The sequence below is a fragment of the Tenrec ecaudatus genome, chromosome 2 (genome assembly GCF_050624435.1).
Source record: "Tenrec ecaudatus isolate mTenEca1 chromosome 2, mTenEca1.hap1, whole genome shotgun sequence".
Taxonomy (NCBI): domain Eukaryota; kingdom Metazoa; phylum Chordata; class Mammalia; order Afrosoricida; family Tenrecidae; genus Tenrec; species Tenrec ecaudatus.
In genome coordinates, this window is record NC_134531.1 from 112,650,982 (window position 1) to 112,720,332 (window position 69,351).

General features: G+C 43.3%; 1 protein-coding gene across 1 annotated transcript; it reads left to right on the forward strand.

Moving 5' to 3' along the window:
* The first annotated feature begins 31,121 nt into the window (after nucleotides 1–31,121).
* On the forward strand, nucleotides 31,122–36,327 carry TSLP (thymic stromal lymphopoietin). The gene is made up of 5 exons (XM_075542673.1): nucleotides 31,122–31,187; nucleotides 31,883–32,074; nucleotides 33,064–33,114; nucleotides 33,701–33,838; nucleotides 36,211–36,327. Exons 1-5 carry the CDS (start codon nucleotides 31,122–31,124, stop codon nucleotides 36,325–36,327), a joined length of 564 nt encoding a protein of 187 aa, XP_075398788.1.
* Nucleotides 36,328–69,351: the final 33,024 nt, after the last annotated feature.

The window sequence follows — 69,351 nt, forward strand, 5'->3', positions numbered from 1 at the left end:
TCATGAGGAGTCCTGGAAAACAGAACCAAAGTTCGCAAAGAAGGTCTTATCTCTTGGACTGCGCACATTTGCCCTGAGCTTCCCTGACATGAAAACCACAGGCCCGGGAAGGCCTACATTTGTGAACCCATGAACAATGTCAGCTTCCTCTCTTCAGTCAAAACAGCCTCAGGTCAAACTGATAATGTTAAAGATCCTCCGGCTTCTTCACACCGGGAGAGTGGGGCCATGACCTTATGATCCCATAAAGAATTATTGGTATGGACTCTCTCAGAGGGCTGTGAGGAAATGCAAGGGAGCACAACTTGAGGCTCCCTGACCAGAGGCTAAGGCAAAGACAATTCCTTTAAATGATTCAATGTGAGACTAGATTCAGATAGGAAAAGCTCCCCTCCCTATTTTTTCAGAGTAACTCAGAGAAAGAAAGCTGACCCCATTATGTGGGAATAGAGCAGGTGTGAGAATACAGTTTCCAGAATCCTCACAACCACAAATGGCCCCATCATTGCCTCCCTGTCCTGACTTAACATTATAAAGTCTGATTCCCAGAGCCCCTCAGGCCCAGCAGGAATCTTGAAGGACCCGATGCCTCCCGGCTCCAGAGAAGCCATGTTCCTGAACTTACTGTCTTTCAGGTTGGGCTCATCCCTCTGAAGCCTCTTAGAACCACCTCCCCACGAGGCCACCCTGTCAGTGCAGAGCCATTCTTCCACTTGATAAAAGACGAGAACCGATCCCATTATCACCTGATAGCAACACTATCACAAAATCATGATTGATAGTATAGCAATTTCTCAGAACTGCAGGTAAACTATCAAAGCAGAAATGGGACCGTGATTCAGAAAAGCTTAAAAGCTTGGTTCAGGGGGCTCAGAGAAAGATGTCGGGCTACGATAGGACTCACTGCTATTAGGCCCTAGTAGCCCAATTTCCATCACGGGCGATCACAGGAAAGCTGCTGCGGGCAAGGCTGCCCGTCCCCGTGCATCAAATTGAAGCCGCCCCTTTCTAATGCATTCTCCAAGAGGGAAAAGCCTTTCACTGGTCAACAGCCAGGGGAAAAAAAACAATGAAAGATGGAGCCATGTGGATTTAGGGAACCCACACCTAAATCTTAACCTTCTACAAAACGAGTGTTCAGAATTTAAGCTTTAATATGTGTAAGCTCAAAATGCAACTCACAATGAGCCATAATGTCCCACCAAAACCACCAAAACCACAGCCATCAAGTGAACTCTGATCCACAGCAGCCCTGTAGGTATCGGGCAATGTAGAACTGCCCCTGGTGGGTTTCTGAGACTGCAACTCTGTACAGGGTGTAAAGCCTCAGTTGTCTCCCATGGAGCTGCTGCTGGTGTCTGACTGTGGACCTTATGGCTAGCAGCCCAACAGATAACCTACTCAACCACTCCTCCTGGAGTCTCTAAGGATGCAAAATTCGGTTTTGGATGGATTAGGACAAAAATAAACACCTTGTTTTTATATATATAAATAAAAACACAAAGGAAGTTGAAGTATTACTACTAGAGTTCAAGGTCATATAGCACACAGAGTTATTCCAAATAAAATAAACATGTCTGCAAGTGGTAGATGACTAAAGATGGCTACTGACAAGGTGTCTCAGTAATACATTTGTCTTAGTGTACCCTCAAAAAAAAAAAAAAACCCAAAACACCAAATAAAGCAGTAACTTCCACAGAGATCTGCTGGCCTAATTAAATTCAAGACAGAGACTGAAACTACACTACTGAGAAAACAGGTGAGAGAGTTACAATGAGAGATCGCCAGCCCCACCCCATCACGACAATGCTCCCGCTCACTCTTGGAGCTTAACTATTTTCGATAGTCCTGACTTGCCACTGTAAACTTATTTTTGTTCCTCATACTCAAAGAAAATTGAAAAGGACATGATTTGAGCCCCTTGAAGATGCCCAAACTGCAGTTTTGACATGGTGTACTTTTCAAAGAAGAGTAAGAGAGATTAAAGGCTCATGCTTAGAAACATATGGAGAACCAACATGGACCCGCATGGAGAATATGGCCAGAAACCATTGTGGCATATATGATATTTTTGTTTTTTAAACCCTATTTGAGTTCTCCTTCTGTCTTCTCCAAGCTTTACTGATGGTCAACAATCTTTCTAGTTATTATTGAGAAGGCAAGTATTTTATGTGTTTGTTTTCAATATTCTTAATGTTGAAGAGAATATGGGAGTAACATCACTTGCACATGCTGCCAACATGTAAAAAGGGCAACTTGAAAATATCTTAGCACAATTTTTATTGCACATACCTATTGCCTTCATCATTCCTACTTCTAGAAGTGCATATTGCTGATTTGTGTTTAATTGCCATGGAGTTGAAGTAGTTCAGCCTTGCATAGTGCTTACCACAAGTCAGAAGCCACACAGCAGGTTCTAACTTCACCACAAACTAATACTTTTCAGAGGTAGGATCTGAACCCAAGCAATTCATATTCACTAGAAGCATGTTGTTTGCACATTGGACTGCTAACTGCAAAGTCAGCAGTTCAAACTCCCCAGCCATTCTGAGGGACAAATGTGAGTCTGTGTTTGTAAAGATTTGCAGCCTCAGCAACAATAGGGAGCAGTCTTACCTTGATCTAAAGGATTGATATGAGTAGGAACTTATGCAATGCCTTTTGGGGGGTTGGGGAAGTGATTAGGGGGTTTATTGTTCATTTATATTCAGAATTTCTGCCATTAATTATAATGCTACATTGCCTCATGCATGCATGCAGATATGTCAAAGCAAAAGATTGAAAACAACCTAAATGTCATAAGGAATTGGTATTAGTTTACACTTGCAAAGACATTCCATGAGAGATTTTCTCTAAAAAAGATTTTCTACTATTTGAATATTGGAAATGGTTTTATTAATTTCCATTTGAAAATATTTTCATTAGTATGCAAAAACAGACAAGTGATTAATATTGGGATCATGATATATGATTCTGTACATTGAAAATCCCCAAAGCTCTACAACCGAAGTACTGACAGCAATAGAGGAATATGGAAGAGTGGCAGGATAGAAGATCAACAAACAGAAGTCGATTGGTTTGCTATATACATCGGACGAGACCATGGAAGAGGAGATCAAGAAGGCAGTACGCTTCACAATAGCCAAGAACAAATTGAAATATCTAGGAATTTACTGAACAAAAAAAAACCCAAAAGACTTATACAAGGAATACTACAAGACCCTTGTGCTACAGGACACTGAAAGTGGCCTCCACATATGGAAAAATATCCCATGCTCATTGATCGTAAGACTCAATATAATAAAGATATCTCTCCTACCCAGGGCACTTTATAAGTTTAATGCTATCCCCATTCAAATACCAACCAGCTTCTTCAAAGAATTGGAAAAACTAACCACCAATTTCATATGGAATTAGCAGAGAACTCCTCAAGAAGGGCAAAGTCAGAGGGCTCACTTTACCTGACTTTCACACCTACTACACAGCCACAGTGGTCAAAACAGCGTGGTACTAGCATAATGACAGACAGAGAGACTAATGGAAAAGAACAGAAAACCCAAAAATGAAACCATCAGCACATAGACATCTAATCTTCAACAAGGGCCCTAAAAGTATTAAGTGGGAGGGCAACGCCCTATTTAGCAAGGGGTGCTGGAAACAATGGAAAGCTACATGTAGAAAAATGAAACAAGATGTCTACCTCACGCCATATACAAGAACAAACTCAAGGTGGATCATGAGCCTAGATGTAAAACCCCAAACCATCAGGACCATTAGCAAAGGAATCTGAACAAGCCTAAGAACGTTGGCCCAGGGAATACAAAGGTTAAATGCAATAGGGCAGGGTACACATGCAGAGGAACCTGAAATCGACACATGGGATTTACTAAGCATAAACTTTACCAAGAGGGTAACAAGACAACCCACAGACTGGGAGAGGTTTTTTAGCAATGACACAACAAAGGGCTTGTTATGAAAATCTACAAGACCCTCCTTGCCTGCAAAAGGAGGAAACAGTTAATCCCTTGAAGAAATAGGGAAAAGAACTGAAAAGAAGTTTCACTAGGGAGGAGACCTGTATGAACAATAAACATATGAGAAAATGCTCCCGATCATTAGCCGTCAGAGAAATGCAAATGAAAACAACCGTGAGATGCCATGGTTATCTAGCCCATTTGAGGCTAGCTCAAATCAGAAAACTCAGAGAGTAACAAATGTTGGAGGGGATGTGGAGAGATAGGAACTCTCCTACATCGTTAGTGGTTTGGTAGATGTGTACAGCCACTATGGTAAGTGATGTGGTGATACTTTTAAAAATGGAAATTGATCTACCCTATGACCCAGCTATCCCTCTACTGGGCATATACCCAGAAAAAGTAAGAAATAAGCCACGACCCATCATACCTGCTCCAATGTTTATTGCGGCACAATTCACAATTGCAAAAAGAAGGAAACAACCTAAATGTCCATCAGTAGACTAGTGGATCTGTAAACTCTGGCACATACACACAATGGAGTACTATGCATCACTAAAAAGCACTGATGAGTACATGAAACACATCTTTTCATGGGAAGATTTGGGGGAAATTATGCTAAGCGAAGTCAGCCAATCACAAAAGGAGATGTACAGCATGAGCCCCCTGAGGTAAGTGTAATCAGCAGGGCAGGTATAGAAGAGAAGCCACCTATATCACAGCATTTGGGTTGAAATACAGGGGGTCAGGAGGAGGTTAGACCAAACCCAAGGAGGTACATGTTGGTCCAACACAAAGATGGGGAAAGGAGGGAGGGGGAAGGAGAAAAGGGGAGTGCGAAAGTGGAATGATGAAGGAGAGAGCAGGGCACTAACCCACCCAGGGGAGAGTGCTGGTCTTGTCTCCACAGAATTGGGACTTGGCGTGCAGACCCTGCCACGGTGCACCAAACCATGAGCACAGCGTAGCCACGTGGAAGAATACATGAAAAGAGCGAGCTACGGCGCTGGCCCCCAACAGAGACAAACTTCCCCCCTCCCCCTCATCCCGAGAAATAGGTGGGACAGAGAACAACACTAAACCTTCAGATTGGGGACAGGGGCCAGCATGCCACACCCACATGGAAGCATCCACGTGGGAGGAGCAGCTCCTAGACAGAATTTTTTTTTAATCATTTTGCTGGGGACTCATACAACTGTTATCACAATCCATACATCCATCCATTGGGTCAAACACATTTGTACATTTGTTGCCATCATCATTCTCAAAACATTTGCTTTCTGCTTGAGCCCTTGGTATCAGCTCCTCATTTTTCCCCTCCTTCCCCACACCCCCCTCCCTCATGAACCCTTGATAATTTATAAATTATTATTATTTTTTCATATCTTACACTGTCCGACATCTCCCTTCACCCACAGGGAGGAGGTTATATGTAGATCCTTGTCCGTTTCCACCCCACCCTCCCGCCACTCTCCATGTATCCATCCCTACTCTTAGCACTAGTCCTGAAGGGATTATCTGTCCTGGATTCCCTGTGTTTTCAGTTCCTATCTGTACCAGTGTACATTCTCCTGTCTAGCCAGATTTGTAAGGTAGGACTGGGATCATGATAGTGGGGGACATGGGTGGGGGAGGGGGAGCATTTAGGAACTAGGAAAGTTGTATGTTTCATCATTGCTACACTGCACCCTGACTGGCTCATCTCCTCTCCGTGACCTTTCTGTAAGGGGGTGCCTGGACAGGATTTTTGAAGGAAGAAGAGAAAGAGAAAGCGGACTGGGCTCCATGCTGGCACAGCAGGCTGGGAGGATGATGTCCCTTGGGGGATCTAATAAGACACAGAGGGCACTGGGCGACCGACAACAGCTCATGCCACATTGTCCTCTTACTGGAGCAGACTGTGCTCCAGTAAGGACCAGAGGACATTCCTGGCATCATATGGTGGGGAGGTAGTGCGGTCTGAACCCCCCACAGCGGGGCGAACCAAGAAGGGAACATACCAGGCCAGCAGCTGGAGCAAAGCAAAGCTACGAAGCCCCGGAGGACCCCCCTAAAAGGTGCTCCAGGCTGGGAGGGGCAGCTCCTGGACAGACATGAAGGCCAGCGATCAGACCCAGGATTTTATTTATTTATTCTCTTTTTTTATTCCTCCCTTTTCTTTTTCTTCTTATTTCTTCTCCTTTTCTCTTTTCAGTCGTTTTTTGTTTTTAATGAGTTTGGCCTATGTCACAGTCGGTGTGCCTACCTGTACAAGAGGCATGGAAAGCATGCCAGGGGAGAAAGCAGTGGGACCAACAGTTCCTGGGAGACCTGGGGAGTGAGGGTGGTGGGGGAAAGGGAGCGGTGAGCAGGCAGCGCCATAGACAGGGGAACAACTAGGCTATCAGTCAATAACAAGGAGGAGCTATGGATGGGGAGGAGGTGCGAGAGATGTCAGAGCAACAGCAAACTAGCTAAGAGGAGGTACCAAAAGGCAGAAATAAGGGTAAAGTGATGGTGGGCAGGAGGAAGGCAAAAGGAAACAGGAAGGACCTGGAAAGCAAAGCAATGGATAGAGGTGTAAATATAGCAGGGCACATATGTAAATACATTAATCCACAAAAATAGAGGTATTGGCCTATGTACATGTATTTATACCACAATACACTGAGGTAGTGGACGGACTTCAGGCCGCTTCTCACACCCTGCCTAAGTACAAGAACACTCTGTTCTAACAAATTGGCAGTCAGATGCTCACAATTGCTGAAGACAAAAAGTGTGCATAACTAAATGTGATGATGAAGGCAGATGGTGCCCAGCTATTAAAAAGTATAGCTTCTGGGGTCTTAAAGGCTTGAAGTTACACAAGCCACCATTCATCAGAGAAGTAACAAGCCCACATGGAAGAAGCACACCACCGGTGCTGAGGAGTCATAGGGACCGGGTAACAGGCATGAGCAGACACATAACAAACAAAAACATGTTGTTGAGAACGAAGGAGGTTGGAGCAGAGATCCAAAACCCATTTGTAGACAATGGAACAATCCCCCCACAGAGGGCCCACAGGGAAGGGAGGAGTCACCAGGGTGCAGTAAAGCATCAATGAAACAAACTATATTCCTCTGGTTCCTTGAGGCTTCCTCATCCCCCACTACCATGACCCCAGTGCTGCTTCCCAATTCAGACTAGACCGGAACATGTACACAGGTATAGGTAAGAGATGGGAGCTCATGACACACAGAATCCAAAAACAGCAGTGGGAACAGTGATACCAGAAGAATGGGGGGGGTGAGAGGAAAGGGGAAAGGGGGAACCAATCGCAATGATCGACACATAACCATACACTCCTCTCCAAGGGGAAGAACAACCGAACACATGGGGGAAGGGAGACAGCAGTGGGTGTGAGATAAGAAAAAAATAACAATGTACAATCTATCAAGGGTTTATGGGGGGAGGGAGGGGAAAGAGAAGCTGATACCAAGAGCTCAATAGAAAGTAAATGTCTAGAAAAGAATGAAGGCAACATATGTACAAATTCCCCCAACGCAAGCGATGGATGGATGGTGACAAGAATTGTAAGAGTGCCCAATAAAATGATCTTTTAAAATATATCCATATTGGGGTCATGATATGTGCATTTGTGTAAACCCTTTTAGTCCATAAACATTCCTTCCCTAATTCAGCTAGAAGCAAAATTGATGAATTGATACTCATTACCTTATCTTTCCCTGGGTACCAGTGAAGTAACAGTCTATAGCTCATTTAAACTAGAGACTAGGCATTGTGTTATATCAGTTTATGACATAGGTCTGATCTTATTGCCCTACCATATTTCTCATCACCCTAGCCATGTTTTTATCCTTGAATCTTCCTATCATGGTCTTCCCTAAGTCCCTTCAGAACTCGCAATTCTAGTTCCTGGGATTCCCCAGGGCCTGATTCATGTTCGACCTAATTTTAAAAACTTCTTCTTGTGAGTTCTCTATTAGCATGGTGAAAGACTTCCCTAGAATTAGTAGGATGTGAATCAGAGCTGGGTAAATCTCCCTGGATTATAATAAGCTTTTTATTTATATATATATTAGCATGCTGCTCGTTAAATCCCACAACACTACGAAAACGAAACTTTTATCACTTTCAGGAATAGAGCTTAGTTCTCATGAGGTAGGGACAAAGCAGATGAAAGACTAATGTAAAGAAAAGAAAAAATTCAGGCATTTCCTTAATTGTTAACCAATTGGTAAAACGTCATGATATCACTTCTCTCACTGAGCAAGAATGTCAACTTTCTGGACATGTTACCAAATTCCTCTTGGCCGTTTCACCTATCCAGAAACATAAGAATCCTCTGTTTCACAGGATGCATGTCTTCCCCACTTTTCCATTTAAGGAGTTTTATATTGATGTTTTTCAACAAGTGAGAGCTGAAAATGCTTTAAGCTTTTGGAGTACTGTGCTAAACCCTCCAACCATGCTTGTGTAGTTTTATGAGCAATGTGTTTAAACGTAGGCTTGGGTTGAGGAGTCTTGAATGGAGCTTCTGCGTTTTTAACGAATGATCCCAATGTTACTGAGCCGCAGAGTACACTTTGAGTAGCAGTGGCCAAAACTGATGTCAGTGTTAACCAAGAACAGCCACGGGGACAAGTACCACTGTGAATACATGTTTATGGACATGGGAAATGGGGAAGGATGCAGCTGTTTAATAAAAAATACTTAAGAGGCTATAGTATCATATAAACACAATTTGGATATGGACTGGGAAAGAAAAAATTCAGGTGACTCACTTTATCGTGCTGTTTGGTTCCTTGCAGTGGTCTGGAACCAATCTGTAATATCTCTCAGGTATGTCTGTATGTGAATCAAGAGACTACCTGTGTTAAAATGGATAATGTATGAAATGATCACAACAAAGTACCACACATAGAATAATAAGAAAAAAATAGTATGTGTTACTTTATTCAGTATCACACTGCAGTAACATGTAAAAATAAAAGATGGCAAAATGCTGGTAGTTATATAAACATAAGTTTAATCTTTTCTGAACTATAAGCATTCCTTCCCTAACTCAGCTAGAAGCAGAGTGCCTATGAAATAGTAAGCAAGTTGTCATCTTTTACCTTTACCATCTGGAGACTTTGGACATTGTTCTTTCTGTGTTTTCGTTTTCAGCTTTTAGTGTAATATTGCAAGCCAAATCACTTGTCCCGAAGTCAAAGTGTTTCAGCTCCAATCCACCATTAGTAATTTAGTAACTTAAGCAACATTCCTTTATCTCAGTTTTCTCCTCTTTAAAATAGAAATACAATAGTACTAACTTCATCAGACGTTCACATTCATAAGATGTTTAAATCAGTGTCTACTGCTATTATTAAGGGCCATGAAGTCTTCTCTGACTCTCAGTGACGCTAAAAATAACAGAAGGAGACGCTGTCCGCTGTCCGCTCTTGTGCCATTCTCCCTATCCTGGGAGCCCACAGCCACTGTCTCCATCCATTTCACTGTGAGTTCTTCCTCTTGGTTCTGATGACTTTATCAGACATCATGGCCGGCCCTCTTGAGCGCCCCATTTCTCCCCATGAAATGCCCGAAGTATGAGCGAGATGGCCTCATCATGCTCACCTCTATGCTCACTTATGCTGCATGAAGTCTGTATTTCTTACAAGAAATATTTGCTTCTTCTCGGGTAAAAGATAATATATTCAATATTCTTTACCAACACCATAATTCAAAAGCACCGATTCTCCTTTGGTACTTCATAATAATTGTCCAACTTAGGAATGAGTATTATGATATTAAAAATAACATGGACTGTGTAAGACGCATTTTTTAATCATTTTATTAGGGGCTCATACAACTCATCACAATCCATACATACATCAATTGTGTAAAGCACATTCGTACATTCATTGCCCTCATCATTCTCAAAATATTTGCTCTCCACTTAAGCCCTTGGCATCAGCTCCTCATTTTTCCCCTCCCTCCCCGCTCTCCCTCCCTCATGAACACTTGATAATTCATAAATTATTATTTTGTCATATCTTACAGTCTCCCGTGTTTCCCTTCACCCACTTTTCTGTTGTCTGTCCCCCAGAGAGGAGGTTATATGTAGATGCATGTAATCCGTTCCCCCTTTCTACCCCACCCTCCTTCCACCCTCCCAGTATCGCCACTCTCACCACTGGTCCTGAAGGGATCATCTGCCCTGATTCCCTGGATTTCCAGTTCCTATCTGTACCACTGTACATCTTCTGATCTAGCCAGATTTGTTAGGTAGAATTGGAATTATGATAGTGGGGGTGAAGGGTGGGGAAGGAAGTACTTAGGAACTAGAGGAACTACATCGCACCCTGACTGGCTTGTCTCCTCCCCATGACCCTTACATAAGGGGATATCCAATTGCCTACAGATGGGATTCGGGTCTCCACTCCACACTCCCCCTCATTCACAATGATATGATTTTTTTTTTATCTGATGAGCCTGATACCTGATCCCTTTGACACCTCATGATGTCACAGGCTGGTGTGCTTCTTCCATGTGGGCTTTGTTGCTTCTGAGCTAGATGGCCGCTTGTTTACCTTCAAGCCTGTAAGACCCCAGTTGTTCTCTCTTTTGATAGCCAGGTACCATCAGCTTTCTTTACCACATTTGCTTATGCACCCACTTTGTCTTCAGCAATTGTATCGGCATCATGGAATGACAGTGTAATAGAAGAAATTATTATTGCATTGAGGGAGTACTTGAGTGGATGCTCAATGTCCTTCGGCTACCTTAATGCTAAACCTATACATATATGCACATAGATCTATTTCCACACTCTCATATATAAATATATTTACATATGTACATACCTTTATTTAGACCTCTATAAATGCCCTTTGCCTCCTAGCTCTTTCCTCTATTTCCTTTGACTTTCCTCCTGTCCCACTATCACGTTCAGCCTTCATTTGGGTTTCAGTAATTCTTCACGGTTACATTACCCTTGGTCATGCCCTACCAGGCCTCCTACACCCTGCTCACCACCGATTTGGATCATTTGTTGTTCCATTTTCCCTGGGTTTGTTAACACCACTTCCTTTCCCCCCAACTCCCACTCTCCCATGTCCCCCAGAACTGTTGATCCCGTTGTTTTCTCCTACAGATGGTTCATCCAGCCTATCTTATTTAGACAGACCTGTGGAGATAATAACATGCACAAAAACGAGACAGAGGAAAACCAAGCAACAAAAGAAAACAATAACCACAACACAAGCCAATGACAAAAACAAAACACAACAACAAGAAAGAAAAGCTTGTAGTTAGTACAAGGACTGTTTGTTGACGTTTAGGAGTATTTTCCTGTGGAGTCTGTTGGGGGACCAAGCCCTGGCCCCAAAGTCTATTTTTGGTATTCCCTGGGGACTTTGTTGCTCTGTTCCCCTTGCTGTTCTGTTCCATGCCCTTAGTGTTTTGCCTCCGTGTGGTGGGATCAGATCGGGCATAATTTCCACACTGTGTCTCCAGTGTTGTCCCCTGTAGGGCTATGGGTTAGTGAGGGATGTCATTTCTCACAGTGGGGCTGGCCATGTGGTCCTCTCTGTGGATTGGCTGCTCTGAGCAGAAATATCGTCCTCAAGGTTTGGTGGGTCAGGATGTGCTCCACTCTCTCTTCCTTCCCATTCATTTGCTCCTGTGTGCTCTGATCAGACATGTCCCTCTCCCTGAGCTGCAGTTTCAATGCTGTCCTCTGAAATAAATTCTTCTGGGGGGAGGGGCAGATGTCCACATAGTTGGGATTGGGCCCGGCCCCTCAGACCTCTCCACTGGTTCCCTACTCCATCCAGGCATGTTGCACTCACTTCTTGGAGCACCGGGTTGAAGTCTGGTCCCTCTTTCCCTGTGGAGATATAAACAATACCCTCCCCTTGGGTGGGTTAATGCCCTGTGGTGAGGCACATATTAGTCCTTAAAGAAATAGCTTTGCTGTTTAACACTTTGAATAGGCCGTCTTCAGGAAATTTGTCAAGTGTGATACATAGTTTGACTTCTTTGCTGCTGCTTCTATAGGCATTAATTATGAATCCAGGTAAAAGTACATCATCAGCGAACAACTTCAGTCTTTTCTATATTTATCATGTGTTGTTGATTAGTTCAGCTATGAAGATTGTTTTTCTTTGCATTGAAGTGTAATCCATATGAACAGCTGTAGTCTGATCGTGAATAAGAGCTTTAAGTCCCCTTTGCGTTCAGCTAGTTAAGTTGTGTCATCTGTAAAATTGCAGGTTTTTAATGAACTCCTTTCGATCTTGAGGCAACGTTCTTCATAAAGTTCACCTTATTGGGTGATTTGTGCAGCAGACAGATTGAATACGTAAGGTGAAAGGATATAACCCTGTTCACACTTTTCCTAGGCCTAGAGTATATGAAATATATGTGGAGAGAGAAGTAGATAGATAGATACTCGAACTCTGACTATCTGAACTACCCTTCCAAAAATTATCTAGTAGTGATTGGTTGATTCTATTGACCAATAAAAATAAGCTAGTGAAAGTTTATGGTATTTTTTTTCCTTTTTATTTTAACGTTGACCATTTTAACATTGAAGGAGGTGGGGCTGAAAGGACTATCGACATGTAGACTTTTCAGTTGGACTTGAAGACAATCTGTTGTCCTTGTCTAGTTTATAGCCATTTGATACAAAAGAAAAATAAAGCCTTTTGATTATGCACAAAAGTGATTTGGCTGGGGCTGAGGATGAATGCAACATATCACCCTTAAACCTTTCCCCTCTCCTTGGTTATCACCTTTAACTACATTTCTCACCAAGACTGCAATCAAGTACTACCAAGTAACACAATTTACTGCTATCTATATTTCTGATTACTTCTGTGCTAATTAACCAATTGTAGCTTTTTAAGAATATCCCCTGTAGTTGTATTTCAGTTTTCCATACAACTTATATTCCTGGATCTAAGCGTGATTTTGAGGTATTATTGCTCATTGCATTGGGTAAATCTGTAGCACAAGACTTCTTTAAAGAGTTGAAAAGGAATGGCAGTACAGTGAGGACTAAGGGGCACCTGACCCAAGTCAATGTAATGTTAATAGCCTCATAGGAATGTGAAAGTTGGATATCAAATAAGGATGTCCAAAGCAGAATTGATGTATTTGAATTAAGGTGTTGTGGAAGAATATTGAAAGCACCATGGACTGACAAAAGAATAAGTAGATCTGTTTTACCAGAATGTTCCTTAAAAGTGAGGATGGCAAGATTTCATCTCAAGTCCTTCAGATATGTTATCAGGATAGACCAGTCCCTGAAAAAGGACAGCATGTGTGAAAAAATTGAAGGGTAGTGAAAAAGAGGGAGATGCTTGATAAGATGGATTGATAGAGAGGCTGCAAAAATGGGCTCAAATATAAGAATGATTCTGAGATGGCACCGGACTGGGCGGTGTTTCCTTCTGTTGGACACAGGGGTGCTACCAGTCCAAGCCAATTCAATGGCACCTAACAACAATATTTATTATTGAATATCTCTCCTAAACTTCATTGCTTAGGATGTTTTGTGCACACTTTTGAAAGACTAAAAACTTCATAAAGATCTAAGCCACAACAATACAGCAAACTAGCACACAGGTGGTGAGACATAGTGGTCATACTATACCATTGCCTTTTACTAAATAGAAAAATGAAAATGAGAATAAACACCAAGCTGGACCATAAAGGAAAAGTTGGCCACAGAGAGTAATAAAAGCAAAAGGGAAACCGAAAAGTACAGAATCGGAACTGAAACAGTTGAATTAAATGATAAAGCAAAATAACTCACTCCAATGTGTGCTTTTTAAAACGCTGGCCAAATTAATCATAAAGTTGATCAAACAGCAAGTAAAAACGTATGTTTAAGAATGGAAAGCAGAATTTGTCATTTATTTTAATAGTTTTGTGTCATAAACTATCTTTTTCTATCCTGTAATGTCTTTTTGTCAACAGCTAGCCCTTTAAATCTTGGGGAAGAAGAGGCCGAGGAAGAGGTTACTATAATCAAGTAATCCTAGAAAGAGGTAAATAGGTGGAAAAATGCAAGAAATGTATAAAGCTATACAGTTTAAAGCCAGAAAGGCAACCAACTGTTTACTACAAAAGTAACAAAGCTATATAACTTTCCTCTAGTTCTTAAATACTCCCTTCTTCCCACTATCATGATCCCAATTCTACCTTACAAATCTGGCTAGACCAGAGGATGTACACTGGTACAGATAGCAACTGGAAACACAGGGAATCCAGGACAGATGACTCCTCCGGGACCAGTGGTGAGAGTGGCGATGCCTGGAGGATGGAGAGAATGTAGGGTAGAAAGAGGGAACTGATTACAAGAATCTATGTATAGCCTCCTCCCTGTGGGAGGGACAGCAGAGAAGAAGGTGGGCAGAGACATCAGACAGTGTAATATATGACAAAATAATAATAATTTATGAATGATGAAGTGTTCATGAGGTAGGGGGGAGTGGGGAGGGAAGGAGAAAATGAGTAGCAGATATTAAGGGCTCAAGTAGAAGGCAAATGTTTTGAGAATGATGCTGGCAACAAATGTACATATGTTCTTGATACAATGGATGGATGGATGGACTGTGATAAGACTTGTATGAGCCCCCAATAAAATGATTTTTTTAAAGTAACAAAGCAAGAATAAGAGCTCATTTCTAATTCCAAATAGTTCAAGACAACTGAATAAAATTGTGATGACCTAAGCAACATAAACCTAGGCTGATGCTTTCCAAAATTAATATGATAGATGATTTTTAAAATATAATATTCTAATAACTAAGCAAAAGAGATGTTTGCACTCCATTCAGGCTGCATAAAGATGCGGAAACGATTAAATTTTAGTTTCAGTTCTACCAATGACAATTTGTAGCTAACCATAATTTAACGTAGAAAGTTTTCAAAATTCCTTGAAAAATTAAAAATCATAGAAAACTATATTTTCTCTCCAAGTTAAAAAAGTTACATGAAAATTCAAAGAATCTTCAAGCTGAGAGTGTGATTTCATTTGACTTATCTTTAGCAGGCAGTTGAAGTAAAAGGTGATGATCCTGTTTATATCTTCAATTACCAATAACTTATTATTGACAAACATTGTTTCCAAAATTTGAACACTGTGCTTTATTGCATTCCTTATATTCTACTGGCATTATTCATTACCTCTAGTTCAATGGTTTTCAAAATATACCAAATGACAGGATATGTGCCCAACCCACGCATCCCTTATGCTCTCAACCATCCTGGGCAGTAATTATTATTATTATATCCAAGATTTTTTATATAAATAATTTTATTGGGGGATCTTACAGCTCTTTTAACCATCCATATGCAAATTGTATCAAGCACATTTGTACATGTGTTGCCATCATCATTTTCAAAACACTTTCTTTCAACTTGAGCCCCTGAGCCCTTGATATCAACTCCTCTTTTTCTCCTCCCTGCCCCATCCTCCCAACATTATGAATCCTTCATAAATTATAAATCCTTATTATATTCATATTGTCCACCATCCACTGTCTCCCTTAACCCACGTTTATGTTGTTCATTCCTGGTGGGGGTGGGGGTGGGGGCGTAATATGTCCATCATTGAAATCTGTTCCCCCTTTCTCACCCTTCTCTACTGTTCCTGAGGGGATTATCTGTCCTGGGTTCCATGTGTTGAGAGCTCTTATCTGTACCAGTGTACATGCTCTGGTCTAGCCGGATTTGTAAGGTAGAACTGGGGTCATTATAGTGGGGGGCAGAGAGGAAGCATTAAAGAACTTGAGGAATGTTGTGTGTTTCGTCAGTTCTATATTGCACCCTGGTTGACTCATCCCTTCCTTGTGACCCTTCTTTGAGGGGATGTCTAATTGTTTACAGATGGACTTTGGATCTCCACTCTGACCCCCTCATTTGCATTGATATGATTGTTTGTTATCGGTCTTCTGATGCCTTATACCTAATCCTGTCAACACCCCATGATCACACAGGCTAGTGTGTTTCTTCCATGTGGGCTTTGTTACTTCCCTGCTAGATGGCTGCTTGTTTAATTTCAAGCCTTTAAGACCCCAGATGCTCTATCATCTAATAGCTGGGCACCATCAGCTTTCTTCACCACATTTGCTTATGCACCCCTTTTGTCTTCAGTGATCATGTCTGGAGGGTGATCATCACAGAAGGCCAGATTATTAGAACAAAGTGTTCTTGAATTGAGGGAGGACTTGAGTAGAGGCCCACTGTCCATCTGCTACCTTGATATATAACATATAAATATATGTACATAGACCTATATCCTAATCATTATTATTAATATATTTACATATATGTATGCCTATATTTTTACTTCATCTTTTGCCTCTTACTTCTTTTCTCCATTTCCTTTACTTTCATCCTGTGCCACTATCATTTTCAACCTTCATTTGGCTCTCAAGAATTCCTCTCAGCTACATTGCACTTGACCAAATTCCACACCCTCCTCACCATTGATTTTAGGTCTCATGTTGTTGCCTTTCCCTGGGTTTGTTGGCTCCCCGCTCTCCCTCCCCTACCTTCCCCTCTCCCATGCCCCCCCCCCCTGAACTGTCAGCCCCATTGTTTTCTCCTCTAGTCATGGGGGAATAAAGAAGAGGACAAGGTCCTATAAATAGTCCAGGTTTGTCTGCTGACCCTTATGTATGTTTTCCTATCAAGTCTAAGGAGATGCCAAACCCTAATCTCTGAGTCTGAAGTCTATTTTGGGGATTCCTTGGGGACTTCATTGCTTTGTTCCCCTTGCTGCTCTGTTGCACTTCCTTTGTGTTTCACCCCAGTGTGGGTGGGTCAGACCAGGCATAATTCCCACACTGTATATCCATGACTGTCCTCTGCAGTGCTGTGGGTCAAGGAGGGGACATCGTGTCTCATGGTGGGGCGGGGGGTGGGGGGATACAGTCCTCTCCATGCCTTGACTGATCCCAGAAGGAGTTTCATCCTCAGGGCTTGCTAATAAAGTCTTACCAGACAATGAAAAGAAGAAAAATTTCAGCAATAATGAGAAAAATCAGTCAAAAGAAACAAACTCACAGCAACAGTAAATGATAGAACTAGTAGACAGAATTTTAAATTGGTTAATATAACTATTCCGAATACACTATGATTTCAAAATGTTAGTGGGAAATTTTCCTTTTTCTTTTAATTCTTTGCTACTAGAAATATTTGAAGCTCCCTCATTATTGATAAGCTAGAAAAATGTGGCTTTATTAAGTAGAATATGGAATATAGATGTGTGTACATATTTAATTCCTAAAGTTCTAGAGGGAAATTTTTCAATAGTTGAAAGGGGGAAAATGCAGCCCAGAGCCTGACCCAAGGCTCACATGACTTCTCCTTAAAACAAGGACTGGTGTCTAACACAAAGTCTGTGGCCAGGCACTGCTCAGGATGCTGCAGGATGACGCCAGAGTCTGATTCATCTGCTGTGACATCAGAGGCAATTCTGGCCAGCAGTTGCACAGACAACAGAAATGAAGAAGGGAGAAAGAAAAGAAAAAGAAAAGTAGAAGGAAAAAAAGCAAAATAGAGGGAGAGTGAAAAAGAGAAAGAAGTATTCTGAAAGAAAAACACAAGGAGAAAAGATAAGAAAGAAACAATGGAAGTTTTGGAGAAGAAAGAAAACACAAAAAGTAATTAAAAGAAAAATGGCTCTTTAGGAAAAAGATGAAGAATAGAAAGGAAGAAGAAAAAGAGGCAAGAAAGGGAAAACATACCTTCTTCCCTTTCCCAGGAGCATGGATCTCACAGGGCCTGCCTGGGGTGCCTGCTAGGTGGGCCTCGGAATGAGACACTGAGCTCTACGGGTGCTGGCTGTGACCTAGGCCACAAAGGCTGGGGTAGATGCTGGGCTGCGCCAGACCTGTCTATTTCCCAAAGCTGCTCAAAGACTGGTGGGAGCGGGGTGGGGGCTGAGTGCTAGAACACATAAGATCTGGGGTGGGGGTTGGGGGGTGAGAGGCCATATGGCCCTATGGCCCTCAGTCAGGCATCAGCCACGTGGGTCCTGTCCAGTCTCCCTTCTTCTCCGTTGTTTGCTATTCCTTTCCAGCACCACTCAGCAGAGACAACTTCCCTCAGATGACCCAGCAATGCTCCCGACTGTATCCTAGTGCCATGGAAGAAGCAGCGAATCATCTTTCACACACACACGCACACACACTGTGAAGCAGCGAATCATCTTTCACACACACACACGCACACACACTGTGATCCCAAGAGCTGCAGGCAGAGACAGAGGAGGGACACGTGGGACTGGAAGAGTTAAAACTGTTGAAGGGTGGCAGTGTGCAAGGCAGGAAAGGAGAATCAACTTCATATATCCCCAGGGATAGGATTCCTGTGAGACACAGGCCAGATATTCTTCCAGCTGTCTTTACCCTGTTCCGAAACCCACTATTCCTCCCCAAGAGGCTACTTCTCCATTGGGCTGGACAATTCACTGCAATAGCTACACGGAACTCACAGACAATACAATTTGGGATGTTTATTAGGGAAACTACTAAGCTGCAAAGGGTTAAGGACACAGTTCTTCTTTAGCAGGGCCTCTCCTCATCCAGGCTGACAAGCTTGTTTCTCTCTGGCCCTCGGCCTCTCAGCCATCTGGTTCCTGGGCCTCTGCTTCATCTGTGGGCCAGAGCAGCTCAGTCCGCATCAGGGTCTTAGTGCGATTCCACTGTTTGCCCTTATGGGCTGCGTACCTCTGTCATCGCTGCCACTTTAGGCTGGGATCTCACCCAGGCCTTCCTGGTGGCTCTTCTTTCTTGGTGACCTGGGATTCCTCTTCCTTATTCTGAAATGACTCACTCCTTTAGCCAGCAGCATGGCAAAAAAAAAAGTTCCCAAGTTACAGGCTTCTGCACCTTGTTTATGAGTTCCTGATTATGTACTGGGTGGGAGTTACAAAGAATATGGCCAGAAAAGCCATATTAAGTAATATCACTTCACCACAATGCCTCTCTGTGTCTCATATCTAGTATTCATACAATGTACAAATCATATAGCAACCTATTTCATAGAAGGTATGGAGGATGTTAAGTGAAATGTACCTGTCTACACACACACACACACACACACAGAAGGAGGAGGACAGTCCTGAGGTTAATGATATCTGACTTACTGGTAGTTATGAACTAACCCCAATAAAGCATATTATATTTGTAATATATACAATGAATCATAATAACAAATGGACATCATTTTGCAGCATACAGTAAGATATCATTATTATTATTGCTGTACTATCATGTTAAAGATGTTCTACTGTATCTGAAACTGTCACTTGAATGTCTTTATGTACCTTTGTACGTACCATGCAAATTATATTCGAAGACAAACATTGGTAGAGCCCTGGCGTGTAGTGGGTACACGTTGCTCGGCAGTTTGAAACCACCAGTGGCTCTGTGGGAGAGAGATGGGGATTTCGACTCCTGTCAAGAGTTTCAGTCTCTGCAGCCTGCAGGGACAGAGCTCCCTTGTCCTATAGGAGCACAGTGGATCACCATGAGTGGCTCTGGCCGGATGCCAGTGAGTTTGGAATCAGCATTTGACTAGCTAATGAGCTGTGCCTCACTGTATGATTTACATACAAACACAACATAAAGATAATTTAGGACTGGAACTCATTCATCATCTGAAAACGGCCTATAAACCTAATGCATCTATAGGCATCATACATTCATCCCCACATTCAAACATACATTATTTTTCCGAATGATTTAAGAGCAAACTGTGCAGATTGTGCCCCTTTATCTTTTAAAAATAACTGCAGGACAACGATCATAATCAGGAAACTTCATGGTGCGATGAGTCTCTAAGTCAAAATCCATTGCTTTGGTAATCCACGTTTTAATTACACAAATATAGCAAAGTATTAAATCTGTTATACATAGTTAGAAGAGATATGACTGTCCCATTATTCTCTATATTCTACAGGAGCCCTAATGGCACTCTCCAATAAGCACTGAACTGTTAACGTCAAGGTCAGTGGTTCAAGCCCGCCAGCTGATTCATAGGAGAAAGATGAGGCTGCCGGCTTCTGTCAAGACTCAGAAACCCATGTGAGGTTGCTGGAAGTCCGACCTACTTGGTGGCAGCAGTGGTTTCTTTTATTCCATAACTCTAGTCTGTAAAATTGTTCTTAATTCCTAAAAACATAAAGATGATTGAGAATGCCTAATGGATTCTTCTAGGTGATCCATTTTTAAAAGCGTAAGACCTCTGCAAGAGGATTGACACCGCAGCTGCAAGCGTGGGCTGTAAAGAACAATGTGAGGGCGGCACAGGACCGGCCACTGTTTCAGTCTGTTGTGTATAGGTCACCGCCAGTCAGAACCAACTCAGTGGCAGGTAATAGGAACAACGATAATTAAATTAATCAGCCATCAATAAATATACCTTGCTTATCCACCCTAGAAACCAAAAAGAAAAAAAGACCAAGTTCCTGACCTCGGGTTTCTACTTAATGAAATGCTTCATTTTGGGAGGCTGACAGAAACTCCGCCTCCTTTTGTGACTGAAAAAATGACTCATGGTATCTGCTACTCCAATCTCGAGGTAAAAGGAGACAAAAATGCCCAAGGTGGCTCATTACATAATCACCCAGGAACAGTTTCTCCCCTGGAACTGAGGATGCTGCACACTCCCATTGAGACACCTAGTGGCAGGCAGTTTTCTCTATTTGAGATGAAAGGAGTCTGTAAGGCTAGCGTTTTGCATTTTTACGCCTCAACTATTCAAGTGCTTCCTGGTGGTCCAGGGGGTTCGGCGACCAACCCAAAGTCAGCAGTTGAAAACCACCAGCCATTCCACAGGAGGAAGATGGGGCTTTCTACTCCGAGAACAAAAGATTTCTAGTCTCAGAAGCCCAACCCCCACAGCCAGTTCTACTCTGTCCTGCAGGGTTTGATTGCCGGTCAGAAATATCCTGATGGCAATGAACTGATGTACTGTCTTGACATCATCCCAGTTAAGCACGGTGATGTGAGCATGTGTGGGCAAAATGTTCTGGGACAAGACAGGGTTATCTGCTCTCATCTGCCAATTGCTGTCCTCATTGATGACTTGCTAACTGCTACTTTTCTTTTTCAATCCTTGACTTATAAAACAAAGTACCAAGAAATATTATCTGAACCTCTGAATTTATTTCATGGCAGCAATAGTTAGTTGTTCAATGAATATGAAAGATAACTGAGTTAAATAATGATATATTGAATGTAGGACGTAATTGGGTCTTAAATAAAATGGAGGTATAAGCATCATAATGTGTATTCAATTGCGTGGGTAGGGAATTATCAGAATTATTCAAAATTCTACAGTCCTTTAGAAGAAATTCCTGAAAGAAAGTTCTTAATTTCAAAAGGAATGTGGAGGGTTCTGAGCAAAAGGAGGGTGGGTGGGACACCCCCTGCTCCAAAGATAATGATAGGGGAATTACAGATTTAAGACACCGGGTCCTTACACACTACCGATGTTTCCTTTTGTTCTGTGCTTTATCTTTTTGCGATTTTTTTTATTGTTGTTTTGTTTAGTTTTGGATAAAGGGATTGAAAGTACTACAGAGCATCAACAACCAAAACTCTTACAAAACTGAGTGTTGTGGCCCTCTGTGCCAGAGAGCTGTCAGGACCTTACCAGAAAGGGCCACAAAAGCCAACCAAGGCCTTTGTTATCAAGTTGGTTCCGACCCCACCCTCCCTGGTCGGTCAGGCTTCTCTCCTGTGCTCAACACAATTTGGAGTTTCCCTCTCCTAAGTCTTATCAGGTAGCTAAGGATACCAGCTCCTTGTGGCCCCAAGTTCCCAAGTCCTTCCTAGGGTACTCTAAACATTGCTAGAGGGTCACCTGTCTTTTAGACAAGCGCTGCTCTGAGAATGCATGTGGAAAGAAGATAGTATGCCATAACGTTTGCTAATGCAATAGGATCTACCCTCGCCTGTTTGAAAGAAGCAGAACAACAGCATTTGAATGTGGACATTGTTCCTCCTGAAAAGATGCGTCCCTTGAAACCTTACTGTAAATTAACTCAATGTTATTTCAAAATAACTCTGAAGTTATTTTGCTTCAGAGAGCTGTGGATTTGAACCACTGGCCTTGGGGACAGCAGTCCAATGTTTACCTGGCAATGCCACCTGGGTGCCTTTTTAAATTCCAGAGAGTAAATATTTTAGGCATTACTAGTCAAATGGTTTCTGTCACAAATACTCAACTCTGTCTTTGCAGGAAAAAAAAAAAGCAGCTAAAGAGTGCTATGAAAGAGTCGGTATGGCTGTGTCCAAATAAAACTTCACTTATGAAACCAGGCAGGCGGTCAAGAGTTGGATCATAGGCTTTAGTTTACTTCTCCCCTGCCGCAAGCCCCCATCATCTTCCCTCGGTGATACTTTCACCTGAGGATAAGCCCAGACCAATGCTCAGACCTCTTGGCCCACTTCCTAACTTCCAGTGCTCTCCTCCTTCCCTGCTGCTTCGTAACTCCGCCCACCCTATGAGTGGGGCTCTCAAGGAGAGAGCCCTTTCTCAGAATCTCTGACGAGCTCTTTGGGAAGAAAACCGTCCTTTAATGAGGCACAGTCCCAGAATCATTGCTAGGAGCCTATTGTGCTGACGCAAGGAAATGCTTCGCGCGATTGCTTAATCTAGATCTGTTACCGGCAGTAGTGGGACTCACCATAGCGGAGATGTGAGGAGGGCCTCAAATGTCGTAGGTATGCTGCTTTCTAATGTGCCCTGACTGGTGTTATGACTAGGAAGCCATGCCATCTGAAAATGAATAAAAATTACAGGACTTCCAATAAGCCCTCGTTCACTAATAAAATGAAACTAAGGGAACTATTTGATCAGAGTTAGAGTTTACTTATCCACCAAGAGTTACCATGTGTCCTATGCAAAAATTTTGTTATTGTCATTTTGTGTTAGTTTTTTGCTGTTGTTATTGTTTTGTTGATTTTGACTTCCTTTGTTGTTTTATTTGGCCTTGCCTGGTTTTTGCCCTTACTAATTTATCTGCATGTCTATCTAAATAAGATAGGTGGGATGAATAATTTGGAAATGAGAACAGAACGGGACCGATGGTTCTGAGGGGGAGTAAGGGAGAAGGGGAGATGGGAATAAGGAAAGGGGGGAGCAACCCAGGGACAAGGGAACACAAAAGAACTAATATCACTGGAAGGAAGGTCGGTAGGATGCCTAGTGGGGCTCAATCAAGAACAATGTAGCATTGGGAAATTACTCAACCTGAATGAAGGCGGGACATGATGGTGGGACAAGAGGAAAGTAAAAAGGAAATAAAGGAAAGAACCAGGAGGCAATTATAGTACATTGATAGAGGCTTAAATATAGACATGTACATATGTAAATATATATATAATCAAAGGGAAATAGAACTGTGTACTCATATCTATATGTTAAGAATTAAGGCTGCAGATGAACATTGGGTCCTGACTCAAGTAACAATCCGGCATTTTGTGCTGCTCACCTTCCTGACACGATTGCTGAAGACAAAATGGGTCCATAAGTAAATGTGGTGAAGAAAGCTGATGGTGCCCAGCTATCAAAAGATATAGTGTCTGGGGGCCTAATGGCTTGAAAATAGGCAAGCGGCCATCTAGCTGAGAAGCAACAAGCCTACATGGAAGAAGCACACCAGCCTGTGTGATTATGAGGTGTCGATGGGATTAGGTATCAGGCATCTAAGACTCAGAACAAAATAATACCCAAGGTGGATTGGGGTGGGGGTGGGGCTGGTATGGAGTGGAGACTCAAAGCCCATAGACAATTGAATATCCCCTCACAGAAGGGTCCCTGGGAAAAGATGACCCAGTCAGGGTGCAGTATAGCATCAATGAAACACACAACTTTCTTCTAATTCTTTGATGGTCCCTTCCCCCCACTATCATGACCTCAATTCTACCTTACAAACCAGATTAGACCAGAACATGCACACTGCTACAGATAAGAGCCCACAACACAGGGAATCAGTATAGATAAACCCCTCAGGGCCAACAAAGAGAGTAGAGATACCAGGAGGATTAGGGGAGGGTGGGGGGAACCGATCACAGGATCAAACTAGAACCCCTTCCCAGGGGGACTAATAACGGAAAAGTGGATGAGGGGCGGTGGAGACAGACAATGTAAGATAAGGGGGAAAAATAATCTGTATTTTATCAAGGGTCAATGAGAGAGGGTGGATGGGGGAGGGAGGGAGGTGGAAGAAATGGCAAGCTGATACCAGGGACTCAAGTGGGAAGAGAATGCTTTGAAAATGATGGTGGCAGCATATGTGTCAGTGTGCTTGACACACTGGAGGAATGTATGGATTGTAATAAGAGATGTCAGGGCTCCCAATAAAAGATTTTTTTTTAATTATAAGGCCACAAGGTAGACACAAAAAGGGAACAAAGAAAAGTTAGCTGATGGTCACCTACCAGTCACTCAAACCAAAACAACAAGCAAACTCATTGCCACCAAGTTGATTTCCACTCATCCTTGACCCTCGAGGCCAGAGTAGACTTGCCCTAGTGGGACTTACGGGAGCAGAAGCCCTCATCCTTCTCCACAGGAGCACCTGGTGGGTTTGAACCGCTGGCCTGCCGTTGCCAGCCAAACTCCTACCCCACTAGACCACTGGTGCTCCTTACATCAGTTCCTCCTGCAGACAAATCTACCTGTCATCAGGGGACCCACAGGAAAATGGCATGCTCAGAATGGGCAGTTTTAGGAGAGTTTAATACAAGGGCTATTTCCAAAAGTTATATGAAGGAAATCAATAATAATCACACGCTTTTTGTTCAAACTACGACATTGGGTTAGACAAAGAAGAGAATACTTATTAATAAATCATGCAGGAAAAATGAGTACCAACCGGGTTGGCTCAACAAATGATAGTAGTTTGAACACTGCAGTAGCCTGGAACAGCAAGATAGAGGAGCTGTTATCACCCCTAAGGAGCCTTGGTAAGCAAGGTCAAATGTTAAAACCCACCATCCGCACTATTTACACCAGGCACTATTTACACCAGCGCTTCTCAACCTAGGGGTCACCACCCCTTTGGGGGTCGAACGACCCTTTCACAGGGGTTGCCTAGTACATCCTGCATATCAGATATTTACATTACGATTCAGAACAGTAGCAAAATGACAGTTAGGAAGCAGCCATGAAAATATTTTATGATTGGGGATCGCCACAACATGAGGAACTTTATTAAAGAGTCGCAGCATTATGAAGGTTAAGAACCACTGATTTACACAAACAATGGGGGGTTATGAGGGGCAAAAGGTTGAATGATAGTCATTCACAACTGCTGAGCCATACCTACCAGATTAACACATGCCATAATAGCACAAGGAGGGCATTAAAATAGTAAGTATAGGACAGTGTCAGTCCACCTTTTCATTGCACACCTTCAAGGCAGGAGAGCGGAACCAAAGTCCAATGATCCACAGTTTTATCCCCGTGGGATAGTAGTCACCTGCTTTTCTTCATACTGGGGAGTTTTAGCCTTAAATCCAAGGGCTACACTTGAGTTTGACGTGAAGCCATGTTAACTTAGTGAGGTTTGCACATCATGGTCTTCTGGTGTGGCCTATGAAGGATGTTGTGCACCTTGAAAGAACAGAATCTAAACTCCAGTAGTCTATAGCACACAGTTGTTCCTGTGTTTGAGACCACTGTTGTACCAGTGTGCCCATCCATCCTGACAAAGGTTCTTCCTCTTTTTATCTGCCTCTCCACTTTACCAAGCATGACGTCCTTCTCCAGGGAACGGTCTCTTCTGAACAACTTACCCAAAGTACTTGAGATGGTGTCTTGCTCTCCTTGTCTCTAAGAGCATTCTGGCTGCACTTCTTCCAAGACAGATTAGTTTGCTCCTTTGCCAGTCCATGGGACTTTCACTATTCTTCACCAACACCATCATTCAAATTCTTTGATTTTGCTTTGTTCTTCCTTAATCAATTCCCCAATTTCACATGCATGGGAGGCAATTGAAAACAGCATGCTTTGGGTCTGGTGCATCTTAGTTCTCAAGCTAGCATCCTTCTTTTCAACACTCTGAAGAGCTCTTCAGAAGCAAATGTACCCAATGCAATATTCCAGTTGGTCGCTTGACTGCTGGGTCCATGAGCATTCCTTGTGGATCTAAGCAAGACAACGTCCTTGACATGCTACCTAGTGGTCCAGTTGTGAGGGTTTTGATGTTCTTCACATTGAGTTGTAATCCATGCTAAAGCAAATGCTTCCAGTTCTCTTTACTTTCAGCAAGTAAAGTTGCATCATTTGTGTATCGCAGGTTGTTGATAAACCTTTCACCAATCCTGATGCTACATTCTTCTCTGATTGGTTATTCATCACGCAGACTGAATAAATACGGTGAGAGGATGCAACCTTGACACACACCTTCGGCCTCATAGCCCTTCTGGAAGGGGTTTTAGGAAGTCAATCGTGACAGGAGAAGGCAGCCTAGATTTCTATGGATATATTTGGCCCTTTTCTTTTTCTAATTTAAAAATGTCTGGCAAAAGTCTTCAGTCAGACGCTGCTTAGCCTGCTCACCTGCCTGAGAATAAAATAAATTGAAAGGGAGGCTTTCCTCATTTGTCATAGGAAAGTCCCACACTCCACCTTAGGCGCACCAAATGTCTCAGAAGGCTCCTTGAGGTAGTGTGGTGCTTAGTGAGCCCAATCAATGAGTCAGTAAAACAACAAGCATGCTCACATGCAAGTGTACAATGCCAAAGGAATGGGCCCAAGGGAAATGCCCTTCACATATCACGTAGGAAATGCCAAGGTGAAGACCACTCACACCACAGAGAAAGTTTCGTCTCTCTGGGATGCGATACTGCTTTCTACATGGGTATATGAAATCAAAGATGTGGAGTGGTTACAGTTGGAGGATGTAGAGCCAGCTACTTTCAGGCCTGAATGAGGACTCTTACTCAAGGGCACAATGGGGAATGGCCATGGTCACACTTCTCAAAATATGATCAAGCTAAGATTTGTGTCATTGGTTTTTCTTGCCTGACAGAAGGAAATCTTCTCCAGTCCCCCAATAACTTGCTTACTGCCTTCTTCCAGTTTTTAAATCCAAAAATCCTATCAGTTACACAGGTAAAAATTAACAGGCTTTTCATCTGGAAGCCTGAATCTAATTCTTCAAACCCAAACTGAATATCTTGTACAAAGCTACTTTAAATAGCAATGCAGAAGGAGGGTGAGAACAGTGCAGTGAAAAAATGAATGGGAACTAGTTTTTTAAAGTAGCAATAAAAATGATTAAGGAAATAAATGAATGAGAGATCTTTCAAGAGAGGGTAAATGAGCATATTACCTAAGCGCCTCGGGTAATCAGTGCTACAAATGCTCTCACTTCCATTTTCTACAATACGGAAGGCACACCATTTTTTGCCTAACCTAGGAGATCCCAACCTATGCTTGTAGATACTGCTTACACATTTGACATTTACACAAATGGGAAGACTGAAAAACAGGAAGCCTTCAGCTCACCAGCAGTATTCACAATGAGGCTCTAACCTGGTGAGACATAGGTGGATCCCTGAAGGAGGGAGGGCCCCACAAACCCAGAAAAGGTGGCTTTTGTAGAAAGGTACTTCTAGAACAGGGGTCCTCAAACGGCGGCCCGCCGAGGACATTTATCCGGCCGACTGGGTGTTTGTGCCGCTGCTGCTGTCTATCCTGCTTAGCAACCGACTCGTCCAGTGTACATAGGAATTTGTTCATAGTTTTATTTTTTAAACTATAGTCCAGTCCTCCAATGATCTGAGGGACAGTGAGCTGACCCCCTGTTTAAAAAGTTTGAGGACCCCTGTTCTAGAAGATACCTTGAGTACTGCTGGAATTGCTTCAAAGACAGTGGTTTTGGTTTTGGTAGCTGCTATGCATAGTAAATAAGGATGGCTTCTCAGGTGGCCATGAAGTTTACCGCGAGCCTCAGGGAGTGGCCACTTTTGGGAAGAGATGTCAATTGAAAGGTGGCTCAGTGCTACAGTGTACTTGACTGAAACCATGGTATTTCCCGTCACCTTCCAGGTATTTGAGGGCTGAGGTGTGCTTGACTCAAACCATTTCCAGTCTCTTTACAGCGCCCAACACTGCACATAGAAGAACTAAAAAATCCTATCCTATCCTCTGTCCTTTGCCATGCCTCTTTGGAAGTTCAATTATTCACAATTTCTAGTTCTTCACAATGTTTTCATCTGGCCTTAGCTTCCCTTGCTCCTCTCCTCCTTTACTCCTTTCATGTGTCTTACCTTTCAACATCAGTGCATATACTGTGTCACTGTAAATGCTTTTTAAAAAGTAAAGAAGTATTTAGCGAATTAATTTTTACAAAACATTTCCTGCTCTTAAAGAACATACTATCTATTTTTAAAGGTTAAAAAAAAGACTGTGGAAAAATTACATAATCTACGGAATCCACAAAGTCCCAGAGACCTAGGTGGCACAAACTATGCTTGCCTACTAACTCAGAAGTCAGCAGTTCAAACTCAACCAGTGACTCTGTAGAAAGAAAGCTTAGTTGGTTCCATGAAGATCATACCACGAGCACCTGGTGCAGCAGTTCCACCCTATCTCACATGTGCTCACCATGAGGCATAGTTGATTGCATATCACTTTTTAAATTTTTTATTTTGTTTGTTCAGTTGTTTGGTTGGTTATGGAGGGAAGCCATAGCAAAGATAATCTAACTGCCACCTAGTTGATTCTGACTCATAGCAACCAGAATGGAATAAAATGTAGCTTAACAAAGAGGTCGCACCCCAGTAGGAGACCACTTTTTGGAAGAGATATCAAGTGAAAAGTGCATTGAATGCCACCAAAAAAAAAGGCTAGTATGTGGGGTGTAGAAGGTGGTGCGTAACGAGTTTAAAGTATATAGAGTTCAACTACTGCTTAGCAGATGTCTTAGAGAATGAAGGGTGTAAGTCTAGAAACAGCTTAGGAAAAAGGAGTTGAGGGCTGGGGTTGTGAATGTCCGGGCAAGTGGGGGTGTACTCAAGGCCTTTTGAGCAGAAGTGCATTATGATTGAGGTGATCTACTCACTTCCTGTCACTTAGTCAGTCGGGGCCCTGAAAGATCCTATAGGACAGTGTATAACTGTCCCTGAGCGTTTCCAAGACAATAAATCCTTATGGGAATAGAAAGCTTCATATTTCTGGTGAGAGTAGCTAAGAAATCACACAAGTACAGATGAGAAAACTGGGGACCACAGTGATCAAGCTGTTAGCAGTAGACACTTAAAAACTTTAAATGAAAGGGAGACAGAAGCAACCAGTATATAAGTCTTCAGAATGGAAGTTGAACCCCAATGTGGTCCTGCTTTCGGCTGCCCAACCCCCACCCCCACCCCCACCCCCTGCCCCATTGGTCCACAGATGCGAACTAAAGATTTTTGTGATGAGTCTGGCGCTCTGGCCTTGCAGAAGGTTGGTAGTATGGGGAGGACATGTGAGGAAAGGTGGCAGGCACAGTGACCCACACCCTTTCGTTTGTCCCCAGGAGCCTGATACTAGAGCCTGGTGATGAAATCCGTTTCGAACGCTCTGGTCTGTCTAGCTCTGCGCAGCTGTTGGCCAGAATTACCTCTGATATCACAGCAGATGAATCAGAGTCTGGCGTCATCCGCAGCAGTCTGAAGGACTGCGGGTGGGTACTCCTTTTCCAAGGGCTGCTTCTATGACATAAGTCCAAGAGTTGTTGGTTCCAGAAAACTTTCTCTTTGAAACCCGGGGTGAATCAGCCGTTTTCCGACATTACTGTTATCTCCAAAAGCTTCATCCTTGGCTGGAGGCTACCCCCACCCCCCACCCCCCGCCCCTGGCGCCCAGCCGGCGCTCTTCTCCCATGGCTCCCAGCCTCTGGTCTTGTTCCCAGACTCCCGGGACGTGCAGATGCTGACATCTGCAGGGACTCCCTTGGGCACCTGGTCTCCTTGCTCTGCGGCGGGCGCTGAGAGATGACTTCTGGGAACTTCCCAAGGCCCGGGATGGCACGCGCTGCGTGCTCTGACAAGCTGGGGACTCAGACGGGGAGAGAAGCCCGAGAGAGGGGACGACTAGGGGACAAGGGAAAAGGACTAGCTGTCTGAAGGTTGGGGACAGGGCTGGCGTGGGCCAAGCTGAGGCTGAATAGGGTTCCTGCCTTAACAGCACCCTCGAAGTCTGCCTTTCCTCGCGTCCACCCTCCATGGGCGCTTCTAGAGCCGGGAAGGCGATACTGCATCCTTTGGGGCGGCCTCTTGACTGCTCTTAGGGCCCCTTTCTGGGACGTCTCCCGAATACAAGCACAAATCCCAGCCGGTCACCCACTGCGTCTCTTGCCCCTACAGTCGGTGTCCTCTGTAAGGCCCAGGCTACCAGGCGTCTGGCTGGGCTGCGCCGCGGCGGGCACACGGGCGCCTGGACATGGGGCGCGCCGCACGCTGGACAGCACCCTGGCCGGCCCGCTCGGCGCTCCCCGCGTGCTCAGCCTGAGGCGCAGGCCCACCGGGCGCTGGACTTCGTTCTTTACAAGGTATTGACACGGCCACACCGGGCACACCAAAAGCTCTTGACAGAGACACTAACAAAACAGTCCCTAACTCTCCTCCAGCCCTGGAGAGGACGCGCTCCTTTCCTAAAATAGAGAAGGGCGCTTTGGAAAGTAATTTCGGGTGAGACCCATTAGAGGTTCCTTCCTTCACGTCAGCTTGGTACCCTCCCTGGTCACGATTACACATTTACGTCCTCGTGGAGAAGCACCACGAGTCTCAGGCTGCTTCCACCTAGGGCGCATCTGGATAAAGGAGCACCTGTGTGTGTCTCCGCAGCCAGGGAGGAGGGGGGCCCCTTGCTGAAAGTGGTCCAAGCGAGTGCTTGACAGCGCACAGGATGATCCTGGGAGGGTCTGCTGGTTCCCACGGTTTCTTTCCGGACCACAAAACGCCCCTCCTGGAAATTGTCCTGTGGGAGAAAGATAGACCCGACAGGATGAATGTGAGGATACCTGAGTCTTAACCCTTTTAAGCCCAAATTATCAGTTGCTTTGCTTTTGATTTTATTTTTGCCGCTGTTGTTGTTGAAACCATGCGTCTTCAATAATTTTGGCTTAAATGGGGACAAATAAATGTGTGAGGTAATATGGATCCTGATACGATGATGGAGGTACAGACGTTCCAAGGAGTCTTTGCTGTTGGTGTTGGTGGAGTAAGTTCTGTTTCTTTAGATTGATGCTAGTACATCCCCCCCCCAACTCCCATCCAAAGAGCAGCAAACACAAAAAGTTGGATACCAGTTTCCCACTATGCCCTGGTGTCAGGAAACTGTGGTAGACCCTCTATGTCCTGAAGGAGTTAAAGCACAGTCAGACACATGAAGTTATAGGAGCCTTGGTGGTACAAAGTCTAAGCTTTGGCTACTAATCCAACGGTCAGTGGTTCGAACCCACTTACCATGGGTGACAATCTGCTTCTGTAAAATAATTTTGGCTTTGGGGACCCCATGGGGTAGTTCCTACTTCATCCTGTAAAGTCAATTACTACATGGCAGTAGGTTCCATTTAGGGCAAGGATTTTTTTTTAAGGATGGTAAAGGAAATTCCTGATAATTTTACTAATATTAAATTTCCGTAGATTTGGCCGGTCCTACTTTTTCCTTTCAGAGTTCTCTAAAGGAATAGTGACATCAAGGAAAACCATTGGTCTAGAGGAAAATAGCCCGTAGGCGTATAGGTATTATATATGTGGAGCCAGACAGCTCAGGAGCATCAGGGAGACTCCAGCTTAAGGCAACAGCATGGGTGAATATGAGCCTTCTCTGGGAATTAGGGATATTAGCCTGGCTTGGGCCTTGGAGACCTAGATGCCATCCTGCCTTGGTGGAGAGAGTTTTTGTGAAAGCAGGGTGCAAGGAGGTTTCCAAGTGCCTTGCCTGACACCTTATTATTTGTTCTATCAGGTGTTTTCAAGATTTTCTTCATCTTGCAACTGGTGGAGCTGGTGCTAGCCTACAACTTCTCGAGATGTGACTTTAGAGATTTTGCACGGGAATATACGAATGTCATCTCAGAAAAGTTGGAGAAATATGTACAAGAGGTAAGTACGCAATTTTAAAAAGCAAATTTATTGTCTTGAAAGAGTAGGCGTGCACGCACAGACCCTACGATTTAACATTGAAGGAAAGAATAATAATTCGGGGGGAAGTCATGAGCCATTGTTTTGTCAGGACTTTTCTAAGCCTCATCAAACATTATTTCCTTCTGAACTAAAACTTACATTCTACAATGTGGTGCATTCTAAGTGTGCATGAGTTGATGAGGAGTAGGTATTGATAAACGAAACCCACTGCCATCCAGTTGGTTCTGACTCATATCGGCCCTATAGATACCATGCCTTCCACCAAGGATGTCTAGTCTTGTCTAAAGTGTTGCTTCAGGTTAGAGAAGGAACAGGAGAGGGAGGGAGAGGGAAAGGGAGAGGCAGAGGGAGGGAGAGGGAAAGGAAGGGAAAGGAAGGGAGAAGGAGAGGGAGGGAAAGGGAGGGAGAGGGAGAGGGAGGAGAGGGAGGGAGAGAGAAAGAGAGAAGTGACATCTTGTGAGCTAAGTGCTAAGAAGCGAGGGCAGCTCAGGAAAGCTGCGCTAAGGATGCTATGATGAAGCATGGTGAACCTAAGGTTTTAAAAATATACAGTGGATATCGTTTTTCCTAGTTACTCTAATGCCTGGATGGAGTGTGCTTGTGTGAGATGCATGAAGGGCTACAGGGTAGATGGGGTCATCCGGCATCCACAGACTGGCATTAAGGCCCTCGTCATCAGTGCAGGTGTGCCCGCTTGCGCGGAGGTCCCCATCTGGGTCCTGGACCTTCTGACGTCCAGTTTAAAACACCAGCCAGCACCATCTGAAGACTTTTAACGCTTCACTAGCTTGTCCAATGTCAAAGACCAGATGCACAGAACACAAGTGCCTATCCCGAAACGTGACGCGTAAAATCTAGGAGGAACTAAGGATGATTTCCCCCTCCGGGCTTAGAGCCTTTACCCTGGTCGTCGTTAACGTGCATTCTTTCTCCCCCTTTGCATCCAGAGCAAAATCACCCAGTCCCGCCCGGCCCAGCACACGTTCTGCAGCAATCAGGTGAGGAGGACGGTCGCGCTTCGGGCTTCTCCGGCGGGGCGCAGGCGACGCGAGGGGCAGGATCTGGCGGCGGCGGCACTCTAGTGGGTGGCGCGGTCCCGGCACAGGGGGAGAGGCGGGCGGCCCGCGCTGGCCAGCGGAGAACTCCGAGGCTGTGCCCGGCGTCCGAAGTCGCTTCCCTTCGACCTTGGGAGGAGAGCTCTCTGCCAATGGCGCGGGAAGGGCAACGGGGATCTGGGACCTAGAAATGACGTCTGGGCTGCCGTCTCCCGGCAGTGGAACCCCGCACCCGACGTCGCCGCGGCTCAGACACTTGGGCGGAGCCAGCGGGCGCCGGGCGCCCCACCCCTTAACAGCTCCGGCGATTGCCCCCCCTCGTCCCCACGCCCACCCTTTCCGATCGCGCGCTCCGCCCCCACTTCCTGCCCCCAGCGGTGGCTCCCCGCGCCGCGCGCGCCAGGGGCCGCCTCCTCCTTTACTTCACCTGGTCGCCGGCTCCTCCCCGGCCGCCCCCGCTTCCCCCGTGCGGCCTCTTTGGCTCTCTCTCTGTTCTTGGCACTTTCTCCTAAACTTGGCCTCGTCTTAGGACTCCGGGTGCTTGAATTTGATCGTGAACTACACCTTCAATCGCGTACCTGGCTGCCCTTCCCTGGCCACGGAAGCCTTCGCAATTGAAACGAGGGCGACCCTGATTCAGCGGTGCCCTGGCTACGAGGCCAGTCAGGTAAGACCCGGACTCTCTCCTTAAGATACTCAAGGTCACTGGGACTTTTGTGCAGAAGTCGTGTTGAGATTGTTATTCATGTTGTATCAGTTGGACGGTGATTGTGCAAAGTGTGGATTTCCAGGAGCCCCTCCAAGCCTTCAGGAGCACCGTCCCTGGAATGGAGCCCCTTACAAGATTGTTCTCCATTCCAGACTTTGAGTAGTACTGCTTGGGTTTATCGCTCCATTGGTGTGCACTTCTTCTGAAAATGCTCATTGTACGTTCAGTCCTTACCCTGGACTTTATTCCGTTCCTCTTCTGGGTGGTCTAGCCCCACTTTTGCATAATGGATTTTTGTATGTGACGTTACAGCCATCTGAATGAGTATGGACGTTAAATATGGAGAAAGCAGGGGTGGCGTGGCAGGTGGTAAAAAGGGCACCTGATATCAAGGAGTTCAAGAAGACAAATGAAAGTCGTACCTGAGAGAAAGCTAGGAAAGAATATATTAAGGAAAGTAATCACATGTGAACGTCAAGGAAGCCCATTTCTTGGTATTGAGGTTGACTTCAGTAAATACTTTCAGGAAATTTATGGAGGGGGGCTTCAGGTTGCTGAGAGGCACTTCCAAGGAGGCAGACAGGACTGTATGTGTTTGTATCCTGATGTCATGCCAGAGACTGGCTGCCTGCCTCTGATTTCTAAAAGAAAAGATCACATGAATCCAAATCAAGCCCACTGCCATTGAGTCCATTCTGACTCAGAGCGACCTGGAGGAACCTGATAGAACTGCTCCCCGGGATTTCTAAGATCCTATGGAAGCAGCCAGCCACATCTTTCTCCCTCAGAGCAGCCTGGGGGTTCAAACTGATGACCTTGCAAGTCAGCTCCCCAGTGCGTATTTCGCTACATTTCCAGGGTTTCAATAAAGAGCCTATAGGGCATGTGTGAGGATTAAGGATTTATTGAAACTTGCCTTGCACGTATCAAATTCTCAAAAAATATTTGCTTCAGCAGGCACATGAAGCAGGCATTGTATTTGGATGACAAATTTAAGAAAGACAAAGTGAGTTGAGTGCAGAGAGAGATGGTCTCTGCTTATTAACCAAATAAACCCTATGAGTCTGAACGCTGTGTTAGAGTAGAAGCGGCTATCACATTTCAGGGCTTGAGAACTGGCACCGGCAGGACTGATCTGGTTTGAGAGAGTTCTGAGTTGGAAACCGCATCAGACAGTCAAATGAGAAATCTCTTTGGCATTATGCCTCCTGATCATGGAAAGGCTGGCCAGTCTGGTGACGGTGACGAAGTTCATTCACGTAAGAACAACATATTGCACAGGCTCCGGAGAGCATGTTTAGAGTAATTTATCTTGGCTCCCCTTCAAGTTTAAAGGGAAAGACTAGCAATACCAATATTTAGTCACGATTGGGTAGATTCGCAGTGCAAGTGTTGGCTTAGTAACCCTTTAGACACAATGAGTCTGATGGCTGTATCATTGAGGCCCAGGCTTACAGCGCTTAAAAGCCGTGCAAGTGAAAGAAGACACCAAAAGCTGACTGGAATCTTTTATTTTGCTTTTTGCTTTCTAAGTGTATGCTCTTCTTAATAAGACTTTTGAGAGTCTATGGCATATATGGGAATGTTGGATAGGGGCCTCACTTTGGGTCCAAATAAAATAATAGGTTTACTCAATGATGTCTGTAAAGAGGCCAAAGATAGGTCCTGGTTTTGAGGAACTCAGGAGCTTACCAGGGAGATAATTAAGTCACTGATTTATTGACATATTTAGTCATTCACTAAATAGTGAGCATTTCTTATGTGTTCAGTGTTATGGGTAATACCTATGATGCAATAATAAAAGCAGCATGTTCGTGAGTGCCAAGATAGTCACACACACACACATACACACACACACACACACACACACACTCTCACACACTCTGGGAGAGTTTCCAGAGGAAAGTTCTTAGCAATTGGGAGAGGCTTTGTGAAAGAAATGGTACTTAGCCTTAAGGCAAGAGTACCTGGAGAGAGGAACAGAGGGACATCCCCTGGAGAAAACATATCTGGATGTACATTAGGCACGAGTGATGGGACACATTGAAAGATGGATTTCCACAGAGAGAAGACAAAAATTATTAAAGATAGTGAAAATTCATTTAGACCAGTGGTTTTCAACCTTCCTAAAGCCATGGCCCTTTAATACAGTTCTTCATGTTGTGGTAACCCCCCAACCATAAAATGATTTTCGTTGCTGCGTCATACTGTAGTTTTGCCAGTGTTATAAATCAGGAGACCCCTGTGAAAGGATCATTTGACCCCAAAAGGGGTCGCAACCCACAGGTTGAGAACCGCTGAATTAGACTCTTTTGTTTCCTATTCCACAGGTAAATAATACCCCGAAAATTAAGAAGCGTAAAAGAGAAGTCAAGTCACGAAGATGTCAGGAAAAAGTCTTTGACCTAATGGCACTGTGGCGCCATTTCATTCGACATTTGAAGTGAACGAAATTCGTCTTTCATGACTGAAACTTAAATCGTCTTTACTAGGTAACAGGAGTGTTAAATATAACTTTGACATATGAAAAGATCGCCAGTAGTTTTCTGGTTTTGGTTTTAACTATAGAAAAGTTTCTTAACTTCTTCTTTCATTCTTTTATATTTGTGTTTAGATAGAGGTTTGCAATGCAGAACGGCGCCCCTGGGTGACACAGTTAAGCAGTCAACTACTTCACAACCCCAAGGCTGTCATTTGGAGCACACCCAGCGGCCCTTGGGAGACAGGCCTGGAGACCTCCTTCTGAAGGGGCCCAGCTTGTGAAGAAGAGACTCGAGACTCGGCTTCCATGGGCTCCTCCTTGAGTCAGCAACGTGAGGGCAACTAAGCACCAAAGCAATGCAGGGAGCCGTCTGTAACGTAGATGACCAGGCCACTGGCTTCTTGGCACTAATTCTCAGCTGGAATTGCATAAACCTTACTCAAGGAAGAATTTACCAATGTATTTACAGGAGGAAAGAGTTCCCTTAAAAAAGGGGAAAAGTTTAACCCTAAGCCTCCGTCAGTTAAAACAACCAGTGTATCTTCCACAAGTAATGATAATCAATGTGTCCCCACCCTAACAATTTACAAAAGGGAAAATACAAGCAAAATAGTTGTGCGAATAATTTTAAACATAATGAATTAATTGGAGAGAATTGTCTAGCCAAATATTGTGAAAGTATCCTAAACCAAGTTTTCACTTTTAATTTCCTAATGAAATACTTATTCGGGAAGCAGATCCTGAATAAGTAGTTTTGTTACAGCTAAGATGTATATATTTTTTAATTTATGGAATATGGTTTTAATTTATTTTGTGAGCACTTTTAAAATGTACATGTTGCTTTGTAATTGACACGATGTGTTTCGTAATAAAATAATTCTCTGATGAATTTTTTGTGAAGTCTTTTTTTCATTTCACTAACAGGCAATTTTCAAGCACACCTTTCTGTGGGCTGTCCCTTTTCTCTGGGATTTTACCTCCCCTGATCCTTGGAGCCCTTGGACTCTATCCTGCTTACTGGTAGTCGCTGGCTTCAGGATTGAGTTTCTGGGTGGTATAATTGGTTAAAGTGTTTACCTGTTAACCAAATGCTGGTGATACAGTCTACCCAGAGGTGTCTCGGAAGAAAAGCCTGCCTGTCTACTTCTGAAAAATCAGTCCTAGGAAACCCAAAGGACTTTTAACACAGCTTTAGAGACCTGGGGTCACCAGGAGTCAAAATCAACCTGATGGTTATTGGTTAATGGTTAGCTTCAGCGTGCATTCCAATAGTCATTCCCTTAATTTATATCACCAGCCCTTGGTTATTTTCCCCTGTTGAACTTGGCACATAACCTGGAAGAGACAAAAAGGCAAAAAGCTATCAAGTCCATGTGCTTGGTTTTGAATGCTTGCACAAGCCCGAGCCACAGTCACTCTCTCACACCTTACTCGGAATCTGGACTATTAGTGGAAGGATTGACACTAGCCCCCAAACCCAGTTAAAAAAAAACAACAGTGAAGAGGGAAATAAACTGATTATTCCTTCGAGTGGAAACTGTCCCCTGACCACTGCCTAAGGGCTGGAGCTGAGCCAAGAGAGAAAAAAATATTCAGTGTCCATAAATCAGCTGTTCTCAACCTGTGGGTCGCGACCCCTTTGGGGGTTGACCAACCCATTCACAGGGGTCACCCGATTCATACTAGTAGCAAAATTACAGCTATGAAGTAGCAATGAAAATAATTTTATGGTGGGTGGGGTCACCACAACATGAAGAACTGTATGAAAGGGTCATGGCATTAGGAAGGCTGAGAACCTGTGCCCTATCTCTATCTTAGGCGCCATTGAGTCAGCAGAAGGAACCTCTACATCGTCCTGTGCCAAGCACATCATTCTTCTTCTGTTTGAGCTCATTGTTGAAGCCACTGTGTCTGGCCATCTTGTCAAAGAGCTTCCTCTTTCTCACTGGACCTCTACTTTACCCAGCATGATGTCCATCTTCAGGGATTGGTCTCGTGACACCAGGTCCACGGTACGGGGAACAAAGCCTTGCCATTCTTGCCTTTCAGGAGCATTCTGACTGTACTTCCAAGAGTAAGTTCTCAGCAGCTAACCAAAAGGTGGCCAGTTCTAGTCTACCTGGCAGGTCAGTGGAAGAAAGACTGGGTGAGCTGCTTCTGTGACAATATAACCTATAAAACCTAATCTGTAACAAGTGATCATTATAAGTAAAAATCAATATAGCAGCCCCCACACCTTACCTGTCGGTATATGTTCCAAGAACAACAGTGCCTGTCTGAAACTACAGTCAGTATGGAACATTGTTGAAGGATAAGAAGTATTGCTATAAACATCATAGAAAACCATAATTTAATAAAAATATAAAACTATTGTCCCTCAACATATCCTCTACCTAAGACAATATACTTCTAAAGGCAATGTTTCCATCTCTATAATCCTTCTCGGAAGAATTCTGTGCACACTCAAGACATGCAAGTCCTATCCTTTTACTCTGAGTTCCTTGAGAGGCGAGACGAGTGCTGTCTTCTAGATGGGGGTAGGTGGTGGTCGTTGGGGTCGTCACGTCAGGTTTCACTCATCGCGATCCGATCCATGACAGAACGAAGCACTGCCCAGGTCTGCGCCATCCTCACAAGTGGTTTAGGGAAGCCATTGTGGCAGCTAATGTGCCCACCCATCTTGTCGAAGGTCTTCTTTTTCGCTGCCCCTCCAATTTCCCAAGCATGGTGTCCTTCTCCAGGGACTGGTCTTTTTTGGTAGCATATCCAAAGTGCACAAGATGAAGTCTTACCATCTTTGCTTCCAAGGGGAATTTTTCATTGTATTTTGTCCAAGATAGAGTTTTTTGTTCCTCTGGAAGTCCAGTTTTCAACAACAACAAAATCTCTAGCAGGCAGAGTCGTGATGGAAAAATTCCTTAGAGCAATGTCTTCATCAATGTTGCTTTCAATTTTCTTAAAATTTTCTTCATGACCTCCCATGGTCACAATGTTTGCTTTGAGACAATCAATCACCATCGCTCCTTTGACAACTCCCTCCCCCCCAAAAAAAATAGCAGTTGTCATAAACATCAGAGCTGATTTCTGTCCCTTAAATTTAACTAGCCTAGAAGATCCCCTTGAAAGTCAATGTTTGTTTGTTTTAGAAAAATATATTTGAATGACAGTCACTCTGCAGGAAAGAGATGAGGATATCTGCTCCTGTAAAGAGTACATTCTTGGAAGCAGCGAGAAACAGTTCTACTCTGTCCTGTCGGGTGTCTATGAGTCGGAATCAACTGTTAGCGGAAGGTGTGTGGGAAGGTCAGTGATATGAGCTGGAGTCCTAGTAGCAATACGTCTTTTACTTATCCCAGTATCTACTAGGAGCCCTGATGATTTAGTGGTTATGAGTTGGGCTTCCATCCGCAGAGTCAGCATTTCAAAACCATCAGCAGCTCTGAGGGAGAAAGACTGGGCTTTCTACTACCATAAACAGTTACAGTCTCAGAAACCTACAGGGGGTCACTATGAGTCAGCATTGACTCGATGGCAGTGAGTTGAGCGAGAGTATATATTCTATTTTTTTCGACATACACGTCCAACCTAGGTTGTTTCGGGCATGGCTGGCACAGTATTCACTTAACTGTGCTTTCCAGACTCGCCCCCAGAGGCTTATGAAGAAGATAATTCCAGGACAGAGCTGGCACAATCACTGCTACTCAGATTGTCCTGGCTGACTGCCAGAGTTTATAGACTACCAGTTAAAGAACTGTCTTATTTTATTATATCTTTTTCACAAAACTTATTTATGACTATATATAGAAGGATATAAAAAGTTTGTGGGAAAATGGCATAAAAACACAATGGGATTTCCCCACAATATTTTTGGACCCTCCTGGTAAAAGGGTTATAGACTTGGCATTAGGATGATAATTAACTTTCTTGTATATAGGGTTCTACAACTTTAAAATAGGGATTATCCTGTCAACAATCTAGGTTATTATAAGAATTAAAGTAAATGTGATAGTTAGATTTATCATGCCAACTAGGCCAATAGGAACATGTGGGGGGATTTTAATCAGGTCACAGCTTGATTGAAGGGCAATGAGATACACGGCTCTGTAAGGTCCATCCCCCTCTCTCTTGCTCCCTGCTGATCAGACCAACATGATGCTGCTTTAGCTAGTTCTCTGCCTCAACCTATGTGCTACACTACCTGTGGGTCAAGCCAACCCATGGATCCTGTTGCTAGAACTTGAGACTCCTTCAAGACCTGCTTTGCCACACTGCTGGTACATACATTGCTTGAGCTTGAGGCTGGTGGATCCTGTTCTGTTTGAGTTCCAGATTCACCAGGGTCTGCCTCACTAAGCTCCTGAGTTACTGACTGTGGCTAACCCACCATTGTCTGCTGCCTGTGGGAAGTCTCTGTCTGCCGTGCCTGAGGGAAGATTCAGCTGTCTGCGTCCTTGACCTTGGACCTGGCAGCCCATGTGAGTTGAAGGAATTACAGTATAGTAACTGTTAAAATTTTTAAATTTCAGAAATGTGCCTCTTGGACTTTCTCTTCAGTGTGCATTAGTTGTCTTCCTTGGGAATTTCCTGCTGTAAATAAAACATAACATTATCTATTACATAAATGATATTTTGATATTGCCTATGTAAGAGAAATGGACTTATAATGGGATTGCTTTAATTATTGGTTTATTTCTATTAGTAGTCCCTGTTAACACAACTGCCTCTTGATCCATGTACAAGAGCACAATGAAGTGTTCTGGAACTCCCATTCTACTCAAGGTTATCTATAGTTCTTATGATCCACACAGTTTAATGTCTTGGCATAGTCAATGAAATGTAAGTAAACTTTCTGGGCGTGTTAGTCTAGATCAGTGGTTCTCAACCTGTGGGTCACGACCCCTTTGGGGTCAAATGACCCTTTCACAGGGGTCGCCCTATTCATAACAGTAGCAAAATTATAGTTATGAAGTAACAACAAAAATAATTTTATGGTTGAGGAACTACATTAAAGGGTCTCAGCATTAGGAAGGTTGAGAACCACTGGTCTAGACTAACTGGCTGTGGGTAGACTATAGAAACAAATTGATAGACACTCATATGTATATAAGAAGAGGTTTATATACCAGAGCAATTGAATATTGAGAAAAGGTCCCAGCCCTGTCTAGATCAAGTCCATAAGTCCAATATTAGGCCATATGTCCAATACCAATCTATAAAGTCCTCTTCAGACTCACAAAATACATGCAATGATGCTGAATGCAGGAGGATCACAGGCCAGTGGGTTGGAAGTCTTGTGGATCCAGTGGTGTTGTAAGCATCTCAACCCTGGCAGGGGTCTCTACATGGCTTCTCTGGCTCGAGAGGTCTGGTTGCATCAGGGTAGATTCATGTGACTTCTCCAACTCCCAGGGTGTAACACTATGTGTCTTGTCAGTAGAGTGTCTCCCAGGGAGTGAGCAGAGAGAGAAAGTTGTCTCCCGTCTCCAAAGAGGAAAAATACAGGAGTTCCCAGAATTCTTAGGAGAAGGCCATGCCTACACAGAGGCCTCATTGGTTATATCTTGATTGACAGGCCAGATTCTACCCCTTCACTCAAAATCCTCTCAAATTGACATCAGATTGTGTAACTGTCACACTGGTATTCACTACTTTCAACAAAGATCCATCTGACATCAACAATGATATTCCTTGTTCTATGTCATTTTCTGAATCCACCTCTGGCAGCTCCCTGTCAATATACTGCTGCAACCATTGTTGGATCATCTTCAGCAAAAATTTACTTGCAAGTGACAATGGTAGTGTCCTATAATTTGAGTATTCTGTTACATCATCTTTCTCTGTAATGGGTACAAATATGAATCTCTTCCAGTCAGTTGGCCAGGTCGCTGTTTTCCAAATTTTCTGGCACAGATAAGTGCGTGATTTAAGTGCTTCATTAGGCTGTAGCTATGTTTCCATTGGTATTTTATTATCTCCTGGGGCCTTGCTTTTGAGCTAATGCATTCAGTGCAGCTTGAACTTCTTTCTTCAGTGTTATTGGTTTTTGCTGATATGATACTTCTTGAAATGGTTGGATGTCATCTAGTTCTTTTGGGTAGCATGACTGTGTAGTCTTTCCATTTTCCTTCAGTGCTCTTTCACTGTTCAATATTTTGCCTATATAATCTTTCAATATTGCACCTCAAACTTGAATTTTTTTCTTGAGTTCTTTCAGTTTAAGATCTGCTGAATGGGTTTTTCTTTTTTGGTTTTCTAACTCTAGTTCTTTGTACATTTCATTTTCTTACTTTGTCTTCTGGATCTGACCACTGAAATTTTCTGTTCAGCAATTTGACTTCATCATTTCTCCCATTGTCCTGAGCTACTCTATGATTAAGAACAAGTTTCAAGGTGTCTTTGGACATACTTTGATCTTTTCATCCTTTCTTACCTTTTTAATGGCCTTTTACTTTCTTCATGGATAATGTGGTTGTTACATAATCTGCTGTCAACTGGAGACCTAAGAATGAAGCGGTGGAGTTTAGCCTGTCAATCAGGTTGCAGCTTGATGACCTCATTTGGAGGCGCTAAGGAGATAACTAGCTCGCTGGAGGCGGGACATTGACACTCTCTGGGAGACATTCCTGTTGAGAAGATACATGGAGTTATGCTAGAGCCCTGGAGCTGAAAGAGCCATATGGAGACCCCTGCCAGCGCTGAGATGCTTACAATGCCACTGGATCCACAAGATTTTCCACTTAGTAGCATGATTTTCCTGCATTCAGCATCATTGCATGTGCTGCATTGAGTCTGAAGAGGAATTTTACTTTGTACTGGACATATGGGCTAATATCAGACTTATGGACTTGGTCTGGACTGGGCTGGGATGCTTTCTCAATAGTCAATTGCTCTTATATATAAAGCTTTTTCTACACATATGAGTGTCTATGAATTTGGCTAAAATATTCTTGATGTCTTCCTTTCAGGTCTTCTTTCACTAGTGTTCAGTGCATTAAGTCTATTTCTGAGATGTTCTCAAAATTCAGGTGGGTTGTCCTCAAGGTCATATTTTGGATCTCATGCACTTGATTTAGTTCTTTTTCAGCTTCAATCTGAACTTACTGTTCAGATTGCAATGACCGCACAAAATTCACAGGCAATATTTACAATCAAAAGAGTTTATTATGGAAGTTAACAGGTTAACACAAATCAGGATCCGTAAACAGTAAGGATAGTCCTTGGTTCACAGTTGCACCTCTCCTCAGCCAACTCAAGTCTCAGTCAAGTCTCTCTCTCCAGGCCTCAGTCTCTTAGCCACATGGTCCCTGGGCCTCTGCCCCCATGGGCCAGGGAGCTGCCCTACCTCTCTACCTCACTGTCTCATCCCAGCATTGCTCCTGTTTCTGATCACGTGGTGTCTTTGCCTTGGCCTCTGGTCTCAGCCTGGCTCCTTTGCTCTGTCTCCTACAACATCTGCTACCTCTGGTCTCAGCCTGGCTCCTTTGCTCTGTCTCCTAAAACATCCGGTACCTCAGGTCTCAGCCTGGCTCCTTTGCTCTGTCTCCTAAATCATCCGGTGTCTCTGGTCTCAGCCTGGCTCCTTTGCTCTGTCTCCTAAAACAGCCGGTACCTCAGGTCTCAGCCTGGCTCCTTTGCTCTGTCTCCTAAAACATCCGGTGTCTCTGGTCTCAGCCTGGCTCCTTTGCTCTGTCTCCTACAACATCTGGTGTCTCTGGTCTCAGTCTGGCTCCTTTGCTCTGTCTCCTACAACATCTGGTGTCTCTGGTCTCAGTCTGGTTCCTTTGTGCTGTCTCCTACAACATCTGGTGTCTCTGGTCTCAGTGTGGCTCCTTCAACATCTGCTGCCTCTGGTCTCAGCCTCTACCACATAAGACAAAGAACTCAAATGTGCCCCACTGCAGGCTCTTTCTTGATGGTCATGATAGTTCTCCCACTTTCTGCCTCTGAGACACTGCTTTATAGCCACAGGGACGGCAACTAAGCTGAACTAAACACAACCTGTTTCTATAATCCCACCCAATCATTTGGTAGTAGTTATAGAGTCATGGATAGAAGAGCCATAATAAAAAGTTTCACTTTACCAAATCAGTCAGGACCCTTATCTTTGGTGTGCCTGCAGGCAGGCAAGGTTACAAAACTCTTTTAGGGCTTACAATAAATACCCAAATGGCATGCCACTGCCCTTTAAGATTCAACCCTAAAGGCACTCAGTTCTAGCTCTATGTGTTGGCCAATCCAGCTCCCCAGAGGCACCAATTCCACAAGCCAGCTTCCTGCCCAGAGGCACTCAAAATTACCTACTATATGGATTGGGAAGCTAACCATTTTGTCTCATGCTCTAGCTCCTGGTTCTGCTGCTGCTGCTCCTCTATCATTCCTTTGGGTCAATATTACCTCCTGGATCAATGAGATTCGGGCACAAGGATCTCAGGGTCCAAAGAACACAGTTCACACCTGGCTTTTCTCTCTTACCATTAGTAAAATCTTCCCTCCTGTTTCTGAGATGGATCATTTCATACTCACCAGGATGACAATCACAATTAGCTTGACAACCATTCACAGCTAAATCATATAATCCAATCAATATCCTCCCCCACCTTCTTCCCCAGACCCATTAGGAAAACTAAGTTCTTTTGTTAGGAAAAGCCATAGTAAACAATTTACTGCAATGCAGGGCACCATAGAAATGGTTCTTCACTCTTAAGGGCCAGAGGACAATCGAATTTCTCTGTCATGGAATGTGGAAAATAACATATTCAGTGGAAAGTGTGGTCAGCAATTACTCTTAAAATTTGCAAAGAAAAAGATGGAAAGAACCTTTAATTACATACTTGAAATGGTGGATCAGGAGACCTTACATTCTATCTGTCTCTTCTGTTCCTATTCTATGAGCGAGTTGGGTTAGAAGTTGGTTTGGTTTGTGTTTGATTGTTGTTATTACTACACCAGAGTATCAAAAAGAGGGAAATTAGGCTTTGATTTAAGGGATGATTGAAGCAAGGTGGAGGTGAGCAAAATGAAATCAGTCCCTAATTCTCATGGCCACTGAGCCCCTTGTTGACTCATAGTGACCATCAAGTTTCGGAGGCTATAAGAGGGTATAAAAATGCCTCATCTTTCTCCTACAAAGTGGCTGGTAGACTTCAACTGCTGACCTTTTGGTTAACAGCTAGTATCCCAATGCATAAACAACTAGCCACAAGGGCTCTTTAGAGTATGGCGAACAAACCTGGAGTTGTGACCTAGGTGGTAGGATAGTTAAGTTTTTCATGCCAACATGGCACCTGTAAGAAAATATGGATGGAGTTTAACCTGTCAATCGGGTTACAGCCTGAAGACCTCCCTTGGAGTTGTGACAAAGATATATAGCTCTATGGAGGCCAGTCCCCCCACCCAACCCCCCGCCTTCACCTTCATGCAGGCTGACCTTCATTGTTGCCAGAGCCCTGCTATCACTGCCATTGGATCCGCACGACTCTGCACTCCCCACCCTGTGATATTCCTGCATTCTGCGGTATCACTTGTGACTGTATGGTCTAGTAGCAAACTCGTGGACTGGAGTTGGATGTTTTCTTGATATATAATTACTTGTCAATATAAAGCTCTTTTACATCTAGATGAGTGTCACTAGATTTGTTTCTCTTGCCAACCTGGATGAACATGGTACCTGGGGAATGGAATAGGAGAGAAACAAATCATAAAGACGGGGAGTGGATGATTGTCTGACCTCTGCCTTATGGTAGTTTTTCTCCTTTAGCTAGCTGGAAGTCAGATATGGCTATGCAGCTTACTAGGATGTTTTTTCCTGAAAAGGACATGGGAAGTGAAAGTTTTGATTCCCAAAGTTGTCTTTGGTTATCCCTAACTGAAATGGCAAAAGTGAATTTGATACATGTAAATGTGCTGAGCTCAGGGAGCAAATATGCCCATTGAACTTCACTGAGACCATGATGCTTTGTCACAATGGCTTAAAGAAGACCCCACCCTGCCTCAGTGCAGCCAGAGATCTAAGGGCATGTTGCATATAAAAAGGGTAGTTTAGATAAGAAAGTATTGAATACTATTTTAAGAAAGCCCACATGGAAGAAGCACACCAGCCTGTGTGATCACAAGGTGTCAAAGTGATCGGGTATCAGGCATCAAAGAACAACAAAAAAAAATCATATCATTGAGAATGAGCGGCAGTGCAGAGTAGGGACCCAAAGTCCATCTATAGACAACTGGACAACCCCTTACAGAAAGGTTTTGAGGAGGAGATGAGTCAGTCAGGGTGCAGGGTAGCAACAATGAAATATACAACTTTCCTCTGTTCTTAAATACTTCCTGCTCCCCCACTATCATGATCCTAATTCTACCTTTCAAATCTGGCTAGACCAGAGGATGTACACTGGTACAGATAGGAAATGGAAACATAGGGAATCCAGGACAGATGATCCCTTCAGGACCAGTGATAAGAGTGGTGATAAGAGTGGTGATACCAGGAGGGTGGAGGAAAGGTGGGGTAGAAAGAGGGAATGGATTACAAGGATCTACATATAACCTCCTCCCTAGGGGACGGACAACAAAGAAGTGGATGAAGGGAGACGTTGGACAGTGGAAGACATGACAAAATAATAATAAGTTATAAATCATCAAGGGTTCATGAGGGAGGTGGGAGCAGGGAGGGAGGGTAAAAAGGAGGAGCTGATACCAAGGGCTCAAGTAGAAAGCAAATGTTTTGAGAGTGATGAGGGCAACAAATGTACAGATGTGCTTGACATCATGGATGGATGTATAGATTGTGATAAGAGTTGTATGAGTCCCCAATAAAATGATTTTTTTAAAAGAAAAAAATAACATGTTAGGATCTGGGTGCACTAGGAAAATACTGATCTTTTCTGCTTATTGTTGCAGATAAGCAACTATACATACATACATATTCATACATACATATTCATACATACATATTCATACATACTTTCCAATAATCACTTATATCACAGATATAAGTGATTATTGGAAAGTATGTATGAATATAGAGTTTGTAAACCCACTACCTTCAGCCATTAAATTGGTTCTGCTAATGGGTTAGTAGGAAATACCTGCAAAGAAGGCTTAGAAGAGATAAGCCCCACCCAGTGCCTTCAGGGCTCAGGGTATTTGCATTTGAAAAGACGTTCTTCAAGAGCTGTTGGCAGACTGAAGAGGGGGAAAAGCAGTCATTTGGGCCTTTTTGAATTTTGAACTATTGGTTTGCACCTGAAGCTGGAAAAATTTGGACCCATAAAGGAACTATTCTTTGTAGGACCCAAAGAAGTAATTATATGTCAAGAAAACATCTCAGCCAGTCCAACTCAAGTCCATAAGTCTGGTACTCATCTATAAGTCCCTCCTCAGACTCACACAATCACAAGCAATGATGCAGAATGCAGGAATATCACAGGTTGGTGAGTGCAGGTGAGAACAATGGCGGCATTAGGTGCATCACAGGGCTCTCGCAACAATCAGAGTCAGTCAGCAGGCTGGTGAAGGCAGACAGAGAAGGTGAGGTTCCCAGGGCCCTCCGTATAAGAAGGTCACTTCCACAAGGAGGTACCATCCAGCGATGACCTAATTGAGGAGATGAATACAACTCCTATACTTTTATATTTCTTCAAATTGACATGCAATTATGTACCTACAACAGGTCGTGAGTATCCAGGAAAAGTAAGTATATAAGGCATGTCACTTTGGTATGTCTCTGATCACTTCCTGAAAAATGTTTTATCATTGCAAAACAGTCCTCCTATCAAAGCATTGTCTTTGCAAGTATACCTAAAATGCTACTTTTAAAGAAATGGATGTATTCTGTTTATGCCAATGCTGCCTCTCATCTTTCCTCCCACCAGCTGTGCCTCTTGTGGGGGGAGGCATAACAAGGTATTCCAAATTGTACAAGACGAATTTAGATTGTGCCTTGGATAGGAAAATGTGGAATAATTTTCAATAAACTGACTCAATGGATTCAAAGTTTAAATTAGAACTGATAAATATTATCAGTATATACCATACTCAATATTGAGCATATGAAGAAAATGAAATAAAATTAATTTATTCAAATAAAATTAAAAGTGAAATAACTTTCTCCGAAAAAATCTCCTCCTTAGAGGCCATAAAGACAGTGGCAATTCCGACTCATGGTGATCCCATGTGTGTTAGAGTGGAACTATAATCCACAGGACTTTCAGTGGCTGGTTTTTTCTGAAGTAGATCAATAGAGCTTTCTTCTGAAGTGCTTCTGAGTGGACTAAAATGTACAGCCTTATGGTTTGACGTCAATCATGGTAACCATTTGTACAGCTCAGGAAATCTACAGTGAGTTGAAACGATAAATGGAAGCAGCTATTAGGTAAGCATTCCAATATCTGATATATTTGTGCTCCCCTCACCCCATTAATTTTGGAAGTATGAAAAAAGAAAAATTAATATACCCTAAGATGAATCCATATTGTTGCAAAGCCTGACATTTATCCTCATAAATTTACTTCCCATAGTTATCCATATTCACTACCCTAAAAAAGGTAAAATAAAAATTAAACCTGCATTAATTCAAACATCTATTGATGATTTTTGATTGTTTATTTGTTTTGGTTTTGTTTTGTTCTGTATCATATCTGGGTACAGAGGCGAGAACAGAAGTTATTTCAAAATCTTAAAATCAAGCCTGGTGATATTTTTTCATTTGAAAACCTTGTGGCTCATTCCTGTATAGTGTAATCCAGCCTTACTAGCTTTCTTAAGAAATGCAAAGTATATGCTTTTTAAAGTTTATTTTTATGTGCTAACTTTTACACATCACCCACATTTTCTGGGTTAGGGTGAGAGAACAACCAACCACCGAAACATCTTGGCAATTCCATAATTACAGGTCATTCCCACTCATGTTACAACCTGACAACTACACTTCCGCTCCAGCTCTTCTCCACCTGCCCTCTCATGTCTGCACCCAGGCTGAGAAAGCCAACACACCTGGTCGCAGGGAGTCCCTGGGATGGGAAAACATTTGAGCACTGAGCTACTAAAGTAAGTGGTGCCGATCCAAGCACCCTCAAAGGCTGATTTGGGTGAAATCTTTCGGAAAGGTTTCAATCTTGAAAACCCATTAGAGCAGCTGTACTCTAACATAGACGTATGAGGTCACCGTGAGTCAGGCTCAACCAGACAGCAATTATTTAAAAGAGCAAGAGAATTAGCAGCAGTATGGCAGGACTCTTAAAGCTGCGGTTGGACACAGTATACATTAGATAATATTTGTTCAAGTACCACTAACCAAAGCAAGCCAAAAGTTCTCCCAACTGCTACATCAGGATTTACTACAAGCCTTGGGCAAAGATCAGGAATTCAATCTCCTTCCAGGGAAGGAACATAGATATTAAGAATGCGAATGTAATATACCAAACTCATTATTTTGGAAGCGGACACAATCAATATAAAACCGCGAAACCATTTTACATTTTCAGAATTTTACATATTTATATGCAGCTTCCTTCATTAATGGAGTCCTGATGATGCCATCAGGTAAGGTAAACATTAGGCTGCAGACCACAAGGTCGGTGGTTCAAATCCAGATGAAGCACTTCACTCCTGTAAAGATTCACAGCCTGAGAAGCCTCTATAATGTCGCTGTGAGTTGGAATCAGCTAGGTGGCAGGGGGTGGCGCAGTGTTGTTGTTTATCCACTAAACAAATATTCACCTATTTATGTTCCTCTTTTGTTCTAAACACACTTCTTTTCCTATGGTTTTCTTCTACGTGTGCTGATAATTCTGAATCCAATAACGTGCTTTCATCCCTTACGTGTACTCAGCACACCACATGTCTTTGTTTCTGTTCATTTAACATGCCCATGTCAACTTTTTTTGTTGTTTATTCCCAATAGTGATTTCACGTGCTTCCCCGGTTCAGTCATACTTTAGAAGAGTTGTGTGTGCATCAGTACAGTCAGTTCCAGAGCCTCCTCCCCTCCCCTGGATTCATTATTGCTCCTCATTTCCCGCCAACCCCCTCCATGTCCCTGCATCCCTGATAAGCCATACGCCAATTACTTTCTCCGTACATCGCTTATTTTAGGCTTTCTATCCTTGAAAACATACCCCCTTCAAAACAAACAAACAACAATAAAACAAAACAACAACAAAATTGAAAAGAAGAAAAAGACCAATACAATGATAGTAATGAACCAGAGGAAAAGGCCTCTATTGAGAAAAAAAAGCAGGGAATATTGAAGATTAGAGCAAATCCAAAATGGGTCAGGAGGGAGATCTAATGACCATGTACCAAATTTATCTGCCATCATCAAGTTCACAATAGTCTCTATCAGGGCGCACGGTGATTCACGTGCCTCGACTGTGGTCAGACAGGATCCCCCAGAGCCTTAATCGATGCAGGGTTCTTGCAGATGGGTTTGGGGCTCCCGCTGTCATCCACGGCTTTCTGGAAATTGAGTGCTCATAATTTAAGCTATGATACTTTTCCCTCCTTCAGATTTGGATTTCGTTATTTAGCATTCTTGGATCACATAGGCTGGTGTGCTCTTTCCAGGTGGACATATTTGATGTCTCATTTACGTCGCTGCTGTTTGAAGACACGTCTTTAAGAACACAGATGCTATTCTTTTTGATAGCCAGGCACCATGCCAAGCTCTGTTCTTGTTGGATGGTACATAGCAGTGAGTAAAACTGAACAAAGGGAAAAGATAAATTATGGTCCCACAGATCTTACCCACTAACGTATTAAAATAGAACGAAACAAGCCTAAGAAATAAGACTCCAAGGAGGTAAAAGCTCCCTCTTTCTCTTTTTTAAATAAATTTTTACATTTTGTTAGCATATTGGCTACTTTGAATCTGATCCTAAACATGACTAGAAATATGTGCTGCTATTGAGAAATCTAGAGTACAACTGAAAGTACAAGTAAGTTCAACATGGCAATAGACCAGTAATAAGCTATCATTCTGTTAACAACTTCTAAATTACCCAAACATACTAAGAGTTCAAGACGTTTTTGTGCCAAGTACTGTAAATTAAGTAATTTTTACTCTCCCAAGATTATGTGGATCAAGTATTTAAATTAGATGATGCTTTGCTTTTATTTTTATAATGCAATAATAACATTTTAGAGTTGTAAGAAACCTAAGAGGTTATCTATTCAGGCCCTGGCCATTTTACAAATGAGATATGCTTGGTAAGATCCTCTACATCATTGTTAAGGTCAAATATGATCATGTACTTATTTACTTACTATATCAGTAACTCGAGGTCAAGCATTATTACAGTGCCAAAATTATTTTTTTCATCAATAAAAAGCGTGTGGACAGCCCTTGACACAGGGTGTGTAAAAGGGGGGTAGAAGTGGGGAGTAAATAAAGAGATCAACTGGAACAAAAGAAGCACATGGAGGTGAAATGAAAAGAATGAGGTGAATGTTAAACTGGTTCTGAGTTCTAAGATGATTGTTTCCCAAACTAAGACTTCGAGGGTCGAGAGCCCACTGCTTACCACACTTGGAGGTTGATTCTCCAGGACTCCGCGACACTTTTTAGCTGAAACATCTGGCCAGATTCCCTTCACATTAAGTTGAGTTCCTTTTTTGAGCCCTTCGCTCTGCTTTGGACAAAAGCTCTCAATTTAGGAGTTCATTTAATCTTTCTCTCTTTATCCATGAGGCATCCTCACCTATCCAAGTCGCCCAAGTAATCCATTTTCTCGCCTAAGTAACCAGTTTTCATCACCCAGGAAATCTATGAAGGCTCCCCCTTTGGGGAGTTGAGAAGCCCCACTGCAGCTAAGTACCAGTTAAGAAATATAAAGCAGTCCTAGAGAATTAAATAACATCTTGGGCAAAATGGTTGCCTTAAGTCAGAACTGATTCATTAGCAACTATCTAGCTGTCTACCTATCTTTAATCTATCTATCTATCTATCTATCTATCTATCTATCTATCTATCTATCTACCTACCTACCTACCCTATCTGTGTCTATATGCATATTCTAAGGATCTCTCACATGTCTTAGGATAAGGCAAGAGTTGCTCACGAAGTTCTTCCCAACTACCCTTATCACTATGACATCAACACCTCCGGCACACACCTGGGCCACACTGATATGCTGGTTCTACGTAGGACACTGGCACACTCTGCTGTGCCGCCCACTATCAACAGATTCACTGTACTCCATAGTTGACAGGTATTTGGCATGAAAGTCAATCCCTCTGGGAAGTCGGGATTCCTCGGCAAAGATCTTTACTCAATGTGGGATATTCCCTGCATGTACTGTATGCTTGTAAGATGAGTGATTAGTACGAATCACAACATGACATCTAATTGTCTACATTCCTATGCATGGGAGAGTCCACACATGCCAGCATCATGCAAATTGGTTGCACCGCTCACCCTCTTTCCTGCTGGCTCTGACTGAAGCATCTGTTTGTCACAGAGGGTACTTCCCTGTGTGCCCAGAGTTGTTCCTGTGTCATAGCTGCTTCCCCCATTATTAGTTATTTACATCGATTTCTAAAAGGAAAACAATCACCCCTCAAGTAGACCAACTCAATGTTATTTCAACGTATGTCACTAATCCCCATAGGTTTATTTAAAAGCTTTACGTTTACATCTAATCATTCCCTATACCCATACACTGATTCATCAAAGAGAACTGGGACCACCAATGATATAGTCTAGTCCACAGTACGAAGATTTGTTTTGTTTTCTTTTTAAAATCATTTTATTGGGGGCTCATACAACTCTTATCACAATCCATGCATACATCCATTGTGTTAAGCACATTTGTACAAGTGTGACGAGATTTTAACGATCACACCACATCACTAATATTCATCATTTGGAAATAAATTTTAACATTAAAAATTGTTTATATAGTAAAATAAAACTGAAAACTGGTAGCTTTATGCCCTTGATGGTTATATTTTATAAACCTAAAAGTATTAATATTTATACCAAATAACAGAAATTGGTAGAATATGATAGAGTTGGTATAGACCTTACTCATAACAATGTATTATACAACGTGTTTATAAGAAGTATCTGAGAAATACATTACCATTTCTTTGAAACAACTCTTTTTGAAATGGCCATACATTCCTTGAATCTGGATATTTTGGGGGAATATTCATTTTTATGTTTTCTGAAGCATATTGTTTAAGACCTGGAAATTTATTTTTAACAGGATGAAACATGTTGATTGTTTTCCCATCATCAAGTTTACTTCTTGCAGAGATAGCCAACTTAGATAAAATAAGAAATAAGTCATGAACAAAAGCCTGCTCTCAACATTTCTGGGCTCAGTGAGTGTTTCTTTTCCTTGGGAAGGAAAGGAAGCTATAGTCCTTTACTATTATTAATCTTGTCTCTCTTTTACTCTCCCACCCCTGCACACACAAACATCTTTTTCTTTTTAAACTATCTCTTTCATAAGACCACTTAAAATTTTGCTATCATGTTATGTTTTGGATATCTTTATAAGACTTTGAAAACATGCTCTGGAATAAAGCAGGGCATAAATACATGTATATACTTAACATGATAAATATAAGGATGTTTTATTTATTCCTTTCCTAAGTACGGTTTTTGTTAAGTGCTGCCAAATGACCTCCAAGTCATAGTGGCCCTAGGTACAATAGAACACAGGTACAATAGAACACAGGTACAATAGAACACAGCACTACCCATCCTGTACCAGTTCCACAACCATTGTTGTGTATGGACCAATTGTGTCACTCCATCTTATTGAGAGTCTTTCTCATTTCTACAGACCCTCTCTCTACCAAGCCTATGTCCTTCAGAGATTAGTCCCTTCTGAATACAGGTCCATAATCTGTGTTGCTTTTGTTATGTGCCATTGAGTTGGTCCCAACTCACAGTGACGCCTATGTACAACAGAATGAAGCACTGTGTGGTCCTGGGTCCTCATCAAAATTGCTGTTATGCTTGATCTCATTGGTGCAATCACCGCGTCAATCATCTCATCAAGGATCGTCCTCTTTGACACCATCATCCGTTTTACCAAGTATGATGTCCCTTTCCAGAGACCGATCTCTCCTGATAGTATGTCCAATGTACTCGAGATGAAGTCTTGCCATCCTCAATTCTAAAGAGCATTCTGGGTGTACTTCTTCCAAGACAGATCTGTTTGTCCTTCTGGCAGTCCATGGCACTTTCAATGTCCTCCTTCAGCACCATCATTCCAATAGGTCCACTTTCTTTGGTCTTCCTTATTCAATGTCCAACTTTCATATGCATATGAAACTATTGAAAATACCCTGCCTTGGGCCAGGTGTTCCTTAGTCCTCAAAGAAACATCCTTGATTTTCAACACTATAAAGAGGTCCTGTGCAGCAGAGTTACCAAATGCAACACATTCTTTGATTTCTTGACTGCTGTTTCCATGAGCATTGGCTGTAGCTCCAAGCCAGATGAAATCTCCAACAACTTTGACCCTTTCCCCCTTTATCATAGTGGTATCTATTGGCCCAATTGTGAGGAGTTTTGTTTTTTTAATGCTGAGTCATAATTCATGTCGAAGGCTGCAATCTTTAATCTTCATCAGCAAGTACTTCAAGTCCTCCTCACTTTAAGCCAGCAAGGTTGTGTCATACGAAGGTTCTTCATATGCCTTCCTCCAGTCCTGATGCTGCATTCGTCTTCCTGTAGTCAGCTTTGGGGATTATTTGCTCGGCAAAGAAACTACATAACTGCGATGAAAGTATGCAACCCTGCTGCACAACTTTCCCGATTTCACACGATGCATCATTCCCTTGCTCTGTTTGAATGACTGCCTCTTGATCCACGTACAGCTTCTGAATGAGCACACTGTAGTGTTTTGGAATTCTCATTCTTCTCATTGCTATCTATAGTTAACTTAGATTCACACAGTTGGATGCCTTTGCGTAATAAATAAAATACAAACAAGCATTTTTCTGAAATTTTCTACTTTGAGACAAAATCCACCTGACATCAGCAACGAATATCCAGGGTCCCATGTCCTCTTCTGAATCTTCCTTGAGTTTCTGGCAGCTCTCTGTTAATATACTGCTGAAGCCGTTGAATGAGCTGTTCAATAGTTGACAATGTCCCCCTGTTATTCTTCAGAAACAGACAGCCTGTAGCTTCTTTGGAGTCTGTTCTCAGTCTGTAAGCTCTGTTGAAATATGTTCACCATGGGTGATCCTGCAGGTATTTGAGATACCAGTGACAAAGTTTCCAGCATCACAGTCACATGTAAGCCACCACAGTAGCGACAAACTAACAGATGAGCGGTGGAGCGTATATACCATAGTATGTAAAACGAAGTCTTCCCATCTTTCCTTCTAGGGAGCATGCTGATTGCCAAACTACTTCAATGAGTTTCATTTGGTAAACATCATAATATGAATTTTTTATAAGAATCTTTCTTCTCTTGTAACGTATAAAACATAAGTGAATACTCAAATCATAAATTTTATCAGTGTGTATATTATTTTTCCTTCTTACTATAAATCTGGTTTTAGAAGTGGCTTTGGTCAGAAGGCTCTTGCAAGATTATTAAGAATTTAGAAATTATTGTCAAACGTATGGTTGTAATTCCTAAAAACAATCTGTTTGTGATTGGTGCAATTAAAAAAAGTACCATGAAGTGATATGTAAATATCCCGATTTTAGGGTCACAACACAGTGAAAGTTTAATGAGATTTAAAATTAACATTGTTGAGATTGAATCGTTCAGTTGTATGAAAGGTGATACCTGACCATAAAACTGTGTAAAAGAAACAAGGATGTCTCTTAGGTGAACCAGAGGCAGATAAAAACATAGATTGAGAATGGATTTGGGGTTCTCCCTTAATCCTAGCTCCAACCTAAGAACCATTTGTTCCTATGACAAGGCCCTGCTCAACCCACACCAGACCCTTAATCTGGTAAGAAGGTAGGAGAGTTGGCCTGTGAGGAATTTTGAACAATATTCCCTACAAGCCATCCTGCCACATATAAAATGAGTCCACTGAGCAGTAGGGAGTGTGAGCTGTCACTAAGAAGATCCAGGAGTGGAGGGCATTCTCTGACCCCGGGGTGTGGCTTACCCCTGTCTAACCTTTTGATCTTGGACTGAACAACCCACCCCCCACCACCACCACATGAGACATTTCCTAAAACTTTAGTGAGTCCTGAGGGACATTGTGGTGATTTGAAGAGCCCAGAAAGGTGAAGGAAAATATTCAAAGGAGGAGTGGGGGTGGGGAATAGAGCAGGCTATTGCAAGAGTTGGACTTTGGGGAGCTTCTCAATATCCCACACCTTGGGACTAATTTTATATTCATTCCTAAGAAAACATATTATTACCACACCAGGCCTGTTACATGTTGGATTCCCAACAAACTAAATCATAAATTATGTTATATTTCTAATACTTTTTTATTAACAGTAGGCTAATTCTTTCGTGTCTTCTCTCTTTGATATTGTAGAAATAACAAACCAACACTGGAATCACTCCACCACTGAATTTCTTGAAATATGGGACTACAAACATCTTTCTTGTTTATACTACATTTGTTATTCTAGTACTTTCAACAGAGGGTAAGGAGAAGGTGGGGGGAGAGAGGGGGAAGCAATCACAATGATCTACATATAACCCCCTCCCAGGGAGGTGGACAACATAAAATGGGTGAAGGGAGATAGCAGTTGGTGTAAGTATCAAGGGTTTGTGAGGGAGGTAGTATGGGGGAGGGGTAAAATAAGCTGATACCAAGGGCTCAAGTAGAAAGAAAATGTTTTGAAAATGATGATGGCAACATATGTACAAACTTGCTTGACACACTGGATGGATGGATGGATTGTGATAAGAGCTGTACACGTCCCCAATAAAATGATTTGAAAAAAGAAAGTAGAATCTCCATTCTTCAGGCTTAAAAAATAATGTACTATTTCACCAGTATGTATTGACTGTGTTGCTCTTGAAAAGGATCTTTCAACTTTTAACCCAGGGTAGCTGTGAATGTGACCTTGTTTGAAAGGTTTGGAAAAGGTTATCAGTGAACACAGGGCAGGGCAGCCTAGTCCCGAGTACTCTCCTTATAGAGAAGAACAGACACAGACATATAGAGAGGAAGGTGTGCCGAGCACCGTGAGGATGCAAACGCATGCTAAGGAATGTGTGGGGCTGTTAGATACCAAGAGAAACAAATGTCTTCAGAACCATGTTGGTCCAGGGAAAATGCTTGATTTTATGTGTATTCTTCAGAACTTGGAGACAATACATTTTTATTCCAAGTCATTGAAGGAAAACAGGTTTTATACATCTTCATGTTGTTGTCCTTTTTTTCTGATAGCTCTCTTCTTACTAAATAAATCTTACATAGCTTATAATGAGTGCTTTGGGACATCCAAGTTCTAGGGTGGAACCTTCTTTGTTCCCTAAAGCTATGAAACCCCACGTCACCCATTAGAGAGTCAGGAGAGATGAACCAGCCCTGCTGCCACCTGGGAGCACTTCTTAGATAAGTCCTCTAATAAATTTGCTTTCACTCATGGAGTTGCTCATCTCCTTGTTCAGTCTCCTAGCACCAGAGAGAACTTTTAAGTTACTGGTCCATGCTAAGACACTTGGTGAACCATCAGGCAGGCAGACAGACAAGAAGATAGGGTTAGTCACAGTGGGGATGAGATATCTGCAGGAAAAATACTAAGTTGGCCAGCAACCTCCATGTGGGGAGTTATGATCTAAACCCTTAATGTATGTGTACTGGTACATGCCAGTGGGGACACCGTGATCCTACATAGTGTAGTGGTTATGAGCGGGCTGTGATCCTCAAGGCCAATAGTTGGAAACTACCAGCTGCTCCTTGGGAGAAAGATGGGGCTTTTACTCCATAAAGAGTTTGTATCAGAAGCCCACAGAGGCAGTTCTATCCTATCCCAAAAGGCTGCTATGAATTGCCATCGACTAACTGGTAGTGCGCTTTTGAAGACTCCAAGAGACACAGAAGGGTGACCTCGATGGGATGGCCAGTGATCTGGGCAGTTTTGCTGGCCGCCAACGCCTAGTTAGCTGCAAAAGTGTGCAGTCCGAGCAGGGCGGGAAGAATGCTGGTGAATGGCCATGGAAACGCTCCGCATCACCGCAGCCCTGAGCCAGGTGAGCAGCTGGAGAAAATCCCCCGTGGGGATGAAATGGAGCAGACTGGGCAAGCAGCCTCATCTCCATAGGCAGGAGTCCCACACTGAGGTCCCACTCCACCTAACCCCAGCCCTTCCATCTCGCTCAGGACACAAGGGTAAAGCAAGCAAGCAAAGGAGAGAGAGCACAAGCAAGTGCCAGCCGGACTGGGCAAGCTTCCATATGTGTGACAAGCCAGAACACTGCCGGCCTATCCCCTTTGCTTTCCTCATCTCTCCCTCTCACGAAGCACTACCACGATAGTGCCTATGGTCAAAGTCAGCTACAAGGAGCTCAAGTCCTACCACAATAAAGTCAGATAATGAATTCATTGCTTCAGGAATGAGAGCAAAGATCTGACAGCTGTCCCACTCTCCCCCAACACCCCTCCAGCAGCAACTGTGCCTGGCCTGAAATAGCTGAGCTAGTTGATACTGAAAGGGCTAGAGCAAAGGTGGCGTGAACTATGGGAAGAGAAAAAGGCCAAGAAAACTGCAGCCTGACCATCGAAAACCCCTCAAGAATAACTAAGAAGGTGGCCTCAGCAGTTGCCAGAACATGAGGAAGTTACCTTTTGCTTCCTGGAGTATCCTGCCAGTCACTAGGGACTAGGGGTGGGGCCAAGGTCACACACAAGTCACTGCGAGTTGAGGCCGCTATAGCTTTGGTCAAAAACAAACAACAAGTACTAGCTCTGGTCAACGCATCCCTTATGGTGGAGACCCTGAACTGTTTCAAGCATTGTCTATGGGCAATTGATATTCGAGGGGTGGTGTTTTCATGGGAAGATTCCGGCTGTAGGTACAAATAGTAAAAGCAGTTCTAGCTGGGACGAAGAGGACCCTGCCTCCACTAAAAAGAAGGGCAACCAGACGCTATAAATTTCCTGGCAGACGTAAGGAAATTAGGGAGATCATTTTTTAGAATGGAAAAGAATAGGTATAATCTGGCAAGACGAGAGTGCTTTTCATAGCCTGTGGGTCCTATGATGATACTTGATGGGTCCCAGCATGTGATCATGCACTATAGGGAACTGAACAAAGTGATCGCCTCTTTCCCCCAAGCCCCTGCCCACCCCGGGCTGGGGCTGCAGTTCCAAATATACCGGCCCTCTTAGAAACGTTAGTGGAGACCCGGGCATATCTCATTTGGTGTCACACCTGGCTAATGCGATCCTTAGCATCCCTCTTGCTCAGAACTGATTTGCCTTCACATGGGAAGTACAACCATGAGTAGTCTTAGTGCTGCCCCGGCAATATCTACAGTAGCTCCACCATGGCTACTAGGGAATTGAGCCTGTTTTCGTCAGTGTCCCTTGGTTTAATTACAATGATGACATCATGTTAACGCCAAAAGATGTCTCTCTGGTACAGGATTGTCTAGGTGGGGAGAAGGACTGTGGACCTCTAAAAGCTGCAGGGGTACACTGAAGTGAAATCACTTGGTATGGCTTCCTAGGGAAAGTTTTTGTCAACTCGCTGCCATCTAGTTGATTCCAATTCACAGCAATGCTAAGGAGAGGGTGGTGCTGCCCTGTGGGTTTCTGAGACTGTAATTCTCTAAGGAGTAGAAAGCCTCAACTTTCTTCAGTAGAGCGAATGGAAGTGTAGAACTGCTGAACTTACAGTTAGCACCCCAACCTGTAACCACTCTACCGCTAGGGTTTCTTGTAACTTCTACCAAATATCTGGGTGGGAGGATTCAATAAAGTGTACAGTGTACAGCAGCGGTTCTCAATCTGTGAATGGAGACCCCTTTGGGGGTCAAATGACCCTTTCACAGGGGTCACCCAATTCATAAAAGTAGCAAAATTATAGTTATGAAGTAGCAATGAAAATCATTTTATGATTTGGGGGTTCACCACAACATGAGGAGCTATATGAAAGGGTCGTGGACTGAGGAAGGTTGTGAAGCACTGGGTGTCAGGTTTGTCACTCCATTAAGCATAGAACGAGCTATCTCAAAGCAGGAAGAATCCCACAACCAGCAGAAAGAAGAGCCGGGAGCAGAGCAGGTCTCAGATCCCTGCAGGGAGATGCAGTGGCGCCAGAGACGACAGAGAAGCAGCAGAAACCGTGAGACAGGGCAGTGGGCTTCCAAGCCCACTGAACAAGTAAAGCTGAGTGCCTTGGACAGGAGCCTGGCTTGCAGAATGAAGTGCCCTTTTGGCATCTGTCAACATTAAAGGAGCTTTGTAACCCTCGCCCAGCCAGAGCAGAAGACAAGGGACCATGTGGCTGAGGGGCCAGGATTCAGAGAGAGAAAGATAGGCCCGCCAGCATGGCTGAGAAGCACCACTGTGAGCAAGAGTGGCATCTTCAATTGAGTGTCATCTCTAAGTTCTGTGTGACCGTGGTGATGGATTATCGAACCATTGCCAGCAGACTCTGGTACACAGATGGCTCCAACCAAGTATTTGAAACAGACTCAGGCAAAGTGATCAAGGTGCCAAATAAAAGCTGTGTGGATTGTCGTTGCCCCTTTGTACAGAGAGTTGGGTGGAAGCCCGTGGGTTAATTGTGTGGATTTGGCCAGTGGCACAAGGAGTGATGGAAAATAATGGACAAAATCCTATGGAGGGAGTCCTGTCACAGGGCGTCCGTGGGCAGGAATCTGTTTTTATGTAGCACCCCAGTCACCTCTTCCCCTCCTGGGGAGCGAGAAGCAGATGCCGTGGCACCAGACAGAATGTTGTAACCAGAAGGGAGGGCAGCCTACTGGGTGAACAGGAAAGCACACGGCCTAGCGCTGTGTCGGTTGGGACATTGTCAAAGAGGCAAACACAAAAATAACAGAGAGTGATTCAGTGGCTGCTTCACAAAATGGCCCCATGCCCAGACCAACCCGCAAAGCCTGTGCATCACAATCCTGGAGCGATGCGTCCAGGAGCAGTCACTGGTGGCTGGCGGGGAGAATAAACACACGGTTAAAGCTTCCCTGGTGGAGTGGCCCAAAGTGCTGCCTGCGGTTTTTGAGGTTGTGGCTCTCGCTGAGGTTTTTGCCTCCAGTACCAGATTAGGAGTCTCTGTGACCACTCCACAAGAACATAAGGGACTGACATCACAGGCTCTGGAAGTGTGTCCACAGGCTTATTGCTGGAGTAGAAAAGCATGCTTCTCCCAACACCTGGAGACCTGGCAGGGGAGCCACCTGTCGGTGCTTGTAGTGGGTTACCTACCAGTGTATGTTGATGACTTTGTCTCTCTGGAACCCACCGTACCCCAGAGCGCCTCAATAGTCATGCTTCACGTGGACTGTAACAATGGCTGTAGCAGGAGAAATGGAAGCAAGTCTCCTTGCAAACAGCAAGGCAAGGATCTTACCCACAACCCTGCTCGGGGCTCCCCAGGACTGCACTCACTCAGGTAAAATCCCTAAGGCAGCTTCTGTTCTCACCCCGTGAGGGAAAGTCACTAGCACCCTGATAAAAGCAAAATACTGCCAATGAGTTGACTCTGACTTACAGCAAAACGGTAAGAGCCAACTTACTCCATGGGGTTTCCAAGGCTGTAAATCTTTAGGGGCAAATTGCTTCATCTTTTTCCCATAGAGCAGCTGTTGGAAACTACCAGTTTTGGGTTAGCAGCCCAGCATTTAACTCACACTGCCACCAGGGAGCCTCATGTTGATCTAAATAGGAGGGAAACACTTACCCCTTTGGGTATCTATTCAAATACCTGTCTTTCCAAGTATAGATATGTCCTGCTTTGCTGTTTTCCTTTCAGGGCTGCCAATGTCTTCCTGCTGGAAGCATTGCTAGGCTCTATAGGGATAACTCCCTTCTTCAAGGCCTGAAGGCATGCCTTAAAAGTGGAGTGTCTTGCTGGAATCAATTGCGTAGCTGTGGGACACATGTGGGAGTTTCTGCCTACCTCTGTGACTCACTGAAATGTAACAGAAGGGGCATTTTGTCACCTTTTCCAAGGCTCAGAATGTCACCCAAACCCATATCTTGATAAGACACCGCAGCACCTGCTGATTACAGCCATGAAAGGGTATTTACCACCTCTGGGATGGTTTATGTTAGTTGATGTCTTGTGTTAATCCAGGTTGACTAGAGAAACAAATCCAGAGACATGCATATGTGTATAAGAATGAGTTTTATATCCAAGAGTAATTGTACATTCAGAAAATATCCCTGATCCTATCAACACCTCGTGATCAAACAGGCTCGTGTGCTTCTTCCATGTGGGCTTTGTTGCTTCTTAGCTAGATGGCCACTTGATTATCTTCAAACCTTTAAGATTCCAGATGTTATAGCTTTTGATAGCCAGGTACCATCGGCTTTCTTCACCACATTTGCTTACACACCCCTTTGCCTTCAGCAATCATGTTGGGAAGGTGAGCATCACGGAATGCCAGTTTAATAGAACAAAATGTTCTTGCATTGAGTAGAGGCCCAATATCCATCTGCTACCTTAATACTAAACCTATAAATATATGTGCATATATTTATTTCCCCATCCTCATATATAATTATATTTATAGATGCACATGCCTGTATTTAGACCTCTATAAATGCCCTTTGTCTCCTAGTTCTTTCCTCTATTTCCTTTTACTTTCCTCTTGTCACACTATCATGTTAAGCTTTCATTGGGGTTTCAGGAATTCCTCCGGTTTCATTGCCCTTGATCAAGCCCTACCAGGCCTCTTACACCCTCCTCGCCATCAATTTTGGATCACTGTTGTTCCCTTTTCCCTGGGTTTGTTAACACCCTCTTCCCTGGGTTTGTTAACACCCACTTCCTTTCCCCTGCCTCCCCCTCTCCCATGTTCACCCCCCACTCCCACCCCTGAACCATCGGTCCTATTTTTTTTCCTCCAGTTTGTTTATCCTGCCTATCTTATCCAGATAGACCTGCAGAAATAATAATATGCACAAAAAACAAGACAGAGCAAAACAACAGCAAAAGCCTAATGACAAAAAAAGAAAAGACTGTAAATAGTTCAAGGTCTGTTTGTTGACCTTTCGGAGTGTTTTCTGGTCAAATCTGATGGGGTGCCACACCCTGACCCCATAGTCTATTTTTGGTATTCCCTGGGGACTACATTGCTCTGTTCCCCTTACTTTCTGTTGCATACCCTTAGTGTTTTGCCTCAGTGTGGTGGGATCAGATCGGGAACAATTCCCACACTGTGTCTCCAGTGTTGTCTCCATAGCACTATGGGTCAGTAAGGGATGTCACGTCTCATAGTGCCCCCCCCCCCATGGTCCTTTCTGTGCTTTGGCTGCTCTGAGCGAGAATATCATCCTCAGGGCTTGGTGGGCCAGGATGTGCTCCAATCTCTTTCCTCTCCCTTTATTTGCTCCTGTGTGCTCTGATCACACATGCCCTTCTCCCTGAGCTGTAGCTTCAATGTTGTCCTCTGAAGTGAACTCTTCTGCAGGGAGAGGCTGGGCTGTCCAATAGTTGGGATTGGGGCCGGCCCCTCAGACCTCTCTATGGGTTCCTACTCCATGCCAGCATGTTGCATTCACGTCTTGGAGCACTGGGTTGAAGTCTGGTCCCTCTTTCCCTGTGGAGATATAAACAATACCCTCCCCTTGAGTGGGTTAGGATAGGATCAGGTATCAGGCATCAAAGAACAAAAAAATCATATCATTGTGAATGAGGGGAAGTGCGGAGTGGAGACCCAAAGCCCACCTGTAGGCAACTGGATAACCCCTTACAAAATGGCCACGGGGAGGAGACGAGCCAGTCAGGGTGCAGTATAGCAATGATGAAACATACCACTCTTCTCTAGTTTGTTAATGCTTTCTCCCCACCACGATCATGATCCCAATTCTACCTTAAAAAAATCCAGCTCGATCAGCGGATGTACACTGGAACAGATAAGAACTGGAAACCGGGAACTCAGGACAGATAAACTCCACAGGACCAATAATGAGAGTAGCGATATCAGGAGGGGAAGGGGAAGGTGAGGGAGAAAGGAAGGACCAACCACAGGGATCTGCATATCACCCCTCCCTGGGGGACGGACAACAGGAAAGTGGGTGAAGGGAGACGTCGGACAGTGTAAGACATGACAAAATAATAATTCATAAATTATCAAGGGTTTGTGAGGAAGGGAGGGCGGTGAAGGAGGCGGGTGATGAGGAACTGATACCAAGGGCTCAAGTAGAAAAAAAATGTTTGGAGAATGATCATGGCAACAAATGTAAAAATGTACTTGACACAATGGATATATGTATAGATTATGATAAGACCTGTATGAGTCCCTATTAAATAATTAAAAAAAAAGAAAATATCACAACCCAGTTCAGATCAAGTCCATTAGTCCGATATTAGCCCTTACGCCTGATACCAGTCTATAAATTCCTCTTCAGACTCATACAACACATGCAATGACGCTGAATATAGGAAGATCACAGGCCTGTGGGTGGAAAGTCTTGTAGATCCAGTGGCGGTGGAAGCATCTCAGCCCTGGCATGGGTCTTCACATGGTTCCACCAATTCCAGGGTTCTGGCTGGGATCAGCATGGTACCATGTGTTTTGTCAGCAGGAAGATGAAGCAGAAAGAGTGTGTGTCCCGTGTCCAGGGAGAAAGGCAGTAGTTCCCAGAATCGTCAGGGGAAGACCATGCCCATACAGAGGCATGATTGATTGACTGTGACCTAATTGACATGCTAGACTCCACGCCTATAACCTATTTAACAAGTTGACATGAAATTATTATGTAACTACCACATGTCTGAACATAATATACTGAACCCACTCTGGCAGCTTCAAATTGAACAGAACCTTGTGGGTTCCGTTATCTTCCTCTAAGTTCTTCACCAAAATAATGGGCTGGTCTCCAATATCCCACTTCCAACAATTGATACTACCACACACCACTGATTGGTTATAGTATAAAACCCCCACATGACAGCAGAGTGCCCCGTCCCTAATGAGATTCAATGTCTCTGTTGTCACTACTTGTGGCCATGATTACCACCCGGCTGGACAGACCACTGTGCTGTGGGTTTATCTGCTTCTGTAGGACTGTTGGAGAATCTATAGCACAGCTCTTGACTCACCCCACTGTAAAAAGCCAGTGGGCAAGACACAGTGCTTTCCACTGGACGATTGATGACCTTTTAACTACTTTCATTGCTCTTATGGGTTCCTTAGAAATAATGGCATAAATTGAAGCTTGCCAATCTTACTACCCAGGCCCTGAGCAATAGCAGAGAAAGCTTGCCACGCCAAGACCACCCAGATGAGAAAAGTAGTCTTTCAGAGCCAAATGGCTCTAGATATTCTAACAACCACTCAAGGTATATGTGGCAACCACATGCCACAGTAAAGACACAATGTTATGCCCATGTGCCAAACTACCACCAGAACAATACTGGTTGACTAGCCCATAAGAAGACACAAAGGGCAGCCCTGGGCATACATGGGAGACCTGAAGATTGATCTGCTGTCACTATCTGGTTTTCTGCCTTCCCTTTGGGCAGCCGAGAGCTTTTGCTGGGTCTTGATCTTTTATAGGTGTGGGTTGTTCTGCTGTGCTTTGCTCTGTTGCTGCTGCCGTCTATGCCTCCAATTAGAGTAACCCTGGCAACTCTGCCTGCATAATTAGAACATCGCCCCTTGGGGCCTTCAGTGTGGACGATAGCTCGACAAACAGAAAGCAGAAACGATCGCAGTTGGACCCATAAAAACATCATAATAAATGCAGAAAATATGGCAGCTGTGAAGGATTTATATATCCGCAATCCACACCCTGGAAGCAGCAGTTAAAAAAAAACCATAATGCATTTAGCAAATCTGTTGTAAAAGACTTTTTGAAAGGGTTAAAAAGCAAGTATGTCATTTTGAGAATTGCAGTGTGGCTGACTCAATCCAGAGTGTTTTCAATCACCTCATAGGCTGGACAACAAATAACAAAGACCTAAGAAGAATTGATGTATTTGTATTATGGTATTGTCAACGAAAAGAAAACATACCAGGGGTTGCGGAAGCACAAACAAACCTGCTTGGCAAAAAGACTGGTCCTCAGAAGTGAGGCTGCTAAGTTGTTGTATCATGTACTTTAGACATGTTAGCAGAAGGGACCCTCCCTGGAGAAGATATGCTCTGTAAAGTAGAATGGCAGCAAAAAAGAAGAGCCTCAAGGAGACAGAGTGATTTAAATAGGGCTGATTGGCTCCGGAGAAGGCAATGTTTTCTTCTGTTCCAAAGTCAGAATCAACTTGTGGGCATTTAATAACATCAGCTGACGACACCCTCTCTTCAAAAAAAAAAGATCAGACAAATCTACTACCACCATACTTCTAGATTTTCTCATTGGTTTTAAACCTATGACCCATGGCACAAGGTGTAGACCAAGAAACATATACCTGTGACCCAAGCCTAAATTCAAAGGGTTGTACTATTAATTCATGACCCTGAAAAGTTAGCTAATCTCCTGGATGTCAGGTTCCATATCTAATGTGAAGGAACTCTGGTAGTACAGTGGTTTAAGTGTTCTTAAAAGGTCAGCCTTTCAAGTCCACCAAGTGCTTTTTGGGGTAGAGTTGGCAGTAGGCTTTCATAAGGATGTGAGAGATGCAGAAACCAATTGGTGGAGTTCTATTCTACCTTATAGGCTAACTAGGAGTTGGAACACACTAAATGGCAGTGGGTGCGGGTTTGTTTTTAACAGTTTTATTGGCACATAATCCATGAGGTAGTTAGTTTATTGTGCCAACGTGACTGATAAACACATGTGGGGTTAATTGAAGGGCGGAAGGATAAATGGCTCGGTGAGCCTCCCTCTTTTAGTTCTCTGGTCTCTTGCTTTCTGATGGTCAGACCAGGGTGCAGCTGCCTTAGCCAGTTCCCTGGTTTAGCAGGCAAAGCTCACTTCCTGCAAGACATCCCTGAGGAGAAGCCATATGGACCTACCCCATTACAGCCCTGGGTACTGGAGCACCTGTGTGGAGACCCCTGCCAGTGCTGAGATGCTTACACATTCACTGACTCAGCTTTCCTCCTGCAGTTGGCATCATTGCGTCTGTCTTGTGAGATGAAGGAGGACTTTGTGGATTGGGGATGGACATATGGGTTAATGTTGGCCTTGTTGGCTTGCGCAGCACTGGGTTGGAATGTTTTCTTGATGCACACTTACCTTTTATATAAAACTCTTATACATGAGTTTCTATCAATTTATTTCTCTAAAGTACCCAGACTAACACAATCTACATATCATATAATTCAATAGTTCAATCATATCAAGAAGTTGTACAATCATTACCACGATCAATTTTCAAACATTTTCTTCTTTTTTATACTCATTATTATTAGCTCCTCATTCACCCCCTTCCCACCCTCCCATGCCATAAACCCCAGAAACCATTAATCCAGTAACTGTCTCTATAGATTTACCTATCCTGGATCTCTTGTACAGGAAAACACAAAAATGAAGTAAGACAAAGAAACTTCAATAAAAAAGTAGAAAATATGGAAAAACTAGAACCTATTAAAAATAGGTCAAAGGGGGAGGGGTCAAATGTTAAGGTGTTACTCACTATTGAGTCAGTTTTGAATCATAGGAATCCTTTAGGATTGGTTAGAACTGTCCCTGTGAGTTTCTGAGACTAATCTTTATGGGACTAGGAAGCCTCCTCTACCTCCTTTAACCTATTTACATCCACAGGAATCCACTTTCCAATGGACTCCGCATGACAGCAAGCCTGTTTACATCCCTGGATGGCCAGAGGGGAGTCACTAGAGGCCTAATTCATAGTTTTGTTTTATTATTATTATTAACTGCAACAACTTTAAAATGGTCAAGAGGTATATCAAATGATAAGCTATTACATCTTAACCTAGCTATATTTTTCATAATCAACTCTACAATGCTTTCTGTTAACAGGGCTATCACATCCGGTGACTAGTCAGAGGGGATTCATGATAGGCTTAATCTATGTATGGATCCTGCAAATGGAGTTTTGTGTTTCCAATGTCCTCCATAGCCTTCTGAAAATCAGGTGTTCACAATTTAAGCTGATACCATTCCTTCCTTTGGTTTTTATTTTCTACAGTCTTTATATCTCACAGACTGATGTGCTACTTCCATGTGGACTTAGTTGAAATCTCACTTACACGATTGTTTTCTTGAAGACAAGCCTTTAAGAGGGTGTTTTGGTTAACAAATGGGAATCCATTTGCTTCACATATGCACACTTAACGGCTGTACCTCCAGGGCTTCTTCAAATTAGATAAGGAATCTGAAATCCAGGAGGTTAGCTAAATTGTTCATGGTCACTAATTAATAGTACAGCATTTTGAATTTAGGCTTGGGTCACAAATATACTCTTTAATCTACTCTTTAACTGTGGGTCATAGTTTTACAATAAGAATTCAAAAATCTTGGAGCAGGGTGGCAGTCGATTTGGGTGATCTTTTGAAAGGAGGGTATCATGGAGTAGTGGGTTACACATTGGGTTGTGAACCGCAAGGTCAGCAGTTTGAGACCATCACCAGCTCCACTGGTACAAAGATGAAGCTTCCTGTTCCTGAAAAGTTAGTCTTAGAAACCAACAGAGGAACTGCATTTCTCCGATGGTCTTTCAGGAACTGCATTTCCCCGATGGTTTTTCAGTGATCTCCCATTCCTCAATGTCTTTTCTAAACTTTGTGTTAATCTGGAGTTTGGCTCTAAATGACTTTGGAACTTTGGAACAGTTTCCTCATTTGTAAAATAGCAACTATCATATTTTCCGTAAGTATCATACAGCTTTATTTTATGAATTATCTTAACTGTAAAGCCCTGGCCAACTTCATCATTCCCTTTCCCTATGATGCCAACATTGCTTCTTATCATAAAAACAATACCTACATCATGAACAATTTAG

What these genes read in the sequence shown, in the direction of transcription:
- TSLP (XM_075542673.1), top strand. Translation starts at nt 31,122, where the DNA reads ATGGATCCTGATACGATGATGGAGGTACAGACGTTCCAAGGAGTCTTT. An exon ending in TTGCTGTTGGTGTTGGTGGA is followed by an intron (nt 31,188 to 31,882) that starts GTAAGTTCTGTT and finishes TTGTGAAAGCAG; the next exon opens with GGTGCAAGGAGGTTTCCAAG. An exon ending in ACACGTTCTGCAGCAATCAG is followed by an intron (nt 33,115 to 33,700) that starts GTGAGGAGGACG and finishes GCCTCGTCTTAG; the next exon opens with GACTCCGGGTGCTTGAATTT.